At 40.0% G+C, this 72,089-nt stretch overlaps 1 protein-coding gene and 1 long non-coding RNA gene across 2 annotated transcripts; one reads left to right on the top strand and one right to left on the bottom strand.

Moving 5' to 3' along the window:
• The first annotated feature begins 25,536 nt into the window (after positions 1–25,536).
• On the top strand, positions 25,537–26,630 carry LOC127119119 (uncharacterized). The gene is made up of 2 exons (XR_007802644.1): positions 25,537–26,212; positions 26,334–26,630. It is a non-coding gene; the product is annotated as an uncharacterized LOC127119119 (long non-coding RNA).
• A 3,409-nt stretch (positions 26,631–30,039) lies between these two features.
• Positions 30,040–30,531, bottom strand: LOC127122850 (uncharacterized). Its single transcript, XM_051053125.1, has one exon. The coding sequence runs from the start codon at positions 30,529–30,531 to the stop codon at positions 30,040–30,042; it is 492 nt and encodes a 163-aa protein (XP_050909082.1).
• Between the last annotated feature and the right edge of the window lie 41,558 nt (positions 30,532–72,089).

Raw genomic sequence — 72,089 nt, 5'->3', positions numbered from 1 at the left:
TTGTGGTTGGACCGGAGATTGTTCAACAAACTACGGACAAGATTAAGATGATTCAGGAGAAGATGAGAATTGCTCAGAGTCGACAGAAGAGTTATCATGATAAGAGGAGGAAGTCACTTGAGTTCCAAGAGGGAGATCATGTGTTTCTTCGTGTTACTCCGATAACTGGTGTTGGTCGAGCTTTGAAGTCAAAGAAGTTGACACCTCGATTTATTGGTCCCTATCAGATTTTAGAAAGGATAGGAGAGGTAGCCTATCGTATCGCTTTACCGCCGTCGCTTGCGAATTTGCATGATGTTTTTCATGTGTCTCAGTTGAGGAGATACATTCATGATCCGTCGCATGTAGTCCAAATAGATGATGTACAGGTGAGAGATAACCTGACTGTTGAAACATCACCTATGAGGATCGAGGATCGAGAGTTGAAGCAGTTGCGGGGTAAAGAGATTGCATTGGTGAAGGTAGCTTGGGGAGGACCAGCAGGTGGCAATGTGACCTGGGAACTTGAGAGTCAGATGAAGGAGTCTTATCCGGAGTTGTTCGCTTGAGGTATGTTTTCGAGGACGAAAACTCTTTTAGTGGGGGAGAGTTGTAACACCCCAATTAAAATAAGATAATTATTTAATTTAAATTAATATTTTTTTTTATTAATTTAATTGAATAATTGGAATTTTGGATTATTATTACTATTATTTTGGAATAAAAATTATTGGGATAATTATTTATTGGAAGTATATATATAAGTTGGAATTAAGGAAAAAGTCCCAATTTGGAGTAAAAAGGTTTTTTTACGTGAAAAACAGAGAAAACGATCGTGAAAGAGGAAAAGGGCAAAGGCAGAGCAAGAGGAAGAAGGTGGGAGAAGAGAAGAGCTTGAAGCTTGAGATTCGCCGGATTATTCAGGTAAGGGGGGTTTATCATCGGTTAAAGGGTATTATATGATAATATGCACTGGGTAGTGATAACCATTGTTTTATCTCTGATTAGATTGATGTATGATGAATTTGTGAAATAATGGATGAATGAAATTGGATGATAATTGAAAGGAATTCGAAGAAATTTAACATCTATGCACATAACAGCCAGTGGATGAATGAAATTGGACGATAACTGAAAAGGAATTCGTAGAAATTTAACATCTATGCACATAACAGCCAAATGACGTTCTCCATTATGCCTTCGGCGTTCGCCATTTGGGTTTTTTTTCCAGAATAAGAGCGTTTAACGCTAATGGCGTTCGCCATTAGCCTAATGGCGTTCGCCATATCAGTTTGACAGACAGTTTTTCCAGAATGAGAGCGTGTAACGCTAATGGCGTTCGCCATTAGCCTAATGGCGTTCGCCATATCAGTTTGAAGGACAGATTTCACGTTTTAAACTCCCAGATGTGATATCGTGGTAATGTTGTTGTTGTTTTGTTGGGTCTTGAGTAGTATAGGTATTAGTAGAGTGTGCTAATACTGTTTTTGATTATGTGGCATGATATGATATGCCGTTGTGATAAAACGTGTTAATGATGTGTGATGCTATGCATGATACTGTGAATGTATTAATTATGTATGCATTGTGAATAGACTGCTTTGTGGCTTAGAGTGTGAGCATGTGTCTATTCTTGAAATTGTTGTTGATGTTGCATTTGCTAGGTAGCTAATTCCCATGGTGAGGAATTAGTGAGTTAGTCATTATTGGACTGTTGTTGATTGTTTGCATGCTAGGTGATTAGCGTGCATAGCATGGCCCTTGAGGGGTGGTAGCTAATTCCCGTGGTGAGGAATTAGTGAGTGAGTCACTAGGTCTCAAATGAGTGGGACTAGTTGGACTTGGTAGCCGTGCCTGGATTTGGACGGTGAGGTGAACTATATGTTCACAAATAGTCGGTACCGCATGCATGGAGTCTCATTGCATAATTTATATATAGCGTATAGTATGAATGGATGTATTCCAGTATTATACGTGTGTTGTGTGTTATGTTGATGTTGAGTATGATCGAGTTGATATTGCTGTTGCTGAATGGGAAATCTGATTGGGTGTTGAAATGTGTTAAATTACTTAACATTGCATGATATTTTATAATACTTATTATATTGATTGAGGAACTCACCCTTACAACTATTTTTCAGGTAACGAGCAGTGATTGAGTAGAAGCTAGTGCTTGGAGTCTAGTGTAGTCTCCTTAGTGGGTCATGCTCTGATAGATGTAACATCGGGACGGGATGTCTTAAATGTTTTATTGTTGGTTGTGAACCATTTTACCTGTAATGTGTTACATGTTTCGAGTGATCGATTTGATCTCTATCCGCTGCGTATTGTGCAATACTTTATGTTTTGAGTTAAATAATGAGCATGACTAAATATTATGTTGAATGGTGTGAAATAATTGTGTGACACCCTGGATTGCATATTACTCTGATTGATATGTTGTTATTTTAATTAAATATTTGGGGTATTTTAGAAGGGTGTTACATTAGTGGTATCAGAGCATAGTCGGTCGAGTCGAGTCGTAATTATTCTGTTTCCCTGTACGTGATAGGTGTTGTATAACCCTATCAGTACTTATTGTTTCATCTTGTTAGGTTCTCAGAATAGAGATGGCTGGAAGAAGTAGAGACGATGATGTGATTGCTGGGGCTCTGGGTATGCTAGCTGGAGTACTTGGGGGAAATCCGAATGTTGTGGGAATGGGAGCTGCTCGTCAACTGAGTGAGTTCCAGAAGAACAATCCTCCAATGTTCAAGGGGGCATACGATCCAGATGGCGCTCAGAAGTGGTTGAAGGAGATCGAGAGGATCTTCCGAGTGACTGAGTGTGCCGATAACCAGAAGGTCAGGCTCGGTACGCATATGCTGTCAGAGGAAGCAGATGATTGGTGGGTTGCTACCCGCACTGAGTTGGAAGCTGCCGGAAGTGCTGAGGTCACTTGGGCGGTGTTCAGAGAGAGATTTCTGAGGAAGTACCTTCCAGAGGAGGTCAGAGGAAGGAGAGAGATAGAGTTCTTAGAATTGAAGCAGGGCAATCGGTCTGTTACTGAGTATGCTGCTAAGTTCACAGAGCTGTCGAAGTATTACATTCCCTATGATGAGGCTACTGGAGAATTTTCAAAATGCGTGAGGTTTGAGAACGGGTTACGTCCCGAGATCAAGCAGGCTATTGGGTATCAGCGGATTAGAGTGTTTTCTAATTTGGTCGACTGTTGCAGAATGTTTGAACGGGATACCAAGGCCAGAGCGGAAAGCTATCAGCAGAGGGTTGATAGGAAAGGCAAGAATCAGAATGATCGTGGGAAACCGTATGCAGCTGGCAAAGGTTTCCAGAGACAGAGTGGGATGAGGAGACCTAGTGGGGGAGACTCCAGTGTCCCTGCCAAATGTTATAGATGTGGTCAGGCTGGACATCGTTTCTATGAGTGTACCAGTGCTGAGAAGAAGTGTTTCAAGTGTGGAAAAGGTGGTCACTTGGCGGCAGAGTGCCGGTTGAAGACTGCGACTTGTTTCAACTGTGGAGAGGTGGGTCATATCAGTCCACGGTGTCCTAAGCCGAAGAAAGAGAATCAGTCGGAAGGCAAGGTCTTTGCTTTATCGGGTTCTGAGACTTCTGCAGATGATCGTTTGACCCGAGGTACGTGTTATATTAATGGCTTTTCTTTCGTAGCTATTATTGACACTGGTGAGACCCATTCCTTTATATCTTTGGATTGTGCTGTGCAACTTAAATTAGAGATATCTGAATGCATGGAAGTATGGTGATTGATACCCCTGCGAAGGGTTCAGTGACTACTACTTCAGTTTGTTTAAATTGTCCTTTGAGTATTTTTGGTAGAGACTTTGGATTGGACCTAGTGTGTCTTCCACTAGTGCAGATTGATGTTATCCTGGGTATGAACTGGTTGGTGTTTAACCAAGTTTCTATCAATTGTTTTGATAAGACTGTGATATTTCCTGAGAGTGAGGAAGGAAAGAGTTCGTTTCTATCAGCAAGGCAGGTGAATGAGGCAGTAGCAGATGGGGCAGAGTTGTTTATGCTGTTAGCGACTTTGGAGGCTAAAGATAAATTGGTGATTTGCGATCTAGCCGTGGTGTGTGATTTTCCTGATGTGTTTCCTGAAGAAGTGAACAAATTACCGCCAGAGCGTGAAGTTGAGTTCTCGTTTGATTTGGTACCTGGTACTAGGCCGGTGTCGATGGCTCCATACCGTATGTCTGCTGTTGAGTTAACTGAATTGAAGAGTCAGTTGGAAGATCTGTGGGATAAGAAATTTATTCGTCCGAGGGTGTCACCGTGGGGTGCACCGGTGTGGTTGGTTAGAAGAAGTTAGTTTCCTGGTCATGCGATTTCAAGAGGTGGTGTTGCTGTTGATCCTTCTAAGATAGAAGCGGTATCTCAGTGGGAAGCTCCGAAGTCTGTTGCTGAGATTCGAAGTTTCCTTGGTTTGGCTGGTTATTATAGGAAGTTCATTGAGGGATTTTCTAAGTTGGCGTTACCGTTGACAATGTTGACTAGAAAGGGGCAAGCGTTTGTTTGGGACTCAAATGTGAAGAAGGTTTCCAAGAGTTAAAGAGAAGGTTGACTACTGCTCCTATTCTGATATTACCGAGTCCGTCGGAACCATTGAGGTTTCTGTGATGCGTCATTGTTGGGTTTGGGTGGTGTGTTGATGCAGAATAAGCAGGTTATAGCTTATGCTTCGAGACAACTGAGGGTTCATGAGAGGAACTATCCGACGCACGATTTAGAGTTGGCAGCTGTGGTTTTGTTCTGAAGTTGTGGAGGCATTACTTGTACGGGTCAAGATTCGAGGTTTTCAGTGACCATAAAAGTTTAAAGTATTTGTTTGATCAGAAAGAGCTGAAGATGAGACAGAGGAGATGGTTAGAGTTCTGGAGGATTATGACTTTGGTTTGAATTACCATCCGGGTAAAGCAAACGTAGTGGCTGATGCGTAGAGTCGGAAATCATTGAATATGTCTATGTTAATGGTTAAGGAATTGGATTTAATTGAGCAGTTTAGAGACTTGAGTTTGGTGTGAGAGTACTCACAATAGTGTTAAATTGGGAATGTTGAAGTTAACGAGTGGTATTCTGGATGAGATTAGAAAGGGTCAGAAATCCGATGTGCTTTTGGTTGATAAGTTGACTCTAGTGAATCAAGGTCAAGGTGGTGAATTCAGAATTGATGAGAATGGTGTTTTGAAATTTAGTAATCGGGTGTGTATTCCGGATGTTATCGAATTTAAGAAGAGTATTCTTGAGGAAGGACATCGTAGTGGCCTGAGTATTCATCCTGGAGCTACGAAGATGTATCATGATTTGAAAAGGTTATTTTGGTGGCCGAGAATGAAAAGAGAAATCGCGAGTTTTGTTTATTCTCGTTTGACTTGTCAGAAGTCAAAGATTGAACATCAGAAGCCGTCTGGGCTAATGCAACCGTTGGCTATTCCAGAGTGGAAGTGGGATAGTATCAGTATGGATTTTGTTTCTGGTTTGCCGAGGACAAATAAGAATTTTGAGGCTATTTGGGTGATTGTTGATAGATTGACAAAATCGGCTCATTTCATTCCGATCAGAATGGATTATCCGTTAGAGAGATTAGCCGAGTTGTATATTGAGAAGATTGTAAGTTTGCATGGTATTCCGTCGAGTATTGTTTCGGACAGAGATCCTAGATTTACATCGAAGTTTTGGGAAGGTTTGCAGAAGGCTTTGGGAACTAAGCTGAGATTGAGTTCTGCATATCATCCGCAGACTGATGGTCAGACTGAGAGGACGATTCAGTCACTAGAGGATCTTTTGAGAGCTTGTGTTTTAGAAAAGAGAGGTGCGTGGGATTGTTATTTACCGTTGATTGAGTTTACCTACAACAATAGTTTTCATTCGAGTATTGGTATGGCACCGTTTGAAGCTTTGTATGGTAGGAGATGTCGGACACCTTTATGTTGGTATGAGTCCGGTGAGAGTGCTGTGGTTGGACCGGAGATTGTTCAACAAACTACGGACAAGATTAAGATGATTCAGGAGAAGATGAGAATTGCTCAGAGTCGACAGAAGAGTTATCATGATAAGAGGAGGAAGTCACTTGAGTTCCAAGAGGGAGATCATGTGTTTCTTCGTGTTACTCCGATAACTGGTGTTGGTCGAGCTTTGAAGTCAAAGAAGTTGACACCTCGATTTATTGGTCCCTATCAGATTTTAGAAAGGATAGGAGAGGTAGCCTATCGTATCGCTTTACCGCCGTCGCTTGCGAATTTGCATGATGTTTTTCATGTGTCTCAGTTGAGGAGATACATTCATGATCCGTCGCATGTAGTCCAAATAGATGATGTACAGGTGAGAGATAACCTGACTGTTGAAACATCACCTATGAGGATCGAGGATCGAGAGTTGAAGCAGTTGCGGGGTAAAGAGATTGCATTGGTGAAGGTAGCTTGGGGAGGACCAGCAGGTGGCAATGTGACCTGGGAACTTGAGAGTCAGATGAAGGAGTCTTATCCGGAGTTGTTCGCTTGAGGTATGTTTTCGAGGACGAAAACTCTTTTAGTGGGGGAGAGTTGTAACACCCCAATTAAAATAAGATAATTATTTAATTTAAATTAATATTTTTTTTATTAATTTAATTGAATAATTGGAATTTTGGATTATTATTACTATTATTTTGGAATAAAAATTATTGGGATAATTATTTATTGGAAGTATATATATAAGTTGGAATTAAGGAAAAAGTCCCAATTTGGAGTAAAAAGGTTTTTTTACGTGAAAAATAGAGAAAACGATCGTGAAAGAGGAAAAGGGCAAAGGCAGAGCAAGAGGAAGAAGGTGGGAGAAGAGAAGAGCTTGAAGCTTGAGATTCGCCGGATTATTCAGGTAAGGGGGGTTTATCATCGGTTAAAGGGTATTATATGATAATATGCACTGGGTAGTGATAACCATTGTTTTATCTCTGATTAGATTGATGTATGATGAATTTGTGAAATAGTGGATGAATGAAATTGGATGATAATTGAAAGGAATTCGAAGAAATTTAACATCTATGCACATAACAGCCAGTGGATGAATGAAATTGGACGATAACTGAAAAGGAATTCGTAGAAATTTAACATCTATGCACATAACAGCCAAATGACGTTCTCCATTATGCCTTCGGCGTTCGCCATTTGGGTTTTTTTTCCAGAATAAGAGCGTTTAACGCTAATGGCGTTCGCCATTAGCCTAATGGCGTTCGCCATATCAGTTTGACAGACAGTTTTTCCAGAATGAGAGCGTGTAACGCTAATGGCGTTCGCCATTAGCCTAATGGCGTTCGCCATATCAGTTTGAAGGACAGATTTCGCGTTTTAAACTCCCAGATGTGATATCGTGGTAATGTTGTTGTTGTTTTGTTGGGTCTTGAGTAGTATAGGTATTAGTAGAGTGTGCTAATACTGTTTTTGATTATGTGGCATGATATGATATGCCGTTGTGATAAAACGTGTTAATGATGTGTGATGCTATGCATGATGCTGTGAATGTATTAATTATGTATGCATTGTGAATAGACTGCTTTGTGGCTTAGAGTGTGAGCATGTGTCTATTCTTGAAATTGTTGTTGATGTTGCATTTGCTAGGTAGCTAATTCCCATGGTGAGGAATTAGTGAGTTAGTCATTATTGGACTGTTGTTGATTGTTTGCATGCTAGGTGATTAGCGTGCATAGCATGGCCCTTGAGGGGTGGTAGCTAATTCCCGTGGTGAGGAATTAGTGAGTGAATCACTAGGTCTCAAATGAGTGGGACTAGTTGGACTTGGTAGCCGTGCCTGGATTTGGACGGTGAGGTGAACTATATGTTCACAAATAGTCGGTACCGCATGCATGGAGTCTCATTGCATAATTTATATATAGCGTATAGTATGAATGGATGTATTCCAGTATTATACGTGTGTTGTGTGTTATGTTGATGTTGAGTATGATCGAGTTGATATTGCTGTTGCTGAATGGGAAATCTGATTGGGTGTTGAAATGTGTTAAATTACTTAACATTGCATGATATTTTATAATACTTATTATATTGATTGAGGAACTCACCCTTACAACTATTTTTCAGGTAACGAGCAGTGATTGAGTAGAAGCTAGTGCTTGGAGTCTAGTGTAGTCTCCTTAGTGGGTCATGCTCTGATAGATGTAACATCGGGACGGGATGTCTTAAATGTTTTATTGTTGGTTGTGAACCATTTTACCTGTAATGTGTTACATGTTTCGAGTGATCGATTTGATCTCTATCCGCTGCGTATTGTGCAATACTTTATGTTTTGAGTTAAATAATGAGCATGACTAAATATTATGTTGAATGGTGTGAAATAATTGTGTGACACCCTGGATTGCATATTACTCTGATTGATATGTTGTTATTTTAATTAAATATTTGGGGTATTTTAGAAGGGTGGTATTCCCTTGGGGAATGCCACCAAATTTTAGGCCAGAAGGGTATGCACCCACATTTGTTTCTCTGCCGGCATCTAGCCTGGTCATGTCAGTGCCACCTCCGATTGTTCATACTCTTCCTCGTGTTGAAGACACTATCTACCACTCTGAGTCGTCTGAAGGTCCAGATGTCTATGAAAAGATGGATGAGATGAAAGATCAATTCCTCGAGTTGCGCAAAGGGTTGAAGACTCTGAGAGGAAAAGATTTGTTTGGAAAGCGTGTTGCTGAACTCTGCTTAGTCCCTAATGTTAAGATTCCGGTTAAATTCAAGGTCCCAGACTTTGAAATGTACAAAGGGAATACCTGCCCACTAAGGCATCTTGTTATGTAGGCCAGGAAAATGTCTACTCAAACTGATAATGATTAGCTGTTGATTCATTATTTCCAAGACAATTTAACTAGAGCTGCCTTAAGGTGGGACATGGGTCTGGACAGTGCAAGCATCCGTACTTTCAATGACTTGGGTGAAGCCTTTGTCAAGCAGTATAAGTACAACGTAGATATGGAGCCTGATAGAGATCATTTGAGGTCGATGTCTCAGAAGGATAATGAGACATTCAAAGAATACACCCAGAGATGGATAGAATTGGCAGCTCAAATAAGTTCACCTCTTGAAGAGAAGGAAAAGACGAAGATCTTCTTGAAGACGCTAAGTTCGTTTTATTATGAACGTATGATTGCAAGTGCCCCCAGTGATTTTACCGAAATGGTAAATATGGGGATGAGGCTAGAAGAAGGAGTTCGTGAAGGACGTTTGTCTAAAGAAGAGGCGTCAGCTAGCAAGAAGTATGGCTGGAGTTTCTATAAAAGGAAGGGGGAGAAGCTAATTCAGTATTAGTAGGGAGGCAGAGGAGGTCTCATGTCAGAAAAAGTTCTCAACCCCGTCAACATCAACACCAAGTTTCTTTAGTAATTCCGGTTTTTCCAACAATTCCAACAATCAATCAGTTCTAATTCAACAACAACAACATCAATAACCATAACAAAGAACCAACTATAACAACAACAACAACAAAAATCATCACCAACAAAACTTCGAGAGGAAGAAGGTCTCTTTTGACCCTATTCCTATGACTTATGTCGAGCTGTACCCGTCTTTGTTACTCAAAAATCTAATTCAGCCAAGAAATCCTCCGCAAACCCCTGAGCCACTACCATGGTGGTTCAAGCCTGACCTTCATTGTGCTTTTCACTAGGGAGCCCCTGATCATGATATAGAAAACTGCTATCCGTTGAAATATGAAGTTCAAAAGCTTATGAAGAGTGGTATGGTGTCCTTTAAGGAAAGAGCTCCAAATGTGAAAGTCAATCTGTTGCCTGCTCATGGTAACGCTTCTGTCAATATGGTGGGTGGTTGTCCAGGGAATTTTAGAGTTTTTGATGTACGACGTATCCGAAAATCTCTGGTGGAAATGCATATAACTTTGTGTTTAATCAATGACTGTGAACATGACCATGATGGTTGTGTCGTTTGCATTATGAACCCCCGTGGGTGTATGATTGTCAAGAGAGATATCCAGAAGTTGATGGATGAGAATGTAATCCAGATTCAACAGTCAAGGGATATGGGAGATAATGTGAACATCATTGTGTCGGTGTTTAAGACCCCTGAGTGGGTAGTCATTCAGTTTGATAGTAGCAGCAATAATAATGTCAATAGATCGGTATCGTCGTTAATTATACGGTTAGCGGGACCTGTCCCTTATGCATCCGATAAAGTTGTGCTATATCAGTACAATGCCACTATGATTGTAAATGGTCAAGAGGTCCCTCTTCCAGGTGTAAACTCAGCAGGATTGCCAGGTGGTGGCGTAGGATTGGCAGTAACAACAACAACCCTCTAATTGGCTTGGCGGAGTTCCTCATGACCCCTATCAATAACTTCTTGGCCCCTGACCACAGCTTGGATGGTCTCCATCAGTTGCCCCATTTGAGCATGCATACCGAACATTTCTTCCCTCAAAGCGCTTTGGTTCTCCTAGAGCTGATCCATGAATGATTTTTGCTTACTTCAAGTATTTTATCGATGTTGAGAAGTCAGTTTGTTGTTTCTGAATGGAAAAAAGGTCAAGTAGTAAGTTTCTTGTTTTGCTTTTGTGTCAACAAGAATGATGCATGCTTTGATTTTTTTATATTGTTATTATTTGGAAAAGCTCTTAGTTGTCGTGTTATTTATTGCGAGAAACAATTTAGACAATTTACATTGCAATCAAAAATAAAAGTGCACACAAGGTGGAATCATAAAACCTCATTCATTCATTCATCTTTTTTTGAACACAACAAGTACAAGAGAATTATAGACAACCCTCCTTGCATTAAAACAAACACAAACTACAAATTGACTTGTGTCATACCCCAAAATTTGCCCATTAATATTTCAAGACATTTTTCAAGGCATTCCGACTCATTTTTATGACACTGATCTTAAAAGAACCAAGGCCCAGCTCACGAATGGCCCAATCCAGAAAATGGCCCAAACTGGCATGTTCGCTACGCGCTCGCCTAGCGAACGTTACGTTCGCTACACGCTCGCCTAGCGAACGTTCGCTACGCGTTCGCTACCAGCTCGCCTAGCGAAGCTGACAGACAACAGAAAATTTCGGGCTTCACTCCGAGCCCATTAGGTCATGGAAAAAGGCATTATAAATACCAGCACTTCAGTAACAAAAGGGAGGACGAAAAAGAGAGAGAGAAAGGGAGACGGACGGAAACCCTAGCACGGAAACCCTGACGGCCACGCACCCGCACCGAAGTTACCGCCGCCCAACTCAACCCGATACCAAAAGGGATCGGTCAATTCAGCATTATCACTAGATTGCAAACAGGTTTGTGTATCACTACCGTTTTATGTTTCCATTCCATAATCTCTAAATGCATAATACATCATGATATATTGAATTTTTGGATATGGAATCATACTTTGCATGTGAGCTTAAATGTGCCTGAACACCATGAATATTGGACCATGTTATTTCTGTAATTGAATGCGATAAGACATGTAGCATGCTGAGACCATACCGTTCCGAAATTCAAAACCCGCAGCCGCTCACTAGCACATCGCTAAGCGAGCACGCAGCGAGTGTTCGCTAGACCTTCGCTAGGCGAAGCAGAGGCGAACGAGGGCAGCCGCCAATATTTTGTTTGTTATGTCTTATGCGTATCTGGTCGATTCTATGTTAATTATACACTGTTTTCTTGCTGCTGTTTTTTCTTTTACGGTGTAATCCACGATTACACCCGGATTTGGTACTCTAACCCGTTTGTTGAATTTTGCAAAGGTTCATATGTCCCAGAAAAAGATCGTCGTTTAGGTCTTCCACTTTATTTGTGGGATACCCTTGTGGAGACTCACTCTAAGTGGCCTAATTAATTTTAATGTGTTAATTTTAATGTATTAATTTTAATGTATTAATTTTAATGTATTAATGTATTGGTTTTAGTATGGACTTAATTACTTAATTGACTTTAAAATATGACCTTTAAATAAGTGATCTTGGACCTCTCTTGTGCCTTACGATATTACGGTGTTACGGTCATGTCCCGCGAATGTGGGGATATACTTAGCAATGGCCCTTCGATTAAATCATCATAAAATAAATCATAGTCCCTCGGATGTTGCCTTCGAAAATACGATTTTGTCCCTCGATGACCCTTCGGTGTAGCCTACGGTTAAATGATGATCGTCCCTTCGAATGCTAAGGTATCCTTACAACTGTTGCCTTCAATGACCTATCGATGACCCTACGGTGACCCTTAAACATCCAAAGGGTAAAATTACTTACTTCTCAATAGTAAGGACAGTTTTACCCTCATAAGGATAGGAAACGTTCATAACGACCTTAGGAAGGTATAACTCTCAATTACTGGATCCTAACCTAAAACATTTTCCACCCCTCACACTTTACACTTTACAAATCCTAGAAAATCACCACTTGGTATACATTCATACTAGAATCATTACCGAGTTATATTTTTCTAAACCATTTTCAAAATTAAATGAGATAAATACTTTGTATACATTCATACGAGAATCATTACAAAGTTAAACTCTCTTTCAAACATTTTTTAAGCAATTCACCTACACTTTTCAGACAAAAATATAAGTGATCCAGCAATTAAGAGCCCATGGATAACCATGGATACAAAGGGTGCTAATACCTTCCCTTTGTATAATGTACCTCCCGAACCCAAAATCTATTGAGGTCTTTCCTGTTCTTTTCCACCTTTCCTTATTGGATAAAAGAAAAGTCGGTGGCGACTCTTGCTATCCGCGACATTGCGATTAAAAGCAAAACACCCCAAGTCAGTTCACCGTATGACAGAACTGGCGACTCTGCTGGGGAATAACAAAGAGAGGTTACCTTAAAAACAAGATCACTTATTCAAATTGTCTGATTTACTTTTAAGGGATTGCTTGGGTATTCTTGAGTGAAAGATCCTACACCCGGATCTAGTGTACCTTAGGTAAGTAGCAATAGATCATCGCGACTATCCGGTGTATACTGGAATGGTTAAAATGATGGCTACGGTTAATGTGACACTTTGGTTGTCCTGATGTTCCTCATGTTACTTGAGGAAAAATTTGGCTTCCGCGTGGTGTCACCAAAGCATTAACCAGACCTTTAGAACCCTAATTGACTCATCCTAGCCATTAGAAAGTAGTGAGATAACTGGCTTCGGTTCCGACTGGGGTTGGTTGAGACTCGATACTACACTCTTTGAGATTGGACTTTAGGGAAGCTTCAGTCAACCACTTGGTGTTGCACTGAAGTAGACTTAAAGGAAGGTCAATGATTTGAGATCCTTCTAGAACCCGGTTACTATTCTAGGACAGGTTGAACCAACCAAACTTCAGTGGGGAGGGTACTTACCTATGGAACTCATGCAAGCCTTAAAACCTAGGAATGATGGTTGTGTGACTTGCTTGTGCTTGTTATTTATTTAACCTCATAACATCATAACATCGTAATATCATAACATCATGGCATTGTACTAACCATGTCAAGGACTTTAAACATTGAAAACATTTCATACATTGCATGGCATAACATAACATCGCATAACAGGTATTCTAAGGGATCAATGTTCTCACGGTTTTCCTCCAAACAGAAAAATGGACCTCGAACAAATTGTCAGAGATCTCCAGGCTCAGAATGCTCAACTCCAGAAAATGATCTTGAACTTATCCAAGGGGCAGAAAGAACTGAAGGCTCTCTTGCTCGAGAAGAAAAAAGACAAGAAACCTGTGAGTTACATCAACCCGGGAAGAAGGCTCAAACGACAGGCCGCAGGAGTCGAGATTAGAATTCCGAAGGATCAAGAAGAAGAAACAGAGACAGATTCCGAAGATGAGAATGTTGATCTCTTCAACCCTGAGGACGTCAATGAAGATTATGAGAATGAACAGTACTCTCCAAGAGATGATAAGTACAAGTTGCTGGAAGAACGTATGCTAGCTATGGAAGGTCAGAAGACGCCCGGTTTGGACTTCGAAAGCTTGGGACTGGTCTCTGATGTGGTCATACCTCGCAAGTTCAAGATCCCCACGTTCACTAAATACGATGGGGCATCTTGTCCTCAGATGCATCTAAGAGCTTATGTGAGAAAGATCCAGCCGCATACCACTGATAGGAAGCTATGGATCCATTTCTTCCAAGAGAGTCTGTCTGGCACACAGTTGGAATGGTATTATCAGCTCGAGAGCTCTGACATCCGCACCTGGACTGATTTAGCGACAGCTTTCTACAAACACTACCAGTACAATTCTGAATTAGCGCCTACTCGGCTACAGTTGCAGAATATGACCATGGGATCTAAAGAAGGCTTCAAAGAATATGCTCAAAAATGGAGAGATTTGGCTGGCAGAGTCAAACCCCCTATGACTGATCGAGAATTAGTGGACATGTTCATGAGCACACTGACTGGCCCATTCTACGGCCATCTATTAAGGAGTTCCTCATTGGGTTTCACTGAACTTATATTAACAGGTGAACATGTTGAAAGCGGCATTCGAAGTGGAAAGATACAGGCAGTTACCTCTGATCCTCCGGAGACTCCTAATGTCATCACTGCTCCTCGGCCTAGTCATGACGAGACTGTTAATGCTGTAGAAGATGCTGACAGCGACTGTGACCTGGATAGCTGGATTTTCCCAACAATTGGCGACGGACTCAATAATTGGAAGGCTGAAGACACTATCCTGAGTTCCTTTAGTCAGGAGTAATTGTTATTACTATTTTAGTGTTTTAAAGCATTGTGTCTATACCCGGGGCACAATAGCTAATTTTTCAAGGGTTCTGTCATTTTCATAAGCATATTCACATTCAATGAATCAATGGACTTTTTGCATTCAAATATTGCGCTCTTTATCTTTCCTGTCTTCTTTTAAACAAAGCTATGTTTTTTGCACACACTCACGTAACAATTTGCCGATCCATACCCACTCTGGATCCTGTTGATAATAGTTCTGCTACTGTTCATTATGACTTTGAAAATCCGATCTACCAAGCCGAGGATGGAAGTGAGGAAGATTGTGAAGTCCCTAGAGAACTTGCCAGACTGGTACTACAAAAGACTATACAGCCGCATGAGGAATCAATTGAAATTGTAAATCTGGGTACTGAAATAAACAAGAAAGAAGTCAGAGGTTTCTTGGGGCACTCGAATTACATTGCCCGATTCATTCCACACTTAACTGCTACCTGCAAACCCATCTTCAAATTACTAAAAAAGAAAAATCAAGAGATGGTATGGAATGATGAATGACAAAATCAAGAAGTATCTCCAAGAACCTCCAATTCTGATACCACCAGTTGAAAAAAGACCTCTCATAATGTATTTGACCGTGTTAGAAAATTCAATAGGGAGTGCTGGGGCAACATGACGAGTCTGGTCGAAAAGAGCATGCCATATACTGCCTTAGCAAAAGGTACCGACTGTGAAACAAGATACTCACAGCTCGAGAAAGCTTGTTGCGCTTTGGCTTGGGCTGCTCGCCGACTAAGACAGTATATGTTGAATCATACCACTTTATTGATTTCTAAGATGGATCTTATCAAATATACATTCGAGAAACCTGCTGTCTCCTAAAAGAGTTATCACTGATAATGGTACTAAATTGAACTCTGCATGCAGTTCAAAATAAAACACCATAACTCTTCTCCGTACCGGCCAAAGACGAACGGCGCCGTGGAGGCTGCTAACAATATCAAGAATATAACAGTAACATACAAAGACTGGCATGAGATGTTACCTTTTGCTCTTCATGGTTACCGCACTTCGACAGGGGCAACTCCGTTCTCTTTAGTCTATGGAATGGAAGCCATCTTACCAGTGGAATTTCAGATTCCCTCTCTAAGAATCATGAAAGAGGCGGGCTTAGATGAAGAAGAACGGATTCAGACTCGACTCGATCAGATAAATTTGATTGAAGAGACTCGCGGCTGTTTGTCATAGGCAGATATATCAGAAACGCATGACCCAGGCATTTAACAAAAGAGTCAAGAGACAGGTGTATCAAATTGGCGACTTGGTAATAAAGCGTATCATTCTACCACAAGGTGATCCCAGGGGCAAATGGACTCCCACATACGAAGGGCCACTTGTAGTTAAGAAGGTATTCTCTGGTGGAGCCATGATACTTGCTACAATGGACGGCGAAGATTTCCCGCATCCTGTGAACGCGGACATAGTTAAAAAATACTACGCATAAAAGAGACCCGCTAGGTCGACGTACCTAGGCAAAAGTAAGGGCATCCCGGTGAACCAAAAGGGTTCGGGCAAAAATTAGGGATAAACATATAAAGACGTACACCCGGCAAGTCGAAAACCTGAAAAGGCGGCTTGAGCAAAAAAGGGTATCCCGGTGGACTGAAAACCTGAAAAGGCGGTCCAGGCAAAAATTAGGGATTAAAGCGTATGACTATGCCCCGTTCTCTGTCAGCTTCACCCAAGTTTCAAGGGACCGAACAAGCCAATCACTTCTATCCGACAGCAGGAGATGAGATGCTTGAAGACATAATGACGGTAGTGGAATTAAAATCAACAGGACGTTTTCGGCATAGCTTTCTCTTTGTTTTCTTGACAATTTCCTCTTACTAGGATTTTTGTCTCCTTGTACACAAATTGCTTGTTTATAGGCTCTCTTTCGAAATCAATATAATTTTAGTTTCAAAAAAATGCTCTTGTTTTACTTTCTCTGTTTTGTTTGCATAAGCGTCCATTGATTTAATTCGAATTAATATATGCATTTGGATATGATCGATGTTTACCAAAAATACGTGCATAAAATAGAAATAGCGATTACTACTAGGCTTCAGGATCGAGGAGAAGGTCTAATCATGCTTTCCAATGGATCCGTTGCTAATCCTATTCCCCAGCAAAGCCAGTCATTCCCAGAAGAGAGTGGCATTACTAGACAAATGGGTCATCTCTTCCACCCCCAGCCAGGCTTCTGTTGAACATTTCTACCATCAGACAGAAATCGAGTTTCCCCGGCTAAGAACTGGGCATCGATACCAGTAAGACTGAGGTTTATTTCCCCAGTAGAGTCCTTGGGAAGAACTGAGCTTCGATACCAGTGTCTCCCTACCAGGAGATCGAGGTTTATTTCCCCAGTGGAGTCCCCTGGAAATACGGCTCAGACACATAATTCATTCATTACATCATTTCATAACATATACATGTATACAATGCCCTCATTTATTCCAGACACATAATTCATTCATTACATCATTTCACAGCACACGCATGCATACAACATTTGCATCTCATGCATCATGACATGGCATGAAGCTAACTTTATTTAGCAGGTCAATTATCCTCCTGTTACAGTCAAAACAAAGTTCCATTCAGACGGGCAGCTTTATCAATTACAATCAGAATTCAACTACATCTTTCAGATAAACTCCATGTCAACATTCATTCTGACATCCTCATAACGATGGCGTCTATGAGTTCATCCCAGACATTTATCGCAAATACAACATATACAAATACTATCAGATACAGCCTAACGTACGGTTCACTCTGATTCAGCTCAACATATGACTCTTTCAACTCAGATGCGATCTAACGTACGATCCATTCTGACCTTCAACAACTCAGATACGATCTAGCGTACGATCCATTCTGACCTTCAACAACTCAGATGCGATCTAGCGTACGATCCATTCTGACCTTCAACAACTCAGATACGATCTAGCGTACGATCCATTCTGACCTTCAACCACTCAAATACAGTCTAATGTACGACCAAGTTAGACCTTCAAGTCAGATTCTGCAAATACAGTCTAATGTACGACCAAGTTAGACCTTCAAGTCAGATTCTGCGAATACAGTCTAATGTACGACCAAGTTAGACCAGATGCTACTCGAATACAGTCTAATGTACGACCAAGTTAGACCAGATGCTGCTCAAATACAGTCTAATGTACGACCAAGTTAGACCCTCATTTCCTCAGATGCTACCTAGTGACAGATACGGTTTAATGTACGACCCAGTTAGACTTTCATCTGCTCAGATGCTACCTAGTGTACGGTACATTTCTGAAGTGTAGTCTAGCGTACGACTACCCCCTTTCATCATCAGACACAGCCTAACGTACGGCTCATCCTACAACTCCAATACGGTCTAGCATAAGACCCACTTGGATCTTCAACTCAGATACGATCTAGCATACGATCCGGTCTGATCTTCTATCCCCAGCGAAATCGCCCGCTTAATGGAGGTTTCGTTCCGCAACTCAGAGACGATCTAGCGTACGATCCATTCTGATCTTTCATCCTCAGCAAAGTCATCCGCCCAATGAACAACTCATTCTGGTATTCAGATGCGGTCTAGCGTATGATCCATTCTGATCCCTTATCCCCAACAGCGTATAACACATTCTGACTCCCCAACGAAGTCGACAACATAATGGATAACTCACTATACGGGCTAGCATATGACCCGGTACGACATCCAGGTCTTCAGATATCGTCTAAGGTACGACGCACTCTGAAGCTCTCATCATCAAATTCTCTGGATGGCATCTTTAAGCCCATCTCCATCAAGACTAACCTGTGATTAGCAAGAGCAAATTTTTGGGGCATTCTAGTGTTCAATAATCTTCCACCTCCAGACCACGAATGGCGTACACGCCATTCTAACTCTCTCGGTTCAAGAATATTGAACAGGGGCAGCTGTCATACCCCAAAATTTGCCCATTAATATTTCAAGACATTTTTCAAGGCATTCCGACTCATTTTTATGACACTGATCTTAAAAGAACCAAGGCCCAGCTCACGAATGGCCCAATCCAGAAAATGGCCCAAACTGGCCTGTTCGCTACGCGCTCGCCTAGCGAACGTTACGTTCGCTACACGCTCGCCTAGCGAACGTTACGTTCGCTACACGCTCGCCTAGCGAACGTTCGCTACGCGTTCGCTACCAGCTCGCCTAGCGAAGCTGACAGACAACAGAAAATTTCGGGCTTCACTCCGAGCCCATTAGGTCATGGAAAAAGGCATTATAAATACCAGCACTTCAGTAACAAAAGGGAGGACGAAAAAGAGAGAGAGAAAGGGAGACGGACGGAAACCCTAGCACGGAAACCCTGACGGCCACGCACCCGCACCGAAGTTACCGCCGCCCAACTCAACCCGATACCAAAAGGGATCCGTCAATTCAGCATTATCACTAGATTGCAAACAGGTTTGTGTATCACTACCGTTTTATGTTTCCGTTCCATAATCTCTAAATGCATAATACATCATGATATATTGAATTTTTGGATATGGAATCATACTTTGCATGTGAGCTTAAATGTTCCTGAACACCATGAATATTGGACCATGTTATTTCTGTAATTGAATGCGATAAGACATGTAGCATGCTGAGACCATACCGTTCCGAAATTCAAAACCCGCAGCCGCTCGCTAGCACATCGCTAAGCGAGCACGCAGCGAGTGTTCGCTAGACCTTCGCTAGGCGAAGCAGAGGCGAACGAGGGCAGCCGCCAATATTTTGTTTGTTATGTCTTATGCGTATCTGGTCGATTCTATGTTAATTATACACTGTTTTCTTGCTGTTGTTTTTTCTTTTACGGTGTAATCCACGATTACACCCGGATTTGGTACTCTAACCCGTTTGTTGAATTTTGCAAAGGTTCATATGTCCCAGAAAAAGATCGTCGTTTAGGTCTTCCACTTTATTTGTGGGATACCCTTGTGGAGACTCACTCTAAGTGGCCTAATTAATTTTAATGTGTTAATTTTAATGTATTAATTTTAATGTATTAATTTTAATGTATTAATGTATTGATTTTAGTATGGACTTAATTACTTAATTGACTTTAAAATATGACCTTTAAATAAGTGATCTTGGACCTCTCTTGTGCCTTACGATATTACGGTGTTACGGTCATGTCCCGCGAATGTGGGGATATACTTAGCAATGGCCCTTCGATTAAATCATCATAAAATAAATCATAGTCCCTCGGATGTTGCCTTCGAAAATACGATTTTGTCCCTCGATGACCCTTCGGTGTAGCCTACGGTTAAATGATGATCGTCCCTTCGAATGCTAAGGTATCCTTACAACTGTTGCCTTCAATGACCTATCGATGACCCTACGGTGACCCTTAAACATCCAAAGGGTAAAATTACTTACTTCTCAATAGTAAGGACAGTTTTACCCTCATAAGGATAGGAAACGTTCATAACGACCTTAGGAAGGTATAACTCTCAATTACTGGATCCTAACCTAAAACATTTTCCACCCCTCACACTTTACACTTTACAAATCCTAGAAAATCACCACTTGGTATACATTCATACTAGAATCATTACCGAGTTATATTTTTCTAAACCATTTTCAAAATTAAATGAGATAAATACTTTGTATACATTCATACGAGAATCATTACAAAGTTAAACTCTCTTTCAAACATTTTTTAAGCAATTCACCTACACTTTTCAGACAAAAATATAAGTGATCCAGCAATTAAGAGCCCATGGATAACCATGGATACAAAGGGTGCTAATACCTTCCCTTTGTATAATGTACCTCCCGAACCCAAAATCTATTGAGGTCTTTCCTGTTCTTTTCCACCTTTCCTTATTGGATAAAAGAAAAGTCGGTGGCGACTCTTGCTATCCGCGACATTGCGATTAAAAGCAAAACACCCCAAGTCAGTTCACCGTATGACAACTTGGAATGTGATCCCTTGAGATTTGTGAAGAGCTTCAACATCTGTGATTAACTGGGCTAGAGTCTTCTTACAGAACTTCACAAAGTTGTAGACTTGGTGATGAGTGTTCTCCGGGCACATGATCAAGTCATCCTCTTTCATCCTGTCAGGGAAATCCTGAAGAGCATAGTTGGTCAGAACCTCCATGTTCACATACTTGTTCTTCCATTCAACGTAGAGCCCTTTCAAGTTCCTGATTATCGTGTCCTTCTTAGCTATAGATCCTTCGATTTTCCGGTAGGCATCTTCCCAATACAGACAACTATTCCATACCTCTTGGTAGGTTTCATTAATAATTCTTTCCTTCATATTCTGGATCTTCTCATGGGCTCTTCCTAACTGGAACTCTTCATGAAGGAAGGCTCAGTGTATCTTCTTTTTTCCAACTTCTCATGGGAGGCGTGATCCCGATACTCCTTAATGGTCTTCCTCAGCTCACTGATTTGAGCTTCATAATCTTCTCTCTCACTTTTCTTGTCCATGTTGGTCAACTCTAGAGTTCTTTCCATGTCTCTAACGATGGGCCAGGCTCGGTCCAATTCATTATTACGACCACTGAGTTTTGAATTTTCTCCTAAGAGAGCACCACCGACCCATTCCTTCTTTCCTTTCTCTTCCCTAGCCCTCTTCTTGCTGCTTTCGTTCTAGATAAGGGTCTCAAAGTCCTGGACTTCCTTGACTGTTTGCCACTTATGGCGAAAGCATGTCGGTCAACAACTACATCAAGAAAGTCTACTTTGAGTGAGATCTTCGTACCGACCCTCATGAGAAAAGCTTCTCGGGGACCCGTACTACGCGACCATCAATCTTTATTGGCCAAAGGTTCAATATTCTACAAAGGTCCTTAAAGTCATTGATCCTAATGAAAATATTGATCGCTTATGCCAAAAGCTTGATGGTCGTCAACATCCTCAAAAGAATCTACTATAAGTGAGGTTATCGTATAGACCCTTACGAGAAAATATTTTCGGTGGCCCATACTACTCAACCTCTCATATCTCTAGTTTCCACTCTAGACTCGGGTAGAGAGTCTTTCCCACAAGGATTCTTGCAATCAAAGTAGTATCCATCAATACCATAGAACCATGGAACCATGTAACAGATATTACAGACTTTAAAGAGAAAGGTGATAAATAAGGCAAGCAATTCAAAAGGATAAACATCCACACATGCAAGGAAGCAACCTAGATTATGCTTGACTTGCTTAGGGAAGAGTCCCCATCAAAGTCGCTAGCTGTCGCTACGCGAAAAATACAGAGTCACCATCGGTTTTTATTTATTCTAAAGGAAAGGGAAAATATCGAGAAAACCCCAAAGAATGGTCATTGCAACCACAAACAGGTTCGGAAGTCGTTTATGCAAGGGGAAGGTATTAGCACCCCTCACATCCATGGTACTCCATGGGAACCATCTAGGATGTTTACATTTGAATGGGTGTCGTCATTGAAATGTTTGCTTGCTAAAGGTTTATGGAGTGGAGGTAGATTTTAAATTAGTGTACTCGCCAAGGATTTGAGTCATCGTGCTTACGTATGCTCACTTCTTGAAGTGAGAAATCAGATCCCCGTAGTTCGTGGGTACAAAATGTTTGTTTGTTTTGTTGATTTTATACCTTGAAAAAGGGTTTTCGAAGTGATGTCCTAAGGCTCAAACAAAAGGTTTAATGAGTTGATGTTATGTTTAGATTTCAAAAAGAAAGTGTTCTTGACTTCGGATTGCACTAAAGACTATAGATAAAAGTGAATACCTCGAACTACCAAGTCAAACGTCTTGTGTTCAAAGTACTCAGAACGAGTGTAGGAAAGCTCCATTCTCATCCCTTCTTTACCACTTAAGGCTCGTGGCATACAATCCTAATCGCATCTTATTATGTTTTTGAGTTTAATTTGAGAAAATACTGCTTGACGTTGGATCAAGGATTTATTTATTGATTATGAAATGGTGAATGATCTTGAGGTCTAATGGATAGCGAACCAGCAATACAAGGCAAAAGAAAGCGAGTAAAAAGTATGTAACACCCCAAAAAAAAAGATAATTATTTAATTTAAGTTAATATTATATTTATTAATTTAATTAAATAATTGGAATTATTGGATTATTATTATTATTATTATTGGAATAATAATTATTGGAAAAATATATATAAGTTGGAAATAAGAAAAAGAGTCCATTTGGTAAAGAAAGGGTTTTCACGTGAAAACAGAGAAACGACTGAAAAGTGGAAAAGGGAAAAGGGCAAAGAGCAAGAGAACAAGGGTTGAAGAAAGGAAAAGCTTGAAGCTCAGAGATTTGCCGGATTAACTCAGGTAAGGGGGGTTTATCATCGTTTAATGGGTATTATGGGATAACATGTAATGGGTAGTGATAAACCATTGATTGATTCTGATTAGAATGATGTATGCTGAAAATTGTGAAATATTGGATGAACGAAATTTGGATTATAATTGAGGAAATTCGTAGGAATTAGAGGTAATAAGGTCAGAAATTGTGAGATTGAATGTGTATGACCTGTGTTAGACAATATGAATGAATGTTGTGTAAAAATTGGACTGTGGGAGGTGGAATTGGAGAGATCTCGTAGCAGAGAAAACCATAGCAGATCTGGAAATCTGGTTTCTGGTCATACGCGTATGGCACTAGGCAATACGCGTATGAGATGGTCTGGTATGCGTATGGCACTAGGCAATACGCGTATGGATGAGGAAGATGATGTTTTGAACGTGGTTTGGTCTCTGTTGGTATGCGTATGGGGAAGTGATACGCGTAGCATACGCGTATGAGATGGGGTTACGCGTATGGGATTTGGTCAGGAGATGGGCCATACGCGTATGGGACTAGGCAATACGCGTATGGGCAGATTTGTGATTTTTCTGGGCTGTTGTTGTGCAGTTTTTGGTTGTTCAGCTGAGTAATGTAATTTAGCTAATGTATGATATAGTAGGGATCATTTCCCGTTGTTTTGAGCAGTGTAGGTATTGGTAGAGTGTGCTAATGCTGTGATTTTTAATTGGCATGACATGATATGATTTTGTGATAATATGCTGATGATGTATGATGATATGCATAATGATGTGAATGTATGTATTATGTATGCAATTGTGGATGGACTGTTTTATGGCTTAGAGTGTGAGCATATGTCTATCTTGAATTGTTGTTGATGTTGCATGCTAGGTGATTAGCGTGCATAATGTGGCCTTTATGGTGGTAGCTAATTCCCATGGTGAGGAATTAGTGAGTGAATTATTGTGAATTGTTGTTGATGTTTGCATGTTAGGTGATTAGCGTGCATATCATAGCCCTTGGGGTGGTAGCTAATTCCCATGGTGAGGAATTAGTGAGTGAGTCACTAGGTCTCAAATGAGTGGGACTAGTGAGCTTGGTAGCCGTATCTGGATTTGATCGGTGAGGTTGAACTATATGTTCACGAATAGTCGGTACCGCATGCATGGAGTCTCATTGCATAATGTATGTATGTATGGCGTATAATATGAATGGATGTATTCCAATATTATACGTGTTGTTTTGGTGATTGTGTTGCGTATGATTTTGGAGTTGATATTGCCGTTACTGATTTTGTGATCTGATTAGGGTGATTGAATGTGTTAACTTACTTAACATTACATGATAATTTATAATGCTTATTATATCGATTGAGGAACTCACCCTTACAACTATTTTTCAGGTAACGAGCAGTGATTGAGTAGAAGCTAGTGCTTGGAGTCTAGTGTAGTCTCCTTAGTGGGTCATGCTCTGATAGATGTAACATCGGGTCGGGATGTTTTACCTTGTTGAATAATTTTACATGTAATGTGTTACATGTTTTACATGATTGATGAGATTTCTATCCGCTGCGTATTATGCAAATGCTTATGTTTTGAATTAATAAAAGAGCATGACAGTTATTATGGTGAATGGTGTGAAATAATTGTGTGACACCCTTAATTGCATAGTTACTCTGATTGACATATTGTTATTTTAATTAAATATTTGGGGTATTTTAGAAGGGTGTTACAAAGTACATCAAAAGGGGGAGGGGAACACATGGAAAATACAAAGGACTTGTGCAAGAAATAAAGAGTCTCATTGTCAGGTAGTCCGAGAGAAAGCCTTGTGTGTGCATTGTGTCCTAAACTAGAAAGCGCATAGTGATATTACAAACATATCTCCTTTTCTTCTTTGAGGATGATACCGTGAATGCTCCCTTGCAATAAAAGATCACAAAGTCCACTATGATCCAACTTGTGCTTAGGTCAATAAATGGTCCAAGGTCCTATGCAAAGGTCCTAAAAGAAATCTCTAAGTCCATAGTCCATGGTCCATTATCCATGCTTATGTCTTAATCTTTTTATCTTTCCATTTTTTATGTTTATTCCATTTTAAGTTGATTATCAAGATGAAGTGAAGAATGATGATGAATGCACAATGTAATATGAAGCAAAATAAAGTAAATAAAATGACAAAAATTAAAATGTTAGAAGTTAGGTATAAGAACGAAAATAGTTAGGAGTTAGAGTGCAGAAATATAAAAGAGTTAGGAGTTAATGTTAGATGTTAGGAATAATCGAAATTAAGACAAATTAAGAGAATATTCAACATCAATATCAAATATTAGATCTAAAACAAATATCTAAAATAATATTCAAAACAACAATCAAAATAAATTCTAAAATTCAAAATAATTATCAAAATAATATCAAATAAATTTCTAAAATGAAAACAATCATCATAATTAATATCAAATAAAATTCTAAAATCCAAACAATTATCAAAAGCAAAATCAAATAAAATTCTAAAATCAAAACAATATCAAAATTAATATCAAACTAAAGCTCTAAAATCAAAACAATATCAAAATTAATATCAAATTAAAGTTCAAAAATCAAAACAATATCAAAATTAATATCAAGGATTAACGAAAACAAGCATGGGACTAATATCAACTACTAAGCCCACACATGGGGGGTGCACTCGGCCATGTGAGTGTGTATGAAGCCAGAAATGCACCTTGGGTTCACCTAAGGCCCACGCGGGGTGTGTATCAGGCTAATAGGGGGTGTGTGAGGCAATAACAAGCATTGGTTGGGCCTTAATTGGGATTAGGCCCAAACCGGATGGATAACATATGAGGGAACATAAGGTTCCCCTCATCTCCTTCGCTTTGCTTACAACCGTGGCTCACCAGAAGAGTACACCAATACCAGATCCCGACCGCGCCAGCGATGCAAAGCGGCGGCCCTTACGCCGTCCTCCGTTTCCAACCTCTCTTCACCGAAACGAGACGACCTTCCACTTACCAAGTAGAAGCGCCTAACCCGATTCTTCGACGCAACAAACTGATCAAGAACAAAAAAAATAGAAGTGGATTCGTGTTGCTCTCACACGAATCGAATCAAATACTCAAACAAAAGCGGAATGAACTCGATGACGACTCACACCATAGCACCAGAATCAATTATCGTGACGGGAAGAAATAACCTACCGGTAATGGTGAAGGGGGAGGATTTGTCGGCGACGTCGGATTCAAACTTAGGTATATCGAAACTCCAATTCTCTGATCTTCTTCCCTTGTTCGGTTGCGAGTTTCTTCTATTGTGTGACTTGGCTTCGTGCTGCTGTTTGAATTGCATAATTGTTATGGATCTGTGTTGTAGTGAATGAAGCCAACGATGCTTTGCTTGGAGAATTTGCAAAAATGATGATGAAGATGGACGGGCAGGACCTCGTTAGGCCAATGGCGGTGGTTCAACTGTGATTGGAAATTCTGTTATGTAGGTGAAGAAGGGTTCGTTAACAGAAAAGAGGGGGTAGAGGCAGAAGAATTTCGGAAAGAAATTCGAGAGTTTTTTCACTGTTATTCATTGTACTTATAGCTCTGAAGTTTGATTTTGATTCCCTTCAACTTCGTTTTTTGCTTTGGCTTATGCGTTCAATTCAGTTTTTCGTTTTCACTTGGCTTCTGTTGCTGCGTTGTGTTGCATTATTTCACCGTTTCTGTTTTTGGATGCAACTTGCGTTCACTTGCATTTTGGTGCTCGGATGTCGCTTGCATTTGGTTTGTTTCCGCTGCTGCCGTTTATTGCTTATGTGCATTGCGTTTCACGTTTATTTACTGCACCTGCGTTTCACGTTTATACTGTGCTTGTACTTCTTTCATTTTTTATTTGGATGGCGTGGACTTGGGTTATATGGCCATTGGAATTGGGTTTATGAATATTGATATAAAAATTGGCTATTTGGTTTTAATTGGTTAATGGATAACTGGACTAATATTTGGATAATTTGATGTGGTTAATGGGTAAGTGGATAACTAGATTGGAATCAGATAATTAGATGTGAAATTGGATAATGGATTAAAAAATGGATAATTGGTTATGGATTGGGTAATGGATAATCGGTTATGGATTGGGATATGGATTTGTATTTGGTTAATTTGAACATGGGTTGAGTTAGTTTTAATGGTCCTATACTTATGCTGATTTTTGCTAAAGAGAAATGGATTAACTCTAAATTGAACAATAATGGCCTATAAAAAGAAAATTCTAAAAATTGATTTAAATTCTAAAATTAATTTGAATTACCACAAATCTACCTAAAAAAAATTATTAATGATTTCCAAAATCAGTTTGGCAAAAAAATGGTGAAATGATATATAAAATTAATTTGAATTTCAAAAATCAACTTTAACCTCCGAAATCAACATTGAATTGAAATCAATGTGGACTTCAAAAATCGATTTCAAATTCTAGAATTTATTTGGAATTAAAATCAATTTGAAATTAAAATCAATTTGGAAAAAGATTATGACACAATTATAAAATGATGAATTTAAGAACAACATGCAGTGGATTAATGAACGAATGACCGGAGGTATAGATGTCCTGATGCATAAATAAAAATGTGACAAAGAATTAAATGGCTGATTCTGAATGAGCATAAATCTATGAGTGAAATGAGGTATGAAACCCAATGAGTACCCGGTAGACAGGGTATATGCTAAACCTCAAAAATCAAGGCATGATCATGCTTGATCAAATGCCTCAAGATAAGTGATTTACCATGCTAGTGAAATTGTTCCCCAATGTTATAAACTAAGAGATTAGAGTTTGACGACTCAATCCACCTCAAATTGCTGATGAACCCTAATATCCACTAGGTGGAAGCAAAAAGCCATGAATTCAGGTCACCTGTCTTCTTGTGTTGAACCATGTTTATGAAAATGAAATGAATGCTCAAGATGATATGCAAATGTTAAAGATTAGTGATCTAGATGTTCATTGTGAAGGATAGGGTGAATTTTGGGGTATGACACAATGCATGAATGTTTACTTATAATGCACATGTAATGCAATAGCAAGGTAATGTTGGTTGGACGAAAAATATACTTCGACTTGTCGGTATCCACATTAGAGAATCTGCAAGGAAGAGCTTCCAAGTTTCCACCATTGCTAGGGAAAATCCTGCTGGTTGAGGACTGTCATCAGACCATGCTTGGGGAGGGAAGGATACAGGACCTGTCCGAGCAGTAGTTGAGATGCGAGTGCTTAACTGTAGACTACTGATAATCCATTGGGCCGTTTTTAATAATCAAAGCAACACATAAGGATTTTACTTTTGATTTAGATTTATATTATTCTCAAAGTTTTATGAAATTATGTAATCAAGATTGGCAGTTACTTTTCAAACAAAATGCAGAAACATAAAAAGAAGATAATTTACTGAATTATGACTGAATTTTATTGATAGTGGAAAATTTTGTACATGTAGAGTGTGTAAAAGGATGCGAAAATACTTAAATAGGAAGTTGTAAAAATTGAAAAACAAATTAAATGGCAATGGGAAATTTGTTTGACTTTCCACTGATCACTACATTGGCTGGCATTCACTATAGCACTGAGCTCCAATACTTTGCTTTTGGTGATGGAGATTGGACTGATCTGATGTCGCCTGAGGTCAAGCTGAGAGTCAAGCTAAGGGTGAGAATATTCTCAAAAGACAACATCAAGATATATTCAAATTCCTTTATCCCTAAGTTTTGCGTGGAATTTTTTATTCTTTTGTCCACCGAGATGCCATTTTTGCCTAAGTCTCCCTTTCGGGTTTTCAACTTAGCGGACTCATATTTTTTGTTCAATCCCTAACTTTTTCATGGAAATTTCATTTTTTTGGGTCCATCGGGATAGCCATTTTTGCCTAGATTGGTTCTAACGAGTTCCAATCTAACAAGCTTTGTATTCATCATTTTTTCCAGGCATAATATTTTTTGACTATATCTGAGTTTACAGGCATTGGAAAGTCATCCCCATCCATTATGGTGAGAATGAGAGCCCCTCCTGAGAAGGCATTTTTGGAAAACAAAAGGTCATTCATAGTTGGGAGTCCACTTGCCCCAAGGGTTGGAGTGTATAGGAGAAAGTCTTCAGAGCACCGGCTCGTCGTCTTGGAAAGAGAGAGGAAGAATATTCTTGTCAAAAGCTCTCTTGAGGCATCGTTGGTACAACTGACCATGGAAAATGGGCGTCAAGCATTTCTCTTCAATGAGATCCAGCTGATCATATATGGACTGCACCCATTAAGCTTCATCGAGGTCTGCTTCCATGATAACCCCCAAAGAGGGGATTTCAACTTCTATAGGTAGAACATCCTCCATTCCATATACTAGCGATAAGGAGTTGCCCAAGTAAAAGTACACACTAAAGTTTTGTAGCCATGTAGAGCAAAGCGAAGCATCTCATGCCAATCCTTGTACGTCTTGACCATCTTCTGGATAATCTTCTTGATATTCTTGTTAGCTGCTTCAACGGTGCCATTCATCTTGGGCCGGTATGGTGAAAAGTTGTGATGCTCGATCTTGAATTCTTGACACTACTCACTCATCATCTTATTGTTAAGGTTACTGGCATTATCAGTAATACTCTTGCTAGGGACACCGTAGCGACATATTATCTCTTTCTTGATAAAGTTTGTAACCACTTGTCTCGTGACGTTTGTGTATGAAGCAACTTCAACCCATTTTGTAAAGTAGTCAATGGCAACAAGGATGAAATGATGACCATTGGAAGCTTTCGGTTCGATCATACCAATCATGTCAATGCCCCACATATAGAAATGCCAAGGAGAAGTCACGATGTTCAATGTAGTCGGAGGAACGTGAATCTTGTCATCAAAGATTTGGCACTTGTGACACCTCTTGACGAAGTTGTAACATTCGACCTCCATTATAGTCCAATACTATTAAGCCGGAAGAATCTTCTTAGCCATAGCAAGCCCCTTAGCATGTACACCTTTACAACCCTAATGTATGGACCTTATGATTGTGCTTCCTTCGTGTCTATCCACGCGTCTGAGCAACATGAAATCTTAATTACTCTTGTACAAAACATCCGCGTTCAAGAAGAACTTAAAAGAGAACCTTCTCAAAGCCTTCTTATCTGTGATGGATGCTTTCTCGGGATATTCTTGTCTTCCTAGATATCTCTTGATGTCGTTAAACCAAGGATTATCGTCAGATTCATCCTCCATTGCTAGACAATACATTGGTTCATCAAAGTGGTCAATATAGATGGACGGTGCTTCATTCTTCCACTTGACTTTAAACATGGATGAAAGAGTAGCAAGAGCATCGACCAACTGATTCTCTTCCCTCATAATGTAATGAAAAGTGATATCATCAAAATACGGAATCAGTTTTACGACGTGTTCTCTATACAGAATCAACTTCTTATCCCGAGTTTCCCAATCTCCTCGGACTTGACTGATTACTAAAGAAGATTCCCCAAATACTTCAAGAATCTTGATTCTTAAATCGATGACTTCTTCAATACCATATAAGCATGCTTTATATTTTTCCATATTTTTTGTGCAATTAATGTAAAGTTTGGCGGTGAACGGAATATAAACCAATAGGAGATGTAATAACTGCTCCTATTCCATGGCCTTTTGCACTAGAGGCATCATCGAACACGAGCGTCCATCACGCTCCTGGTTCGGGTCCTTCGTCAGGGCCGGGAATATTATAGTCTCTGATGAACATGATGTCTTCATCGAGAAAGTCAAACATGATTGGATGGTAACCCACCATAGGTTGATGGGAAAGGTAGTCAGACAAAACACTCCCCTTAATGGCTTTCTGAGTCACGTACTGGATATCATACTCGTTTAGCAGCATTTTCCACTGGGCAATTCTTCCACTGATAGCATGCTTAACAAAAATGTGATTTATTGGATCCATTTTGGATATCAACAATGTTTTATGGAAAATCATATATTGTCTCAGGCGTCAAGCTGCCAAAGCTAAAGCGTAACAAGTCTTCTCCAACAGTGAGTATCTGGTCTCACATTCAGTAAAATTCTTGCTCAAGTAATAGGTGGCATGTTCTTTACGGGCCATGACGCCATGTTAACCCAATACACAAACCATTGTTTCATCTATCATAGTAAGATGCATGATTATTGGCCTACCAGGAACATGTGGTTTCAAGATCGGTGGTTCTTGCAAATACTTTTTTATTTTTTCAAATGCCTCTTGACAATCATCATTCCACACGACCGCTTGATTTTATCTTAACAATTTGAATATTGGTTCACAGGTAGCCGTAAAATGCAAAATGAACCGTGATATGTAATTAAGTCGTCCAAGGAAACCTCAAACCTATTTCTCTGTTTTAGGAGATGACATGTCTTGAATATCCCTGAATTTGTCTAGATCAACAACTTGCCGGAACGAACCCCGAAAGTGCACTTAGCAGGGTTCAACCTTAATTGGAATTTTCGAAGTCTGGAAAATAGCTTTCTCAGATGGTCCAAGTGACCGTCTTCATTCTTGGACTTAGAAATCATATCATCTACATACACTTCAATCTCCTTGTGGATCATGTCGTTAAAAAGAATTATCATAGCGTGTTGATATGTTGCCCCTGCATTCTTCAAACCAAAATGCATGACTTTGTAGCAGTAGGTTCCCTGGGGTGTGATGACAGTTGTCTTCTCCATATCAGTTGGAGCCATCTTGATCAGATTATACCCTGAAAAACCGTCCATGAAAGAAAAGATCAAGCGTTGAGTTGTGTTGTCTACCTATACATCAATATGAGGCAAAGGAAAGGCATACTTTGGGTTGCTCTACTAAGATCACGGTAGTCTACATACATTCTGACCTTCCCATCCTTCTTTGGAATTGGAACAATATTGGCAAACCATTGAGGATACTCAATGATGGCTAGGAAGCCAGCATTAAACTACTTTTTAACCTCTTCTTTGATCTCCAGTTCCATGTCGGGGCTTGTTTCGTGAAGCTTCTGCTTTACCGAAGGATATTTGGGCTTGAGCGGTAGGCAATGTTCAACAATATTGGTATCCAACCCAGACATATCTTGATAAGACTAGGCGAAGATATCAACATACTCACGAAGTAGCTCTACCAACTCGTGGTGTACATGCTCGACAAGGGATGCCCCGATCTTGACCTCTCTTGTGACTTCATCAGAACCCATATCGATCACTTCTAACTGCTTTTAATGCGGATGAATCTCTTTTTCTTCATGCTCAAGAAGTTTGGCTAGCTCAAGCGGTACTTCACAATCTTCCTCACTGTCGTCTTCGGCTTGGTTAATTGGAAACCCATATTTACAACAAACTTCAACAATGTTGCGTTCAGTGGAATTGTTTTCTTTGCATGTTATGAGATTATTTTTAGAATGATTTTTTTTTTAAAAAGATGTGAAAAATAAATAAAAAAAAACTTTTTCCATTTATTTTTAGTGAAAAGTAAAATAACAACAAGAAAATGGATCATGATTTTGAGTGAAAAAACGGTCTTTCATTGATTGAATAATACTTTTAAAACATGGGAGGGACTTACAAGCTGTCCACCTTCCTCGGGCGAAGGCAAGGGACAAGGAAAAAAAATGCATTACATTTCTTCCAAGAAAACCATAGGAACCACGGCAGAAGTCCAATTATCAAGCTTAAATCCCAGAGGACACTTACGAATGAGACGGGAGGCTACACGCTGGATGGAGCTTGCTCCATCTACTACTGCTACAGAAGAATCAAATTGGTAGCCAACACTAATGAACATGATGGGGTTGAACTTCTTACCTCCCCTAGCACCTGGATGATGGAAAGGAACCTCACCTATTCCCTCCTCCGTTTCAATATATCTGAAAGAAGACAGTTCACTGATTATGGAATCCTCCTCATCGCAAACGATGAAAAGCTTGTCCTCAAATAAGAACTTCAGTTTCTGATGCAGAATAGATATTACAACGCCAACTGCATGAATCCATGTCCTTCCTAATAGGAAACTATAGGTAGGGTGGATATATATGACTTGGAAAGTGATGATAAATTGATGGGGAGCCACACAAATCGGCAAATCAACTTCCCTAATGACCTCCCTCCAAGATCCATCAAAAGCATGGACAATCAAAGCACTTGCTCTTATCTCCAGTCCCTCATATTGTAGTTGGGTTGATATGCTTTTGGGAAAAAACATTAAGCAAAGAGCCAATATCAACTAGGTCCCTCGAGATTAAAGTGTTTGCAGAAGTCACATAAATTTGCAGAGCTTTATTGTGATTATGACCTTCAACTGTCAACTCGGCCTCGTTGAAATCTAAGTACCTGCTTGCAGAAATATTGGCCACCATATCATTGAACTGATCTACCGTGATATCCTGCATTACATGGGACGTATTGAGCACCTTCAAAAGAGCCTTCTGTAGCGGTAAATTCATGACCATTGAGCTATTGGTTAACTCAACGTCAATAAAACCATAGTCGCCATCAGGCTTTTTTTTTTGTTTCCAAAGGAAAAGGGAAAAGCACGAACAAAACCCAAAGATAAGAAGTTTTAAAATCAAAACTAATAAAATGTCAGAGATTACAGGTAAGGGGGTTGGTTACACAGAGGGAAAGTATTAGCACCCAAAGTATCCTAAGTACTCTTAGGGAGCCCTTTTTGTCATAGCTTCAGTCATCTTCTCCGGTGACCCTCACCGGACTGGTCAAACCAAAAGCTTCATGAAAATGAAAGACCCACACATGGTTTTAAAGAGAAAATCATGAGGAACACGAATCTGACCTCCATTTCTTCCAATTCTCACTATACAAAGAGATATGTGGAATTGAAAAATGAGGTATGCAAACTAAGTTTCTTTGATTTAACCTCAAGGTAACTCAATCTTGTTGTCTATATTGGTAGGACTTCAGCCAACCATAAATCAAGTAAAATTATGGAGAAATGAAAGAGAATCGATGACTTAAAGTTTTTGAAAATTCCCCTTCGAATGATGAGTTCTGAACTAGATCACAATGCAAATGATGATGGCATTGCTTCCTCTTACTTGCAGGAGATGATTGGGAGACAAAAGGCTTTGAATCCTTGGAGTTTTAGTCAAAAATAGAAAGAGAACTAAAACTCGATTTCAATTGAAACCTTCAAGGTATTCTGTCAATGGAGGTTTGAGATTGATGGTCAAAGCTTGGGCAAGGTTCTCCTCCAATTCTAAGTTCATTATATAGGCAAGGCAAAGTGATATTCACACCATTTGAAATTAAATCCAAAAATAGCAACTCATGTGGATGGTTGGATGGGCATGCATTAAATCCCAAATGATGATTGCAAAAGGTCCAAATTCGTGCATATTTGATGTTGAGATCACTTCATGAAGCCATGCAAAGGTGTGTGAAAATTGAGTTCAAAAGATGCTAAATAGGGCCATGCAAAGGAACCATGTGCAAGTCCCTCAAATTTGATCTAAATGCCATGATCTTGGACTCTTTGGAAAGCTATTATGAAGGGGAACAACTTTTCTGTTTAAACTTTTTCCATTTGGAACTTAGATCATGATGAATTTTGGTGTGGAAGTTGGAGGAGTAAAACATAGTTGAAAATTTTCTAAGTTAAAACTCAAATGACCCCTTTTTCCACCTTGAATAACTTTTGCTATGAGCTTCAAGTGACTCCGGTTCCTTCTTCAAAGTTATAGCTCTTTCAATTATCTTTAATTTGGTCTTAATTTTGACACCATTTGGATCTAGCATGATGGAGTTATGGATTTTAGAAGTTGAGGAAAATTGCTTGTTCAATGGTGATAGCCCAAAATGACCTATAATGTTTCCTCTTACTACATGCCCTTGCAAGTGAAATTTGACCTTTATAAAAGAAGAAAAGTTGGAGAATTCATCTTGAAATTGATCATGAAACTTGGATGATATTTAAATCATATAAATTTAGTAAGTTATGGTTCTTGAAAGTTGACCTTCTATTTAGGGCACAGACAAAATGACCTATAATCTTTCACCATAAAAAATGACTTTCCAAGCAAAGGAAGACTGCTAGCTATGGGATTTGCTTGCTTGAACGTGTCTATATTTATTTGATGCCTTTATCTTCATGATGTCTGATATAGCTAATTGCTTGTTGATTATTGCTTGATTCAAAGTCCAAAGGAAAATGGGTTTCTATATGACATTCTTGTCTGTTGGATTGCATCCATTGATCAGATCTTTTTAACTCTTAACATTCAATTTTATGCTTAGGATGGCCTCTTCATCTTCTCCCACTTCTTAAATTTCAAAATCTCTCCCCCTTTTCAAAAACTTTATTTGCTTGTGTGTAAGACCCCAATTTTGTCCCTAAGATCCCTCATGGCATCATATCATATCATATCATTGCCTCAAGGATCATTGTGCACTTTGCTTCCTTCCTTGTGGGTGGGTTATCTTTTGAGAGTGGTCCTTGATCACCAAGCATGTTTTGCATTTGTATATCATTGCTTTTCATTTGTCTACTAACCAAAAGTACAAAAATATTGTCATCTAACCTTGTTACTTGCAGATGAAGCAATCAATAGTCAAGACAGTCAAAGGCAGCCATTGAGCAATAGATGGTGGCCATTCTGAAGAATTTGGGCACCATAATTATTCACAAGAGCTTATATGAGCTATGATATCATTTTGAATCAAGATCTCCAGTGGTAGAGGCTTGAAATTCATCAGAACATGGCTCAGTCAACTGAAACCCTAGCAAAGTGAACTGTGGTCAACTGTGCATTTAATAAGGGATTTGATGGTGGGAGATGGTTAGAAAGACCTCATTCATGTCCATACAAGTCTCATTTGACATTTCAAATATCATCATTGAGGAATTTGAGGTCAGATGAAAAGTTTCCCAAAATAGTAAGTGACCTGTAATTTCAAACTGCCAAAAATGGAAAGGTCTTCTCCTCAAATTTACATCATCAAGAAAGCTTCAAATCAAAATTTGTCCAACATGAAAGTTAAAGACCTTGCTCTTACCTTTCTAAAAAGTCCAAGAACATCCATTTCTCATTTGTGGTTGGCAAGTTATGATCAAATCATTGGCAATGGATTTTGAACTTCAAAGAGGCATAACTTTCACACCAAAAGGCCAATTCATGTGGTTCTTTTTGGAGCAATCTCCATTTGACATGCTCTATCATAATCATTCATTACATTTCATCAAAAATCATCACACAAAAAGTGCATTTTTCACTTGACTTCATTTTGAATTTTGGTGGGAAAAAGTGAATTTGAAAAGTATGCATGATTTTCATTCCAAACCAATTCAATTTTCCTTAAAACAGATTTTGTGACTTGCTGCAAGTGAAATTTACACTGTTCCATTGGTCACATATGCATAAGGGCATTTTGGCCAAATTGCATAACATGCTCATTTTCACTAATCCATTGCATTTTGCCTAATCATGTTTAACAAGTTGGATTAGTAGAGAGTATATAACCTTAATTCTAACAGAATTCAGTAACCACAACATCACAATTTCAGATCCAAAACCTTTTCATCTCAAATTCTCTCAAATTCTCTCAAATTTTTTCAACTCTTTCCATCGAATTTCTTGATTCCTCTTGCTCGCTTCTTGTTCTAATCATCATCTGCAGGCATTGTGAAGATCTGTTGAAGCAAGATTGTGCAGAATTCAAGCTGGATCGTGACTGTTGGAGCTTGAGCATGTTCATGGCAGTTGGAGTTTTAAGGAGAATCAAGCACGGTTGAGCTAAATTTCTTCATCCATTCATTCAATATAAGCTTGGAGAACATCTGTTTAGACTTGGAAGAGCTTGAATCGCGCGGATCTACTTCTGTTTCTCCAGCAAGGTCAGTTTTCGATTGCTCTAATTCGTGCAATAATGATATGCATCTTGTAAATCTCATCATGATAAGAACACTGAGCTTTGAATCCATTGATTTCGTGTTGTATTGAGGTAGTTAGGGTGATTTGAATGTTGATATGTGAAACTTGTTTTGGCTCGATCCGTTTGATATGTTTAGAGTTAGGTTAAATTGTTGCTTGATTATTGATGTGTGAAGTGAGAAGGTTTCAATGATATGCTTCTCATGAATTTCTGTGAGGTTTTGTTCTTGAGATGATGAATGATGATGAACACGATGAAGGCTAGGGTTTTTGTTTCCCAGATCGCTTTTGATCCTTCCTGGCCGAGTCTGCATGATTTTTGGTGTTTCTGCGCATGTGTTGGTCCACTTGTCATGTTCTCATTGGCTCACGTTTCATTTTAATGAAACGCGGCGTTTTACATAGGCGCCAGTTTTTTGAATCTTCAAACTATTTACGCATTTGCCATTATTCCATTCAATTTCCATTATTTCATTTTCTTATTCAATTTTTATTTCATTTCCATCTTGCATCTTCAAAAAATCATAGAAACTTCATGGCTGATCCAATTTGAATGGGATTTTTTTGCATTGATCTCCATTTTTCCTCTAGTTTTTTAATAGCATGAGAGCAAAAGTTGTGCACGGCCTGTTTTTCTTTTTGTCTAATGGTTTTGTTCATGTATGCTATTTGCCTATACTTTACCATTTTGATTATGAAATAATGATGGTGGATCCTATGGAGCTGAAAATTGACATGCATAATCTAGACTCATTCCTGGTCATTTCGGTATATAGTTTGCTATTTTTGTATTTCTGGATTGTGAGATATGATATGATCATTGGAGGTGTGACAATGTGTGTCACACCATTTCTTGTCCAATTTGCTGATTTTATTTTCCATGCCATTAAAATGCCAATTGCTCTGAATTTTTGCATGATGACACTTCTGGATGTCTAGTTTGAGCATGATGTTTTGTAGAATTTTTGGATTCATTTCCAATTTGTTTGAGATTTTCTTTGCTGTTTGATCATAATTGGACTTCTGTTGAGTGTTCAACTTCCATGATTTGTGAAATTCTTGTGGTTTATTGGATGGACTTGAAATTTTACACATGTGTTCTAGACATCTTGAAGTTCATTTTGGTTTTGGTTTGGATCATTTATCATTTGTCATCACTGTTTTATGTTTGTGTGAAGTTGGTGCACCATCTGTGGCCTTGTTTGAGTTTGTTTTTGCATACCATGACTTAGTGATTTTCTTTGACATGCTTCCACTTATCCAATTGCCATGATTTTTGGTGTGTTGCTCATTCAATGTGTTCTGTTTAGGCATGATTTTTCTTGGAATTTATTAAGCCATTCTTGATTTGATATGTTTGTGTTCATTCTGTTTGCTCCAATATGATTCCTACTTGCACACTTTGACATGATTTGTTTGTGAAATGGATTTGGTGCTTAGTTTTGATATGGGACCAACTGGACATTGCTCTTGATTGATTTAACTTGATTCTTGTGAATTTTCATGTTCTGTTTTAAATTTTTTCCTCATCTTTAACCCTAGGCTTTGGCCTAAGGGTTTGCCTCTCATGTTTGAAGTTTTGTTTCAGGTTGCACATACAAGTTACACAATTGATGATGCCTCATCTTGAGAGCATTTGATATTTGCTTTTGATTACTAATGTGTGTTTTGTAGGTTGAAGTTGATTCAATTGGGATTGACTTGTGGCTTATGCCTTTGCCTATATTGGTTGTCTGTTGCATTAACTGTTGGTTGATTGTCTGTATAATATACTAATTGTGTTTGATGTTTTCAGGTACATTAGTTGCTATAGTTTCTTTGTGAACTTTCTATTGCTTTGCTTGATAGCTTAAGCATTGAGGTATAACATCCTCTTCTTCATGTAGTCTGGAAGACCTGGCCTGTTACTTGGCCAGGCACCTGTCTGAAGTCCTCCTTAAGAGGATATGTTTGTGATTGTTTATCTTTGTCCCCAAGCAGGAAAAGTCCTTTTGATAAGGCAATTGGTTGATAAAAGAGATGTGTAGTCCATCTCCTACTATTCTGTGTGTCTTCCCTTTGCTCACATTACATGTTGTAGCATTGTGGATCTTAACCCAAGATCTATCGAGTCATTAACTTGTCGAGAGAGTTCCAACTTCCTGAATTCCCACACCTTCTATCATTTAAAGCTCTCCCTGACCAGGGATAAGAGCATGAGGCACACCCCTCATATCCTTTCATGTGCTTCACCTTAACTCTCAATGTTAAGGTTAAGAGAACACTTACCCCATTCCAGTTGACTTTAAAGTCTAACCCTTGCTTGAGCCTAATTGCTTGGATATAGTGTGTGCTAAATGACTTTGTTTGATTGATTGTTGGTTCATTTGTACATGTTTGCTTGTTTGCCTTTGTGCATTTATCATCATTAATTGTTCATTATTGCATGATCATCATTTCATATCTTTGTGATCCATCTTTGATTGCCCATTGAGGACAACTGTAAGACCATTCATTGGCCATTGTTCTCATGATTTGGAAGGGATAGAGTGTAAGACCATTTCATTGGCCACCTATGTCCATTGCTTCTGTTTGTTTGTTGTATGTGAGGATGCAATTGTAAGTCCATGTTTTTGGCATTTGCATTCCTATGATCATCCCGTGGAGGTTATAGTAAGCCCAGATAGATTGGCATCTGACATCCATGTTGTGTTTTGTCTTAGGAGATTAGAGTAAGCCCATTTATTGGCATCTGATATCCAGGTTTTGTTTTGCTTTAGGAGATTAGAGTAAGCCCATTTATTGGCATCTGATATCCAGGTTTTGTTTTGCTTTAGGAGATTGGAATAAGACCATTTATTGGCATCTGACATTCTTGTGTGTTTTAGGAGACTGGTGTAAATCCATTTATTGGTATCCGATATCCACCTTTGTCTGTGAGATTGGTATAAGCCCAACTATTGGCATCCGGTATCATTTGTTTTGCTTATTTGTTATTGCTCATTGTTGCCTATTCCTAAGGACACACTTGAATCATCTTCTATATGATTTCAAGAGGTGAACCTTTCTGAGAAGTTTTACACTCCATTATCCATTTACCCTCTTGGTCCTAAACCTTTTCACATGTTGCTTTCAAAACTTGAAATAATTGTTGTGCAAACATCTTCATGCCTTTTCAAATTAGAAACCTGGACCTTAAGTCCTTGATTTTCCAAACTCCACTTTTGATAATACTTCTTTCTGAATTGAATCTTAATCACACCTTGACCATCTTTTGTGAATATTCATAATCAATTAACTTCACCCATTCAATTGTTTTGTGGCTTTGTCCATTCTTGTTAACTTTTTCACACATTAGCCATAGGTTTCAATTACCATAGTGGTTGATGTAAACCTTACCTTATCCTTAGTTGAGTTGATTGTAAGTCTTCCATACTTATTATAGGGTTAACCCCTCACTAGTATGTTGAAGCCGTCCTCGCATGGTGGATTGTTGATTCAGGTTGAGTTTTCTCCCATTGGTAATGAAAAACCTTAGAGTTTGTGTTTTAAAATGAATTCACTAATTTTTGGAAATCTTTTAGCCGAACTACGACGTTTTGATCCTTACCTTTCATGGAAGGTACGTAGGCAACGGGTTCATCCGTTCAAACACAAAAACAATAAAAATTGTATATTCTCTTCTCATCATCCCATTCATGTTTGCACAATAAATATTTCATAACAAATAACATTTCATACAACAATTGTGAAAAGGGCTCCCTAGGAGTACCTAGGACGTTTTGGGTGCCTAACACCTTCCCATTGCGTAATTTACCCCTTACCCCGATCTCTGATCTTTTCATTAGTTTTCTACGTGTAAAACTTCTTAGGCCTTTGTTCGCTTTTTAGCCATTCCTTAGGATAAATAAAAGTGCGGTGGCGACTCGATTCTTTGTATGCTTTGCTTTTGATTTAATCAATAAATCATATAGCGACGAATACACCGCTACAGAAAAGTGGCGACTCTGCTGGGGACTTACATATCCTTGGTGGTATTGCCTACTTTTCACCCTTGTTGTGTGATATATTGTTTATTTGTTATTTGACATATTTTTGTACAATTTGGGATAACTGTATTGATTATAATATTTGAATTGCTTGATATACAATTGCTGTTTGCTTTGGTGATCTCTGTGAGATGAGTTCTATACCCGAACTCGAGTGCACCTTAGGATAGGAGAATGGCATAGTCTTGTTGACTGGTGTGGAGTATTCCTTAGCCAGTTGAATTGCGAGTCCATTCACTTGGTGGAGGTCATGTTGGATTAATAATGTCACACAAGTTATTTGTGGTTAGGCATTATTCTTTCAATCATGTGCCTTAGAAGCCAAGGACCTTAGTTTACCAAGCCCATCTTGGCCTATTTTAGGACGTAGTGCGGAGGTCGTTCAGATGTAAGATCTGATGCGATTGTTATGCGATACTACACTCACAAGAGTCTCTCTTGAGAATATTTTTGGAATACGAGTATTCGTTCCTCCGATAATATTTGAGAGATGGGACGATGATTATGGGAACCTCTGGTAGAACATGTCTGGCAGGTTTAAACCCTAATACACTCCCTTTGGGTGGTTCATAACCGAGACTCCATGTTCGTGACTCTCAGCAAACCCGTGATTCATGGTTGAGTCGTTCAGACATCCCTAATATCAATGGAACTTGGGTGTCGATAAGGTGTAAAACCTCAATCCACCAAAATGGATGGTTGATATTAAGGATGTTCGAGCCGCTTCATGTACCGTTAATATCAATGGAACTTGGGTGTTGATAAGGTGAAAACCTAAATCCACCAAAATGGATGATTGATATTAGGGATGCAATGAGCTTTCCCATGACCTTTGTTTGGTGTGACTTGCTTGATCCTTGAGTGTGATTGTTGCATTCATGCATTCATGCATTCAGCCGCATCCATATCATCAGATAAAAAGAAAATTTTCAAGGAACTCAAAGGAGTTTATTTGCAAAAAATTTCAAACATGGAAAAAACCGGATTTTTTTTTTACCTGATATATCTGATGAGATATTCTCATATACGATCAAAATGTTAATATTTCAAAGTTTGCAAATAAAACCCTCGAGTTTCTTTGAAATAAAAACAAGCATATGCACAAACACTTCATGCATCATTTGCATAAGCGGGTGTTGTTCTCAGCCTTTGGTCCTGTGGTCTGATCCCCGTGCTCTTCATTTATTTTGGAGATGCACTAGCTCGCCGGTACTGCACTGGGCTATCTCCGCCAGATTGATGGGTCATCTTGAGCTAGAGAATTGTGAACTCAAGGAGGAATTTGCCAGACTAAGTGCTGTTGATGGATTTATTCCTGGTTAGCCACCTGTCTTCCTTCTCATATATTGACGCTGAGGATGAAGTTGGAACTCCGTTCCAAGCCTTATCTATTGATGAACCAATCGAGAAGAAGTCTCCTTCATTTGCTTCCTATCGTGATGCGAAACTGGCCATTGAATGTGGTGCAGTTGCTGGTTTAGGGAATATGATTGAGCTTGAAGACAATAAATCCCGGGCTGGCATTGGCTACTGTTCTGGGGCATTTAATGAACAAGGGTTGTTCAAGAGTGGAGGTTTCATCCATGCTGAACAACCTGAGGAAGAAGCTGCTACTATCTTGGAAGAGGATGCAGAGGAAATGAGCAACTTCATCATACCTGGTGGTGTCTGCCACAATTGGGTCGCTGTAGATGTTCCTACAGTCATCCATAGATCAGAGTAATGGTTCACTTTGTTCAAAACCCTTCTCCCATGCCAAAAGGAGAAATGATGACATTGTTGGCAGCATTTAATACAATGATATTTTCATTCAATTAATGCATTGTTAAACATTTGTTTTTCCATTTGTTTTCACTTTTTGCTTTTTGCATGAAATCAGTGATCACAAAAAAACCCATAAAAACAAGAATAAAAACAGATTTTTCATCTGCATAATGATTTGCTTGTTTAAATTCTAAAGTTTTTTATTAACCAAAATCATTATGCAGGGATTTCTAAACCCATTGAACATAATGATCCAACGCCATCTCCCAATCTTGAATTCCTTGTATTTGAGGCAGAGGAAGATGATGTTGAAAGGGATTCCTGATGAGATTACCCGTCTTCTTGAACACCAAAGGAGTTCATTCAGCTGTATCATGAGAACAAGCAAAATAGTCAAACTGGTGCATTACAAATGTAATGAAAAGAAAAAGAGAGAGGGTGAAAAAAAATAAGGAAAAATCAAAAAGCAGGAAAAAAATTTTTCAAAAAAAAAAGAAAAGAAAAGAAAAAAGGAAAAAGTATACCCTCAAATTCCAAGTTGACTGATGCTGAATGGATTCAGAGTCGTTATGACCAGCTGAATTTGATTGAAGAGAAGCGATTGACTGCCATGTGTCATGGTCAGTTATATCAGCAGAGGATGAAGAAAGAATTCGATAAGAAGGTCAAGCCTCGTGTGTTCCGAGAAGGTGACCTTGTGCTCAAGAAAGTTTTGTCTTTCGTACCCGATTCCAGGGGCAAGTGGACTCCAAACTACGAGGGTCCATATGTTGTTAAGAGAGCCTTTTCAGGCGGTGCTTTGATGCTTACAACAATGGATGGGGAGGATTTCACTCCTCTTGTGAATTCAGATGCAGTCAAGAAATACTTTGCCTAAAAAAAAAGTATATGCAAATGAAAAACAGAATAGCTCGCTAAGTTGAAAACCCGAAAGGGCGGCTTAGGCAAAAATGAGTGTCTCGGTGGAGAACCCGCAAGGGTAATCCAGGCAAAAGTTAGAAGGATATTTGCATCCCGCTAGATTGAGTACTTCACTCTGGAGCAATCTAGGCAAAAATTAGGGATTTGGCAAGTAACTGTATCCTGACAAGACTTTCTGTTCCACAGCCGTCTTTTCGTCAGAGATTCTCGATTCGTCGTCAACTGAAGCTTCGGATACATCGAGATTCAAATTGGTAGAGAAAGGATCATTATGTTCAATGTAGCCCTCTTCCAATATATATCACTGATTTCAAATTTGTACAGATCTATGGAGTCTTGCCATTTGCAAGCTACCATTCCATCAAATCAATTTGAGCTTTTATCCAAGTATTTGCACTCTTATTTGTTTCAATTCAACAAATGTTTTGCATGTTTTAATTTATAAAATGTCATTGTTTTAAACAAATAACATTTTTTCAAAATTTGTTGTTTTAAACATAGTGAACATTCACAATGACAAAAGGATACCTAAGAATTTCTCAGTGCTCTCCCAAGGGTGGCATGGCTTCCAACAGGTAAGACATTTGTTCATATTCCTGGTTCGGTTGTATCCTGTTTCTCCAGTGTTGTTGAGGGGGTTGTTCCCCAAGCAGAGCTTTTGTAGGGGTTGTTCCCCAAGCAGATGTTGTTGAAGACTTCGGTTGCTTCTCCAGCAGTTTTCTCTCCCCCAGCATGGGTGTTTTCCCTTTGGAAGTTTCGGTAATTGTTGGTCTGAGACCCCGGTACCCTATCACTCTCCCCAGTGCAGTTGCCAGTGGATTTGTTGCTTTTCTCTACAGCATGGTTGCTTTCCCGTTGAAGATTTAGTGGTTTGTGGAGTGATATCCCGGTACCTTACCACTTTCCTCAGCAATGTTGCCAGAAGGGTTGTTGTTATCTTTCCTCAGCATAGTCGCTAGTGGAACCTGTGATATATCGCCAAAGCAGAGTGCTTGTGGAAGACTTCGTTTTCTCCAGCAGTACCCTCTTCCCCGGCCAAGTCGCCAGCGGAGTTGCTACATCTCCCTATCAGTGCGCTTATCCCTCCAGCAGGGCAGTGATTGTGTTCCTCCTCAATAGTTGTGGATGTTCTCCTCAGAAGGTGTAGCATTTGGTGGTTGATCCCCAGCTCTCTTCCACATCCCCAGTGGATTCCTCAGTGGATTCCCCAGCCGTCAGTAGATTTGTGGTTTGGTGGATTGTATTCGTGCAAAATCCCCAACGGAGTTGGTATTCCCCAACAGAGCCAGGATTGTATCTGCAATAATTCCCTCGGAGTCTCCATCAGAGCTAGTATCCTCGACAGATTTGCCTTTGTGGCAGTTCCTGCTTGTTGAGACCTCTGCTTCCCCAGTAGGGTCGGTTGGTGATCCATCACCCAGAGATTTGGTTGATTCCCTGATTGCTTTTGATTCTCAGTAGAGTTGCTTGTGCAGCCAGATTCTATGTTGGATGATCTGTTCTCCCTCAGTGGGTTGTTCCCCAGTGGAGTTGCGTGGATTTGCTTTCATAGCAGTTCTTGCCAGTGCAGTGACCTCTTGTTCCCCTGCAGATATTTTGGGATTTCTCCCGTCTCCCCAACAGATTTGTCTTTGTGGCTGTTCATGCCTGTTGTGACTTTCTGTGCCAGTTGGGTTGTTGCTGATCCATTACTCAGAGATTTGGTGTTTCATGATATCTCTGATCCTTTGCCCCGCAGATCTTTGCTTTGTAGCATTGAAGATCTCCAGCAGATTGGCTTTCCAGTTGGTTTTCCCCTGGAAGTATATTACCGGGCGTTTGATTCCTGGACCTGTTGTGTTAGCAATGTCTGTTTTGTCAGCATTCATCAAACATAATACGCATATTCATGCATATCCATAAACATTCAGATATTCATGTTGCATTTTTTGCCATATATCTTTTGTTTGTTGTTCCCTGCTTTAGTGATATAGATCTCTTTATAGATCTTCCCAAGCAGATGTCGGGTGTCTTAAATCTCTCCATATAGAGTCAGCACCATAAGCAGAAAGTGTCTGTCATTCCTTCTGCAGTTCCCCACCGAGATTACCCTCGTGGACGACGGTTTCTTCCGTTTCCTCCCAACACATATATTGGGATGGATTTTCCTATTGAGTTATATCCTCATTAGGACGTGTCTTGATTCAGTCTGTCTTTTCGGATCGATCCCGAATTGGCTACTTGTCAACTGTTTCTTGTGCTTCCCTGTGGAATAAATGAATGAACTGCCCAGTAACAGGTAATAATTCTTTTATCCCCAGCGGAACCTTTGTGGGCCTCTACCCAGTAACCGATAGTTGTAAGTCCTATTTTCCTTGCCTTTTTGGCGGAATTGGTGGTTATATACCTTTTATTCCTCGGCAAGAGCTTTTGGTTTTCTACCCAGTAGTCGGTAGTCGTAAATCCTATTTTCTCGCTCTCCAGTAGAGTTTGTGGTTTGTTATAAACCCTATTTTTGTTTCCCGTGCGGATTTGTGATTCTTTACATCCCCACGCGGAGTTGTTGGTTTTCCACCCAGTATTCGGTAGATATAAACCCTAATTCGTGTTTATCCCTACCAGAGTATGGCTACTACCCCGTATTCAGTCGTTGTAAGTCCTATCTCTTTTCCCCTAGCAGAGGTAACCTTTGTGGTTCGTTCTGGTTGATTGGTGGATTTTGTGCTGTTATGGTTTTATCCCCAATAGAGTTGGAGTCTCTCTGTGGAATAAGTTGAATAATTGCTCAGTATTTGGCGTTCATTCACCCTATCCCCAGTTGAGTTTGTGGTATTCTACCCCGTTTTCGGTAGTTGTAAATCCCATGTTGTGATTTTTCTCCCTAGCGGAATTTGTGCCTTGTGGTACAGGTGGATAATTGCTGGCTGCTAGCAATTTTATCCTAGTTGAGTCTTTGGTTTTCTACCCAGTAGTCGGTAGTGCTAACCTCTTGTTTCCTCAGCCAGAGTTTTTGGTCTTCTACCCAGTATTCGGTAGTTGTAAACCCTAATTTCTCCCCTTTGCAGAGTTAACCTTGTTGTTCATCCTAACCGATGATGGTTACTCTTTGTGGTTATCATCATTCGTTGTTCGATGTTGATATTCCTTCTTTTCTTGTGGTCAATTGCCGTATGCTCGCAGTTGTATCCCCAACAAGTCTTCTGGATCATTGCCGTATGCTTGCAATGTTATCCCTTTTGAAGTCGCCAGTGGGTCTTTTCACCGTTTGCTAGTGATTTGTTCCCCGGATTATTGATTGTGTATCAATACATCCCCAGTAGGTCGTTGTGGGTAATTGCCGGATGCTTGCAATTCATCCTCAGCAGATCGCCTTTCATTTACCCGTTTGCTTGGTAATGATTGTTGCTCCCTTTGATTGGTCATCTTTGTATACCTAGTTTCGGTATCCCAATGCCTTTCTTTTCGGTCGATTTATCCTTTGTTAACCCAGTAACCGGTTGTGGATAATCTTCCATGCGAGTATATTATTCACGTTCTGACGGTAATGGATAATATATCTCATGCACTCTTTAGTCGAAGCCTTTTGTGTTTCCCTAGTTGAGTAAGATTCGTATTTCCTTGGTGGAATCGAATATTCCTTTGTTTTGGATAATTGCCGGATGCTTGCAATTTATCCCTTTGAGTTATCTTTCGTTTACCCGGATGCTCGGTATCGATTGTCTCTCTTTTTGGTTAGTCACCTATTATATGCCCTAACCGGTATCTCAGGTGTCTCTTCCTTTCGAGTATATTATTCACGTTCTGACGGTAATGAATAATATGTCTCATGCGCTCTTTGGTTGGAATCCTTTGTTGATCTTCCCCAGTAGAGTAAGATTCGTATTCTTTGTAGAATCGAATATCCATCCTTTAACCAGTTTGTGTTTTGGATGATGAGTGTTTTGGCATATATACCAATCCACGTTTTCGGTCGATCACCTATTATATACCCAGTAACCGGTATCCCTGGTGTTTCTTACCATGCGAGTATACTATCTACGTTCTGACGGTAATAGATAATATATCTCATGCGAGTATTCTATCCACGTTCTGACGGTAATGGATATTATATCTCATGCACTCTTTGGGTTTGTGTCCCCAGTTGAGTAAGATTCGTTTTCCCGTTGTGGATTCGAATGTCCATCCTGTAAGTCGATTTGCTTTTTCAAGCCCTCCTTTCGGATGATGAGTGTTTTGGTAGTAAAAACCAATTCACGCCTTTGGTCGGTCACCTATTATATACCTCGGTATCCCTGGTGTTCCTTCCTTTCTGCTCCCTATTATGACCTTGGTCCCCTGTGGAGTCAGATTTTCCTGAGTTGATGTGCCTTTTTCAGGTCTTTCTCAGATGTTTGGTTGATTGATATCTCTCACCCTTATACCGGTCTTAGATATTCATTCTTCCTGAGTTTGTTGCCCTTATACCGGTAACATCTCATTTCCTTGTTGCTTTTCCCCAGGAGAGTCTCTTTGTTAGATACTTTTCCAGTGGAGTTTCTTGTGGTGATTTTTTACCCTTTGCTGTATTGGCGTTTTCCCCAATATATGCAATTTTTCCCCGGCAGGGAGGTTCTTTGTGAATCGTTCCTGGTCCGAGTCCGGATTTTTATCCGAAGTATCCTTTGTGGATAGTTTGAGTCAGCTTGTGTCTTTCCAATGGATGTGTTTTCCTTTGGAATTCTTTCTTTTCTCCAGTGTGAGTCCTTTACTCCCCAGTGAGGTCTCCGGTCCAGTCGTGTCTTGTTCACGCTGTGTCAGTTTTGTTTTTCCCCAACTCAGAGTCGTGTCCTGCTCACGCATTCCTTTTCTTATCCCCTATCAGAGTCCCCAACAAGAGTCTTGTTAGAGTCTCTGTTCCTGGTGAGTGTATTACTCCGACGGATCGTCTTTCCTTCTGTGTGAATATATCCCCCAGAGTTTGTGTCTTTTACATGCATACATCTGCATCATGAGGTCTCTTAGGGACCAAAATTTGTCTCATTACTGTTATTTAAGCCCATTCTACCGCGTCGAGATGAATATTTCTAAACTTCATTTCTCCGGCTAGAATGACCTTAAATAGGGGCATCTGTAAGACCCCAATTTTGTCCCTAAGATCCCTCATGGCATCATATCATATCATATCATTGCCTCAAGGATCATTGTGCACTTTGCTTCCTTCCTTGTGGGTGGGTTATATTTTGAGAGTGGTCCTTGATCACCAAGCATGTTTTGCATTTGTATATCATTGCTTTTCATTTGTCTACTAACCAAAAGTACAAAAATATTGTCATCTAACCTTGTTACTTGCAGATGAAGCAATCAATAGTCAAGATAGTCAAAGGCAGCCATTGAGCAATAGATGGTGGCCATTCTGAAGAATTTGGGCACCATAATCATTCACAAGAGCTTATATGAGCTATGATATCATTTTGAATCAAGATCTCCAGTGGTAGAGGCTTGAAATTCATCAGAACATGGCTCAGTCAACTGAAATCCTAGCAAAGTGAACTGTGGTCAACTGTGCATTTAATCAGGGATTTGATGGTGGGAGATGGTTAGAAAGACCTCATTCATGTCCATACAAGTCTCATTTGACATTTCAAACATCATCATTGAGGAATTTGAGGTCAGATGAAAAGTTTCCCAAAATAGTAAGTGACCTGTAATTTCAAACTGCCAAAAATGGAAAGGTCTTCTCCTCAAATTTACATCATCAAGCAAGCTTCAAATCCAATTTTGTCCAACATGAAAGTTGAAGATCTTGCTCTTACCTTTCCAAAAAGTCCAAGAACATCCATTTCTCATTTGTGGTTGGTAAGTTATGATCAAATCATTGGCAATGGATTTTGAACTTCAAAGAGGCATAACTTTCACACCAAAAGGCCAATTCATGTGGTTCTTTTTGGAGCAATCTCCATTTGACATGCTCTATCATAATCATTCATTACATTTCATCAAAAATCATCACACAAAAAGTGCATTTTTCACTTGACTTCATTTTGAATTTTGGTGGGAAAAAGTGAATTTGAAAAGTATGCATGATTTTCATTCCAAACCAATTCAATTTGCCTTAAAACAGATTTTGTGACTTGCTGCAAGTGAAATTTACACTGTTCCATTGGTCACATATGCATAAGGGCATTTTGGCCAAATTGCATAACATGCTCATTTTCACTAATCCATTGCATTTTGCCTAATCATGTTTAACAAGTTGGATTAGTAGAGAGTATATAACCTTAATTCTAACAGAATTCAGTAACCACAACATCACAATTTTAGATCCAAAACCTTTTCATCTCAAATTCTCTCAAATTTTTTCAACTCTTTCCATCGAATTTCTTGATTCCTCTTGCTCGCTTCTTGTTCTAATCATCATCTGCAGGCATTGTGAAGATCTGCTGAAGCAAGATTGTGCAGAATTCAAGCTGGATCGTGACTGTTGGAGCTTGAGCATGTTCATGGCAGTTGGAGTTTTAAGGAGAATCAAGCACGGTTGAGCTAAATTTCTTCATCCATTCATTCAATATAAGCTTGGAGAACATCTGTTTAGACTTGGAAGAGCTTGAATCGCGCAGATCTACTTCTGTTTCTCCAGCAAGGTCAGTTTTCGATTGCTCTAATTCGTGCAATAATGATATGCATCTTGTAGATCTCATCATGATAAGAACACTGAGCTTTGAATCCATTGATTTCGTGCTGTATTGAGGTAGTTAGGGTGATTTGAATGTTGATATGTGAAACTTATTTTGGCTCGATCCGTTTGATATGTTTAGAGTTAGGTTAAATTGTTGCTTGATTATTGATGTGTGAAGTGAGACGGTTTCAATGATATGCTTCTCATGAATTTCTGTGAGGTTTTGTTCTTGAGATGATGAATGATGATGAACACGATGAAGGCTAGGGTTTCTGTTTCCCAGATCGCTTTTGATCCTTCCTGGCCGAGTCTGCATGATTTTTGGTGTTTCTGCGCATGTGTTGGTCCACTTGTCATGTTCTCATTGGCTCGCGTTTCATTTTAATGAAACGCGGCGTTTTACATAGGCGCCAGTTTTTTGAATCTTCAAACTATTTACGCATTTGCCATTATTCCATTCAATTTCCATTATTTCATTTTCTTATTCAATTTTTATTTCATTTCCATCTGGCATCTTCAAAAAATCATAGAAACTTCATGGCTGATCCAATTTGAATGGGATTTTTTTGCATTGATCTCCATTTTTCCTCTAGTTTTTTAGTAGCATGAGAGCAAAAGTTGTGCACGGCCTGTTTTTCTTTTTGTCTAATGGTTTTGTTCATGTATGCTATTTGCCTATACTTTACCATTTTGATTGTGAAATAATGATGGTGGATCCTATGGAGCTGAAAATTGACATGCATAATCTAGACTCATTCCTGGTCATTTTGGTATATAGTTTTCTATTTTTCCATTTCTGGATTGTGAGATATGATATGATCATTGGAGGTGTGACAATGTGTGTCACACCATTTCTTGTCCAATTTGCTGATTTTATTTTCCATGCCATTAAAATGCCAATTGCTCTGAATTTTTGCATGATGACACTTCTGGATGTCTAGTTTGAGCATGATTTTTTGTAGATTTTTTGGATTCATTTCCAATTTGTTTGAAATTTTCTTTTCTGTTTGATCACAATTGGACTTCTGTTGAGTGTTCAACTTCAATGATTTGTGAAATTATTGTTGTTTATTGGATGGACTTGAAATTTTACACATGTGTTCTAGACATCTTGAAGTTAATTTTGGTTTTGGTTTGGATCATTTATCATTTGTCATCACTGTTTTATGTTTGTGTGAAGTTGGTGCACCATTTGTGGCCTTGTTTGAGTTTGTTTTTGCATACCATGACTTGGTGATTTTATTTGACATGCTTCCACTTATCCAATTGCCATGATTTTTGGTGTGTTTCTCATTCAATGTGTTCTATTTAGGCATGATTTTTCTTGGAATTTATTAAGCCATTCTTGATTTGATATGCTTGTGTTCATTCTGTTTGCTCCAATATGATTCCTACTTGCACACTTTGACATGATTTGTTTGTGAAATGGATTTGGTGCTTAGTTTTGATATGGGACCAATTGGACATTGCTCTTGATTGATTTAACTTGATTCTTGTGAATTTTCATGTTCTGTTTTAAATTTTTTCCTCATCTTTAACCCTAGGCTTTGGCCTTAGGGTTTGCCTCTCATGTTTGAAGTTTTGTTTCAGGTTGCACATACAAGTTACACAATTGATGATGCCTCATCTTGAGAGCATTTGATATTTGCTTTTGATTACTAATGTGTGTTTTGTAGGTTGAAGTTGATTCAATTGGGATTGACTTGTGGCTTATGCCTTTGCCTATATTGGTTGTCTGTTGCATTAACTGTTGGTTGATTGTCTGTATAATATACTAATTGTGTTTGATGTTTTCAGGTACATTAGTTGCTATAGTTCCTTTGTGAACTTGCTATTGCTTTTCTTGATAGCTTAAGCATTGAGGTATAACATCCTCTTCTTCATGTAGTCTGGAAGACCTGGCCTGTTACTTGGCCAGGCACCTGTCTGAAGTCCTCCTTAAGAGGATATGTTTGTGATTGTTTATCTTTGTCCCCAAGCAGGAAAAGTCCTTTTGATAAGGAAATGGGTTGATAAAAGAGATGTGTAGTCCATCTCCTACTATTCTGTGTGTCTTCCCTTTGCTCACATTACATGTTGTAGCATTATGGATCTTAACCCAAGATCTATCGAGTCATTAACTTGTCGAGAGAGTTCCAACTTCCTGAACTCCCACACCTTCTATCATTTGAAGCTCTCCCTGACCAGGGATAAGAGCATGAGGCACACCCCTCATATCCTTTCATCTGCTTCACCTTAACTCTCAATGTTAAGGTTAAGAGCACACTTACGCCATTCCAGTTGACTTTAAAGTCTAACCCTTGCTTGAGCCTAATTGCTTGAATATAGTGTGTGCTAAATGACTTTGTTTGATTGATTGTTGGTTCATTTGTACATGTTTGCTTGTTTGCCTTTGTGCATTTATCATCATTAATTGTTCATTATTGCATGATCATCATTTCATATCTTTGTGATCCATCTTTGATTGCCCATTGAGGACAACTGTAAGACCATTCATTGGCCATTGTTCCTATGATTTGGAAGGGATAGAGTGTAAGACCATTTCATTGGCCACCTATGTCCATTGCTTCTGTTTGTTTGTTGTATGTGAGGATGCAATTGTAAGTCCATCTTTTTGGCATTTGCATTCCCATGATCATCCCGTGGAGGTTAGAGTAAGCCCAGATAGATTGGCATCTGGCATCCATGTTGTGTTTTGTCTTAGGAGATTAGAGTAAGCCCATTTATTGGCATCTGATATCCAGGTTTTGTTTTGCTTTAGGAGATTAGAGTAAGCCCATTTATTGGCATCTGATATCCAGGTTTTGTTTTGCTTTAGGAGATTGGAATAAGACCATTTATTGGCACCTGACATCCTTGTGTGTTTTAGGAGACTGGTGTAAATCCATTTATTGGTATCCGGTATCCACCTTTGTTTGTGAGATTGGTATAAGCCCAACTATTGGCATCCGGTATCATTTGTTTTGCTTATTTGTTATTGCTCATTGTTGCCTATTCCTAAGGACACACTTGAATCATCTTCTATATGATTTCAAGAGGTGAACCTTTCTGAGAAGTTTTACACTCCATTATCCATTTACCCTCTTGGTCCTAAACCTTTTCACATGTTGCTTTCAAAACTTGAAATAATTGTTGTGCAAACATCTTCATGCCTTTTCAAATTAGAAACCTGGACCTTAAGTCCTTGATTTTCCAAACTCCACTTTTGATAATACTTCTTTCTGAATTGAATCTTAATCACACCTTGACCATCTTTTGTGAATATTCATAATCAATTAACTTCACCCATTCAATTGTTTTGTGGCTTTGTCCATTCTTGTTAACTTTTTCACACATTAGCCATAGGTTTCAATTACCATAGTGGTTGATGTAAACCTTACCTTATCCTTAGTTGAGTTGATTGTAAGTCTTCCATACTTATTATAGGGTTAACCCCTCACTAGTATGTTGAAGCCGTCCTCGCATGGTGGATTGTTGATTCAGGTTGAGTTTTCTCCCATTGGTAATGAAAAACCTTAGAGTTTGTGTTTTAAAATGAATTCACTAATTTTTGGAAATCTTTTAGCCGAACTACGGCGTTTTGATCCTTACCTTTCATGGAAGGTACGTAGGCAACGGGTTCATCCGTTCAAACACAAAAACAATAAAAATTGTATATTCTCTTCTCATCATCCCATTCATGTTTGCACAATAAATATTTCATAACAAATAACATTTCATACAACAATTGTGAAAAGGGCTCCCTAGGAGTACCTAGGACATTTTGGGTGCCTAACACCTTCCCATTGCGTAATTTACCCCTTACCCCGATCTCTGATCTTTTCATTAGTTTTCTACGTGTAAAACTTCTTAGGCTTTTGTTCGCTTTTTAGCCATTCCTTAGGATAAATAAAAGTGCGGTGGCGACTCGATTCTTTGTATGCTTTGCTTTTGATTTAATCAATAAATCATATAACGACGAATACACCGCTACATTGTGATTTCAAACTTAGACCTTATTTCAAGTGGAAACTTTGGCCTTATGCCATTGAATTTTTGAACTTCTTTTTCTTAAATCAAACATGTAAATAAATCTAATCATATTGACTTAAAATTTCAAAATACAAAAAGAACTAACAACCCCATTCAAACCTTTGGCCCCTTTGTTCCCTTGTCTATTAAATTTTTGTTAAAAGCAACTCACCAACTTTGAAATTTTTACCAAGAACTACGAGGTTTTGATCCCTCATTTTTATGTTGGTACGTAGGCACAAGTCCGAAGGTCTTGTTAAACATAAAAATATAATTGATGAATTCTTTTCTCATCCCCACACTCTATTTTTGTCAAACATCTTTTATACCAAACACATATGCACACGTAAAAAAGGGCTCCCTAGGAGTACCTAGGATACTTTGGGTGCTAACACCTTCCCTCTGTGTAACCAACCCCCTGACCTGTAATCTCTGACATTTTATTAGTTTTGATTTGAAAACTTCTTATCTTTGGGTTTTGTTCGTACTTTTCCCTTTTCCTTTGGAAACAATAAAAGCACGGTGGTGACTCTGGTTTTATTAACGTTAAGCTTATCCATAGCTTGATGGTCATGAACTTACCGCTACATTATAGAGAATTGTTATCCATTAAAATATGGAGTTCGGAAACTTGTGAAGAATGGTATGGTGTCCTTTGAGGACAAAGCGTCGAATGTGAAAGCCAATCCATTGCCCGCTCATGGTAACGCTTATGTGAACATGATGGACGGTTGTCCAGGGAATTTCAGAGTTTTTGATGTGCGACGTATCCGTAGGACTTTGGTGGAAATGCATAGAACTTTGTGTTTGATTAGTGATTGCGAACATGACCATGATGGTTGTTCCATTTGAAGTGTGAACCCCCATGGGTGTATGATTGTCAAAAGGGATATCCAGAAGTTGATGGATGAGAATGTAATCCATATTCAACAGTCAAGGGATATGGGAGATTATGTAAATGTCATTGTGTCAGTGTTTAAAACCCCTGAGCGGGTAGTCATTCAGTTTGATAGCAACAACAACAATAATGTCAATAGACCGGTATCGCCGTTAGTTATACAGTTAGCGGGCCCTGTCCCCTATTCATCCGATAAAGTTGTGCCATACCAGTATAATGCCACTATGTTTGAAAATGGTCAGGAGGTTCCTCTTCCAGTTGCCGACTCAGTGGTGAATATTGCAGATATTACGAAGGTGACTCGTAGTGGCCAGGTGTTCAGTCCAATTTTTCCTAAAGTTATGGAAGATGTTTCTGTAGGGAAGAAGGCAGAGATTCCTGCAGTGAATTCGGTTAGTGCCCCAATGTGTCAGTCTGGTGAATCCAACAAATTGAAGACTAACGATGATGATGAGGTGTTACGATTGATCAAAAGAAGTGAATTTAACATTGTGGAGAAGCTGCTCTAGACACCGTCAAAGATCTTTGTCCTGTCATTGTTGATGAATTATGAAGCACACAAAGACGCATTGCAGAAAGTGTTGGAACAGGCTTATGTGGAACACGATGTTACTATGGATCAGTTTGACCACATTGTTGCCAACATCGCTTCTTGTAACAATCTAAGCTTTTGTGATGAAGAGTTTCCTGAAGAAGGCAGGAATCACAATTTGGCGCTCCATATTTGGATGAATTGCAATGAGGACGCTTTATCCAATGTGTTGATTGACACTGGGTCCTCATAGAATATGTTTCCAAAGTCAACTCTGTCAAGACTTTCTTATCAAGGAGCCCTGATGAGGTACAACAGTGTAGTTATTAAAGCATTTGACGGTTCTCGTAAAATTGTCATTGGAGAAGTGGACCTTTCAGTTAAGATAGGTTCGAGTGATTTCCAAATTACTTTCCAAGTAATGGATACCCATCCGGCCTATAGTTGTTTGTTGGGAAGAACATGGATTCATGAAGCTGGAGTTGTGACGTCTACTCTACACCAAAAGCTAAAATTTGTGAAGAGCGGAAAGCTTGTCGTTGTTGGTGGAGAGAAGGTATTATTGGTTAGCCATTTGTTATCTTTCAGTTGCATTGATGTTGAGGAGGAAGTTGGAATGCCATTCTAAGCTTTATCCATTGTTGACGAATTAAAGAAAGCTAGGTCACCCATGTTCTCTTTAAAAGATGCAGAAAAGGCTATTCAGGCTGGCAGTATTGATAAGTGGGGCCGTGTTATGGAAGTCGCCGAGAACAAGGATAGGGTAGGGCTAACATTTCAACCAGGGTCATTCAACGCCAATGTCAAGGTTATGCAACCAGTATTCCGCAGTGGAGGGTTCATTCATGAGAATGATCAACATTCAATTGGCATTATTGAGGACAGTGGTGACGAAGATGAAGCTCGCGCCAACTTTGTGACGCATGGCCAGACTTGCAACAACTGGGTTGTTGTTGATGTTCATGTTATTATTCATCGTTATAAGTAATTTTTTTTCATTTGTTTTAAGAAAAATCATTCGCCTATGCCTAAGGGAGAAGTGAATATTGTTGGGCATTTTCTTTATTATCATTAATGAAATACAATTTTATTCATCCACATCTATGATGTTTTATTTTTACTTTTTTCTTTTTCTGAAAATGGTAATCACAAAAACCATAAATAAATAATGAACTTTCCATTTGTATAATATTTGTTCACACTCCATTTCTCTAAAATCAAAATATAAAATCATTATGCAAGTTGGTTCTCAAACCCATTAAATATAATGATCTTACTCCCTCTCCAAACTTTGATTTCCCTGTGTTTGAAGTAGAGGAAGAGAATGATGATGAAGAAGTATCTGATGAGTTATCTCGTTTGCTAGAGCACGAGGAAAAAGCCATTCAGTCGTTTAAAGAGCAGATTGAATTAGTCAACTTGGGTTCCGAGGATGATATGAATGAAGTCAAGATTGGTTCTCAACTATGTCCCGAAGCTAAAAAGGGGTTGATTGATCTTCTTCGAGATTATTCTGATGTGTTTGCTTGGTCCTATCAAGGTATGCCTTGTTTAGATTCTGAGATTGTGGAGCATAGATTTTCGTTGAAATCAGAATGCCCACCAGTCAAGTAAACATTAAGAAGAACTCATCCTGATATGGCAATGAAGATCAAAGAGGAAATGCAAAAGCAGATTGATGTTGGTTTCCTTGTTACCTTCGAGTATCCGCAGTGGGTGGCCAACATTGTGCTTGTTCCTAAGAAAGATGGAAACGTCCACATGTCTGTTGATTACAGAGATTTGGATAAAGCCAGTCCGAAGGATGATTTTCCTCTGCCACACATTGATATATTGGTAGACAATACAACTAAGTTCAAAGTCTTTTCGTTTACGGAAGAATTTTCCGGTTATAATTAGATAAAGATGGAACCTGCAAATATGGAGAAGACCATATTCATTACACCTTGGGGAACATTCTGTTATCAAGTGATGCCATTCGGTTTAAAGAATGCTGGTGCAACATACCAGAGAGCCATGATCATTCTTTTTCATGATATGATGCATAAAGATATTGAAGTTTCTGTTGATGACATGATTGCTAAATCAAGTGACGAAGAAGAGCATATTGAGCATTTGTTGAAGTTATTCTAGCATTTGAGGAAGTATAAACTCCGATTGAATCCAAATAAATGTACTTTTGGTGTTCATTCGGGTAAGTTATTAGGCTTCATTGTCAGCAAGAAGGGTATTGAGGTTGATCTTGCCATTAGGGCAGTGATTATTACTCCTCAAGGCACTCATTTTTTGTTTACAGCTAGATTGACCTTCAAGTGTACAAACAATATGGCTGAGTATGAAGCTTGCATTATGGGGTTTGAAGAAGCGTTTGATCTCAGAATCAAATATCTTGACGTCTATGGAGATTCAGCTTTGGTTGTGAATCAAATCAAAGGTGAATGGGAGACGAATCGACCCAGTTTAATTACCTACAGAGATTATGCGATGATGATTTCAACTTTCTTTACAAAGGTTGAGTTACATCATATCCCTTGAGATGAAAATCGGATGGAAGATGCTCTTGCAACATTGGCTTCCATGATTGTAGTGAAATTTTGGAATGAAATTCCCAATTTGACTGTGATGTGTCTTGATAGGCCAACTCATGTATTCGTTGTTGAAGAATTTAAAGATGAAAAGCCTTGGTATTTTGATATCAAATGTTTCCTCCAAAGCCAGATTTACCCGTCTGGGGCATCTTTGAAAGATAACAAGACTTTGAGAAGATTATTTGGCAACTTCTACCTGAATGACGATGTACTTTATAAGAGAAATTTCGATATGGTTTTGATCATATGTGTGGATAGACACGAAGCAGACATGTTGATGACTGAAGTCCATGAAGGTTCCTTTGGTACTCATTCCAATGGACATGTTATGGCAAAGAAGATGTTGAGAGCAAGTTACTATTGGCTGACAATGGAATTTGTCTGTTGCAAGTTTGTGAAGAAGTGCCACAAGTGTCAAATTTATGCAGATAAGATTCATGTTCCTCCGACACTGTTGAACGTCATTTCCTCCCCATGGCCTTTCTCCATGTGGGGAATTGACATGATTGGCATGATTGATCCCAAAGCTTCGAACAAACATCGTTTCATTCTGGTGGCTATTGATTACTTCACAAAGTAGGTTGAGGCGGCATCATATGCAAATGTGACCAAGAAGGTGGTGGTCTGGTTTATCAAGAATCAGATTATATGTCGATATGGTGTGCCAAGCAAGATCATTACTGATAATTGTCGCAACCTGAAAAATACAGTGCGCGAAAAAACAACCGTCGAAAGAAAATGACAGAAGAGTCGCCACCGTGCGTTATTCATCCCAAAGGAGGGAAAGGAAACGCTCGAAGTAAACCTGAAAAAGGAAAGGACAAGACGGGGTCTCGCAACCAAATCTTGGGTTCGGGAGTCGGTTATGCGAAGGGAAGGTATTAGCACCCCTACGCATCCGTAGTACTCTACGGGATCCACTTTTGTAGTTCTTGTCTAAAGGGTGTGGGTTTATCTAATGTGTTATTTACTAAAAAAAGGGGGTTAAATGAAAATGACTCGCGCGGATGTCGCATCCACTGCATACGTATCTCATATGGATATGAGAATCAGAGTCTTCGTAGCTCGGCTGACCTATGGGTTTGGGGGATGTGTGCTCGCTAAGACATCGCGTCTTATGCCTACGTATCTCATCTGGCCTGAGAATCAGAGCAAAACGTAGTTCGGCTAACTATGGGGTTATGGATTGGGTTTTGGACGAGCGACGTCACTACGCAATCTACCGGATGCTCGACCTTTGGAGACTTATTCGCCTGTAGTAGAAGGAGTTAACGTGTTGCTTTGGGTTTTAGGGTTTGGGATGCTCAAGGGCAAAAAGGCAGTCCTTGACGAAGGAACCGCGCTACCTGCAGGGATACGAACACATACAAAACAAACATGTATAAAGTAAATGTGCCAACAAGGGGCTCAGAAGTAAATAAACAAAAGAAAACAAATGCCTCCTATCGAGGTCTTCCAGCTAAGAAAGCGATAAAATGCGGAAAAGAGGTAAAAGTACCACACGGATAAAGATCCGAAGTAACAGCAATTAAAGGAGTAAGAAACCCAGGGATCTCCCAAGGTGATGCCATCAAAGAAAGGTGAGTCAGTACAGGTAATCGGAATGAACTTCCAGGGGGTATCCCACAAATAAAGTGGGAAAACCAGGCAAACCATCTCTGCAAGAGTCTGTGAGCCCTCACAAAAACTTAACAAAAGGGTTAGTGAAACACGATAAGCATGTTTTTCATGGATAACAGTATGGTTTCAGAAACCTCAAACCCTGTGGCATACATTTCAGAAATCATGTGATTAAACATTCAAGGCATAGGTTTCACCCATTCATGCATAATTAAACCCGTGGGCAAAAACATAATGAAATTCATCCATCATACCTCATACATTCAGATGATCCAAATTAAGAGCATAAAATCATGGGAATGAGGCAAACCTGATGGGAGAGACCGGTTGAAATCAAATGGCACGGCTGGGTTTGCAAGGCAATGTTAGGGTTTGCGTGAGATGAAAGTGTGTGAGTCAGATTGAATTTTTCAGAGCTGCCTGGGGGTTGCTCTGAGTTCTCTGTCAGGTTTCTCTTCAGGTTTTGTCCAGGGTTTTGTTCCAAGGAAACCTCAGAGTATTTTGCTTCTCTTCCTTTTTCTCAAGTGAAGCCTTGGTATTTATAGACTGAATCAGTCTTCTGGCTTAATCTGGAGTTTCGATCCTCTGGCTGAACCTATACTCAATTTAGTCCTCTGGTTGGATATTAATTTTGATCCTCGGGCTGGATACGATTTTGATCTTCTGGCTAGATCTTCTTCGATCTTCTGGCTAGATCTTCTTCGTTTCGATTCTCTGGCTGAATCTATTTCCTTTGATTCTCTGGCTGAATCTACTTCGATCTTCTGGCTAGATCTGAATTGTTTCGATTCTCTGGCTGAATCTATTTCCGGTCTTCGGGCTAGACCTGACTTCGATCTTCTGGCTAGATCTTCTTCGATCTTCTGGCTAGATCTCCTTTGTTTCGATTCTCTGGCTGAATCTATTTTCTTTGATTCTCTGGCTGAATCTACTTCGATCTTCTGGCTAGATCTGAATTGTTTCGATTCTCTGGCTGAATCTATTTCCGGTCTTCGGGCTAGACCTGACTTCGATCTTCTGGCTAGATTTGGATTGTTTTGATGATAAATTCCCATCATTAGGATCCCACATCTGAGGCATGGGTTGGTTGACCCTCTTTTGAAATCTACACCCAACCTTCATATTAGATATGCAGCTTCGAGAATATTCCACTTTTGGGCTTCGTACATATTCTTCGGGCTAGAACATGTTGTAACGACTCCTCAATTAGACTTGGGCTTGCTGGGGAAATAAAGTTTGTAGGCGACTTCACTGGGGAATCTTCAAATTGAGCCTTAGGCTGGCTTACTGGAACACGATTCTCAGGCTGAATCTTCGAAATGACCCTCAGGCTGGATCACTGGAACACGATTCTCAGGCTGAATCTTCAAAATGAACCTCAGGCCGGATCACTGGAAAACGATTCTCAAGCTGAATCTTCGAAATGATCCTCAGGCTGGATCACTGGAAAACGATTCTCAGGCTGAATCTTCAAAACGACCCTCAGGCTGGATCACTCACGCTTGATCCTCTGGCTGGATCTCATGACCTTGGTTGTAAAGTAATTCTTCAGTCTGCTTGGAAGAACCTGTTTATCAGGATATGTGTATGCAAATGCAAATGTTATGCATGGTGTAAAAAGAAATCTGCTTGGGGAAGCAAACTCCGGTAGGGAACAGATCGCTGTATCAATCCTTGAATGCTCTGTGGGGAATGATCCGTCTGCCGGGACCAATGAGCCACCAAAAATAAATTGGCTGCTTGAAAAGTTGACCTTGCTGGGGGAGTATCAACTATGGAAACTTTGTTCGGCGAGGCTCTGTGAGGAGAGTCTGTGGGGAAAACACTTGCTGGGGAAATGTCGTAGGAAACGATCTTTGCTGGGGATATGAACTTGCTAATTGCCCTCAAGTTGGGGATTAACAAATCTGTTAAAAATAATCTGCTGGGGAATGAGATGAACACTGGGAACACCACCCTCTCATCTGTTGGTTATGCAACCACTCCGCTGTTGCTAGGAAGATACAGTCTGACACTGTCAACTCCGCTGGGGATATATAGTCTGGATACTGTCAACTCTGCTGGGGAACATGCTCTGCTGAGGAGAGACTTTGTCAACCGCTTGCGGATGAGGATTCATGACTTGGCATCCGGTTCCTGTGACCTGCAACCAAAAATACACATATGCCCCGGGGAATTACTCCGTTTGAATTCACCGTCCGGGATTAAGCACATTCAAAGCAATTTTAAATGTTTTCCTGTGCAAATCATCTGCAAAAGCCACCATTATGTTCATATGCAATATGTTTTATCAAAAATTCGGACATTTTTGTAAACAAATTAATAAATGAAAAATAAAGAGGCTCTTTAACTGAATTATTCGACTCTTACTGGGGAGAAAATTTGTGCCAGGAATAGGCGAGGGTATCAGGAAGCTGATCCCTGAAAAGAGGTGATCGCTATAAAAAGAGAACTATCCTAATGGAAATGGGGATACGGGGTCCCATCGAGTTTCGACTCTGCTATGGCTCGTATGTCCTCAAGACGCTCTGCTCATCTTACTTTCTGAAGTGGATGATTAGTCAATCTTTAACCTTCGAAGATTGCCGGATTGAATGAAACGGTGATATAACACTAATGAACTCAGATCACAGTCATTCGCTTATTCTCTAACTTTTGCCTGGATCGCCCCCTTTTCGGGGTTTCAATCCACCGGGATACCCATTTTTGCCTGAGCCGCCCTTTTGGGTTTTCGACTCACCGGGTGTACTTTTTTTTTTTATATCCCTAATTTTTGCCCGAACCTCTTTATTCTTTTTTTTTTGGTTCGTCGGGATGCCCTTTTTTTGCCTGGACTATTCTTTTTATCGTCCAGCGGGTCTATTTTATGCGAAGTATTTTTTTTTAACTGCGTCTGAGTTAATAGGGGACGGGAATCCTTCGCCATCCATGGTTGCTAGCATCAAAGCTCCGCCATAGAAAATCCTTTTAACCACGTACGGACCCTCATAGTTTGGTGTCCATTTGCCCCTGTGATCTGTGTTGGGAGGAAGAAATCTTTTGAGTACCAATTCACCGACTTGATACCCCCGAGGGCGCACTTTCTGACCAAATGCTTTCTTCATTCGTCTCTGACCGAGATACGTCAATTCTGGGTACGTAGTTCCAGCATAGCACCTTAATCATCGAAGACAAGGTAAACAAAGCATCAGCAAATTGGTTTTCTTCAAAAGAAAGTCAACAATCTTCTCGTGTAGTCTCTGTAAGGAGCCAGATGAGGCTGAGGTGTATACCATTTCCCGTTGGTATGATTAATGACCAAAGTTGAATCCCCGTATACATCCAGGGTTTTAATCTGTATATTGACGGCTTCCTCAAGTCTTAGGATACAAGCTTCGTACTCGGCTTCATTGTTGGTGCAGGGAAAAGTTATTCTGGCACCAAATGGCATATGAACCCCCTTCCGGTGTGATCAACACTACACCAACTCCGCGACCATTGACGTGGACCGCCCCATCAAACATCATAACCCATTTGGATTCAGGGTCAGGCCCCTCCTCCGGGAGTGGTTCCTCTCAATCTTTCGATTTGAGAAACATGATGTCCTCATCAAGAAAGTCAAACCTCATAGGTTGGTAATCATCAATCGGTTGCTCTGCAAGATAGTCTGACAAGACACTTCCCTTGATGGCTTTTTGTGAAGTGTATTAGATGTCATACTCTGTCAGTATCATTTGTCACCTAGTAGCCTTTCCGATAAGTGCTGGCTTTTCAAAATATACTTGACTGGATCCATTTTTGATATCAATAGAGTCGTGTGAGTCAACATATACTGTCTTAGTCGGCGAGCAGCCCATGCGAAAGCGCGGCAAGTTTCCTCGAGCAATGAGTATCTTTGTTCACAGTCGGTAAACTTTTGCTAAGGTAGTATATTGCATGCTCTTTTCGACCTGACTCATCATGCTGACCGAGCACACAACCCATTGACCTTTCTAACACAGTCAAGTACATGATCAACGGTCTTTCCTCTCGGCCTGTAGACTTGCCCTGATCTTGATCTCTTTCTTATCGTCTGCGGTACCGATGTTGACGGTCTGAATCACCTCCTGATAAGGTGTAATAGCTCGGTCCTCCTGTTTCAACAATCTGGCTAACCCTTCAGGCAATTCACAATCTTCCTCAACCCCTTCTTCGGCTTAATAGATAGGATTGTCGAAGTCATACTTGGCCATAACAGTGTCGTTAGTAGTGAGATCCGAGTGGTCCGCTCTGCATGATGGAGGATCATGCTTTACCTTAGAATGAGAGATTTTTTTTGGAAAGAAAGAAAAAACGAAAAAAGAAACATTGCCATTTTTTTTGTAAAAGTAAAAAAACTGAAAGAAAGAGAACACAAAATTGTTTGCAAAAGCCGTCCTTTATTGATGATAAAAATAATTGCGAAATGTAACTAAATGGATGGCCCTACAAATGAGCCGTTACACCTTGGGCAAAGTGTAAGACTTTATTATGCATGTAATAAAGGAAAACAATAAAAATCACTCTTTCAGTAGAGTAACCCGGACGATTTTTTCAGACGACCAATTGTCGAGCTTTTCTCCCGGGACACACGGGCGAATCCAGCTATCTAAGTCACAGTCGCTGTCAGCCTTGTCTTCATCTGCAGCATTGACGATGTGGGGAGAAACCAAACCCCCGCTGGAGAGAGTACCGGTTACATTCTTCTGAGATCCCGGAGCATACCCCAATCCAAACTTGTCTTCTTTGATGACTGGCTCCACAAATTTGCCCCAGCCTTGGGCATTACCAGCTTTAACCACTTCGACAGCTTGCTTGTATGAAGAGATAGAAGTCCCGACCTTCTCAAACTCAGGTGAAAAGACAGCTTCGGGCGTGACCTCATTGATGTTTATGGCTTCGAAGCCCTGACATAACATCTCGTGCATCTCGCCGTCCATCTCTACATACTTAAATGTAGGCAGGTGGCTAACAAAAATATCCTCTTCACCATAGACAGTGACGACCTGACCTTCTAGTTCATATTTGAGCTTCTGGTGGAGGGTAGAAGTAACAGCACCGGCAACATGAATCCAAGGCCGACCTAGCAGACAGCTACAGGCAGGCCGGATATCCATCACATAAAAGGTACTCTTGAATACCTGTGGTCCAATCTTAACTGGCAACTCAACTTCGCCAAAGACAGCTCTCTTAGAGCCATCAAAAGCCCTCACAACTAAGTTACTTGGCCTCAGGATGGTGTCATCGCAATCCAACTTCGTTAAGGCTTTCTTTGGAAGAACATTCAGAGAAGAGCCTGTATCAACCAAAACATGGGAAAGCATCACCCCTTTGCACTCCATTGTGATATGCAAGGCTTTGTTGTGATTCCTGCCCTCAGATGTCAGGTCATTATCGGTGAAACCTAGCCCCCGGCTAGCGTTTACATTGGAAACTACCGACTCCAGCTGGTTAACAGTTATCTCCGGTGGAACATAGGCCATATTCAGTACTTTCAACAAGGCTGCTCTGTGCGCCTCAGAGCACATCAATAGTGACAGAATGGAGATCTTTGAGGATGTCTGATTTAGCTGGTCGACTACCTTGTAGTCACTTTTCTTGATAATCCTTATAAACTCATCCACTTCTTTCTCGAATGCGGTCTTAGGAGGATCTTCCTCAGTAGTAACCTCTTCGGCGGCCATCTGTTTCCCTTTAGCCTTGGCAGCTGCCTCGGCTTCAGTATTCGCGCGTAATGTTGATGGTGCAAATAGGCGTCCACTGCGAGTGAAGCCACTAACCCCTCCAACATTGTCTACAGCGGAGCTACCAATGTCAATGTCTTCTTCGTTAACTTTCTGCCCCTGGCAGTAGATATCAACCCCATAGTGCCACGGAATAGCACTGTCTTTCTCATACGGAACGGGTCCTGGTATTGTGATGGTGATCGGACCAACCAAAGTCGGTTGAGGGCTGTCAGAGTAAATTGCAACTGGTGCTGAACTTTTGATGTTCACCGCTGCTGGTTCTGTACTTTCTGGGAAATATATTGTTGTCGGAGCGAGTCTCTCGGGAACATATATTTCTTCAGGAGTGAAATAAAACGTCACCGTAGATACATCATTCTTCACTGGACGGGCCTGATCGAACTGAAGACAACCTTCATCTATCAGTTGCTGAATACCCCTTCTCAAACTGTCACATCCGTTTTCGGCAGCTTGACAATTTCTGCATTCTTCCCCACAGCCCGGGAAAATCTGTCCTTTCAGAAGTCGGTCTTTAACCATCGATAGCGAAGTCTTCACCTTAGTCACATCAGAAACCAAATTCAAAGTTTCCCCACAATCAACAGCATTAATCCTCTGCCCGCCGTGAGCCGACATCGGGTTTTGGATAACATTAGGCACCGGAGCAAAATTGATAGCCTGGGCATCTCTCAAATCTTATACCTTTAACTGGAGAGCCTTGCAATTATCTGTAGTATGGCCAGGTGCGTTGGAGTGAAAAGCACATCTGGCGTTGACATCATAACCTCTAGGAAAATTATTGGGATCGATTGGTGGGGCCAGAGTTCTCAATGTAACCAGATTCATGTCAATCAGCTTGGGAAGTAATACTGAATAAGGCATTGGGATTGGCTCGATGACCCGGTCCGTCTGCCTTGGACATTGTTGATAGTGTCTCTGCTGACCCGGATTACCTCCTTGTTGTTGATTGTTGTACCTGGGTTGTTGTTGCGGATGATATTGCGGTTGAGGAACAGGTGTTGGAATAGTGACTGCGGCCACTTGATCTTGATAATAATTAGGGCGTCCTCTACCCCTGCCTCTGCTGGCATACACAACGCTTGCCTCACCTTTTTTTCATCGCTGACCGTTACCAGCAAACGGTCTCTTGGGACCTGATGAGTTGGAAGCACTATTATCTTGAATTCGGCCCATCTTCAACAGACTCTCGATTCTTCCTCCAGCAATTACTATCTCTACAAAGCTGATTGACGGGCAATCAGCCAATCTCTCAATATAATTGCCTTGAAGAGTGTTCATGAACATGTCCGCCATCTCCCTTTCAGACATAGGGGGTTGGACGGACGCAGCAATCTGTCTCCAACGCTGAACATACTCTCTAAAGGTTTCCTTGGCAGTCTGAGACATACCTTGCAACAAGGTCCGATTTGGAGCCATGTCCAAGTTGTATTGATATTGCTTGACAAAAGCCTCTACCAAGTCTTTCCAGCTCTTGATGGTAGTACGAGACAAATGAGAATACCATTCACGAGAAGCTCCAGTTAGGCTGTCTTCAAAATAGTACATCCACAGCTTTTCATCTTCCGTGTGAGCTCCTAACCTTCCCAGATAAGATTGGAGATGAGTGTGTGGGCAAGAACCCCCGTTGTATTTCTCAAAAGTAGGGGGTTTGAACTTGTGAGGAATCCTTACTCCCTGAACCAGACCAAGATTTGTGACATCAAAGCCTAAGGAATTTTGAGACTCCAAAGATTTGAGCTTCTCAGCAAGCTCATCCATACGGCGAGTGGTCTCGAGGGCCTCGTCGTGCAAAGAAAATTGATCATACTGATAATCTTCAGTAACGGGGCGCCCGTTAATCCGAATTCCTTGATTCACATTGTACCTTCCGCCAATACCATTTCCAACATTCCCTGTGTTGCCAACATTACCTGGGTTTCCATCAGCATTTGCGTTACCCGCGTTACTAGTGTTCACAGGGTTATCAGCGTTCCCAGGGTTACCAGGGTTTCCCTCAGCATTTGGTATCTCCACCTCCGGATCGGGTCTCGGTTGCTCAACCAATTCCCTCAGCTTTTCCTGGCCTTCTGCCATACCAGTCATCAATGTCATGAACTGATCCATCCTTTCACGCATATCAGCCAGCTCTTTCTGTACTTGGTCCATCGCTAGCTGTGGATGATTTTCCTTTGTCGGGTACCTGTGGACTCGCTTGGGACCAATAACTGCCTGATACAGGGAACAAACATTAGACACTGCGGTGACACCTGCAAAACAGACAAGGGTTAATATGCATGGTATGCGATGCACCGCTTGTTCAGTTTTAAGGCACCCCCGTTTTGAAAGGGAATACCCTACAAATGAATAAGCATGAGATGTTGGATGCAAATATGCAGATGATGTTATGCAATGCAAAGGCATGTCAATCAGAATTGATGGATCCACTTGAACATCTGTCAGGTTGCACTGCCTGGAGAGAAATTCACTGAGGAATATAATACAAGACCAAAACTCTGCTCTAGAAAACCGGGTTGGTTGGAGGTTAAGGTTTCCTGAATTTAGCCCGCCCCTCACTGGTAGGTTCTAAGAACAGAAGTTCGTCAGCTTCAGCCCTTCAGTCGCGAATAATACGTTTACCACTGAAGGTTTGGTATTATTACGGGACAAAAGACCTCCATTGACTCCCCTCAACAGGACATCCTAATAGCAAGTTCCCAGTCTCGGGATCCTCGGATTGAGCAGCGAGAATGCGCCCACCAGAGCTAACATAATCACGTCTCGGAGGAGAGGCCTCGACTAAGTTCTCGGGAAATGGTCACCAGAGTCGACGATTTCTAGAGGAACATCCTGCCGTTACGGAACACCCGTAAGACATAATATATCCAAAAGAAACCTCGTCTGGGTGTGGTTCTTCACGAACGACTTAACGTAGCAACACGCCACACAAGCCTCATGATTATCCATTCTAAAACCTGTGTGTACACTCAAGCCTGGGTAATGGGCTTATCTCTCATAGAACACCCCATCCCAACAAACAAACAAACACATCCAACAGATACAACAGATGCATGCAAGCAGGTAAGAAAATAAATGTACAAAAGCATGAACACCCAATAAACAAGAAATCACAAAAGCTAGGAGGGACTCGCTTAGGGAAGATGGACCAGCAAGAGGTCAACTTCTTTCATTCCCCAGCAGAGTCGCCAGCTGTCGCAACCTGAAAAATACAATGCGCGAAAAAACAACCGGCGAAAGAAAATGGCAGAAGAGTCGCCACCGTGCGTTATTCATCCCAAAGAAGGGAAAGGAAACGCTCGAAGTAAACCTGAAAAAGGAAAGGACAAGACGGGGTCTCGCAACCAAATCTTGGGTTCGGGAGTCAGTTATGCGAAGAGAAGGTATTAGCACCCCTACGCATCCGTAGTACTCTACGGGATCCACTTTTGTAGTTCTTGTCTAAAGGGTGTGGGTTTATCTAATGTGTTATTTACTAAAAAAAGGGGGTTAAATGAAAATGACTCGCGCGGATGTCGCATCCACTGCATACGTATCTCATCTGAATATGAGAATCAGAGTCTTCGTAGCTCGGCTGACCTATGGGTTGGGGGATGTGTGCTCGCTAAGACATCGCGTCTTATGCCTACGTATCTCATCTGGCCTGAGAATCAGAGCAAAACGTAGTTCGGCTAACTATGGGGTTATGGATTGGGTTTTGGACGAGCGACGTCACTACGCAATCTACCGGATGCTCGACCTTTGGAGACTTATTTTCCTGTAGTAGAAGGAGTTAACGTGTTGCTTTGGGTTTTAGGGTTTGGGATGCTCAAGGGCAAAAAGGCAGTCCTTGACGAAGGAACCGCGCTACCTGCAGGGATACGAACACATACAAAACAAACATGTATAAAGTAAATGTGCCAACAAGGGGCTCAGAAGTAAATAAATAAAAGAAAACAAATGCCTCCTATCGAGGTCTTCCAGCTAAGAAAGCGATAAAATGCGGAAAAGAGGTAAAAGTACCACACGGATAAAGATCCGAAGTAACAACAATTAAAGGAGTAAGAAACCCAGGGATCTCCCAAGCTGATGCCATCAAAGAAAGGTGAGTCAGTACAGGTAATCGGAATGAACTTCCAGGGGGTATCCCACAAATAAAGTGGGAAAACCACGCAAACCATCTCTGCAAGAGTCTGTGAGCCCTCACAAAAACTCAACAAAAGGGTTAGTGAAACACGATAAGCATTTTTTTCATGGATAACAGTATGGTTTCAGAAACCTCAAACCCTGTGGCATACATTTCAGAAATCATGTGATTAAACATTCAAGGCATATGTTTCACCCATTCATGCATAATTAAACCCGTGGGCAAAAACATAATGAAATTCATCCATCATACCTCATACATTCAGATGATCCAAATTAAGAGCATAAAATCATGGGAATGAGGCAAACCTGATGGGAGAGACCGGTTGAAATCAAATGGCACGGCTGGGTTTGCAAGGCAATGTTAGGGTTTGCGTGAGATGAAAGTGTGTGAGTCAGATTGAATTTTTCAGAGCTGCCTGGGGGTTGCTCTGAGTTCTCTGTCAGGTTTCTCTTCAGGTTTTGTCCAGGGTTTTGTTCCAAGGAAACCTCAGAGTATTTTGCTTCTCTTCCTTTTTCTCAAGTGAAGCCTTGGTATTTATAGACTGAATTTCATGGCTTTGTGGGCTCAAATGAGAGAGTTCCAAGTCCAAGTTTTTTCTATTATATTTTATTTATTTTTTATTATTATTTTTATTTATTTATTTATTTGTAATTGTTTTTTTTAAACTTTTTTTTAAAACTTTAAAAAAAAAAAAGTTTCTTGGATCTAATTCTGATTGACATGATGAAATGCAATATGAAATGCTAAATGAATGCATGAATGAGGAGGACAAATTTTGGGGTGTTACAATAATGGATCAAACTTGAATAATAATATGGTGGAAGCTCTTTGCAAAGACTTCAAGATTGCACGTCATAATTCTTCTCCCTACAGACCCAAGATGAATGGGGATGTTGAAGCTGTGAACGAGAATATCAAGAAGATTATTCAGAAGATAGTTGTGACGTACAAGGATTGGCTCTAGATGCTCCCATTTGCTTTGCATGGGTACCTTACATCCATCCGCAATTCAACAGGGGCAACCCCATTCTTTCTTGTTTATGGCATGGAAGTTGTGCTCTTCGTAGAGGTTGATATCCCATCATTGCGTGTATTAATGGAAGCCAAGTTGACTGAAGCTGAATGGTGCCATACCAGATATGATCAGCTGAATTTGATTGAAAAGAAGAGATTAACTACCATGTGTCATGGTCAGTTATATCAACAAAGAATGCAGAAAGCTGTTGATAAGAAGGTCAAGCCTCGTGTGTTCAAAGGAGGTGACCTCGTGCTCAAGAAGATTCTATCTTTCAAACCTGATGCTAGGGGAAAATGGACTCCTAATTATGAAGGCTCATTGTAGTAGTAAATTCATGACCATCAAGATATGAATAAGCTTAACGTCAATAAAACCAGAGTCGCCACCTCACTTTTATTGTTTCAAAGGAAAAGGGAAATGTACGAATAAAACCCAAAGATAAGAAGTTTTCAAATCAAAACTAATAAAATTCCAAAGATTACAGGTAAAGGGGTTGGTTACACAGAGGGAAGGTATTAGAACCTAAAGTTTCCTAGGTACTCACAGGGAGCCCTTTTTATGTGCGTATGTGTTTTGGTATAAAATGATGTTTGTAATAAATAGAGTGTAGGTATGAGAAACGAATTCATTAATTATATTTTTGTGTTTGACAAGACCTTCGGACTTGTACCTACGTACCAACATAAAAATGAGGGATAAAAACCTCGTAGTTCGTGGTAACAATTTCAAAGTGAGTTGATTGCTTTTTAACAAAAAATTTAAATTTAAAGAGGCACAAAGGGCCTAAAAGAGTTTGCATGAGTGTTAGTTTTTTTTGTCTTTTGAAATTTTAAGTCAATATGGTTAAGTTTATTTACAAGTTTGATTTAAGAAAAAAAAAGTTTAAAAATGCAATGGCATAAGGCCAAAGTTTCTAATTTGCAATAAGGTCTAAGTTTAGAAATCACATGCAAAGAAGATTTTGAAAAGGGGGGAGAGATTTGAAATTTAAGAAATAGGAGGAGATGAAGGGACTAATCCTAAGCAAAAATTAAAATTTAGGAGTTGAAAAGTTCTGACTAATGGGATGCAATCCAATAGACAAGAATGTCATATAGAAACTCACTTTTCCTTTGGACTTTAAATCAAGCAATATCAATAAGCAAGTAGCAAAATGAAGAGAAAGACATCAAATAAAGATAGCCACATCCAAGCTAACCACTTCATAGTCTTCTTCTTAATCTTCCCATGTATCAGATGACATACTCTTTGAATATCTCAAAATAAGGCATTAAACACAGATTCAAAATAACATTTGCATCAAGACCATGTAACAGATGAACTCAAGTGGATCCCAATACTTGCATCAGGT

Source organism: Lathyrus oleraceus, chromosome 2 (genome assembly GCF_024323335.1).
Source record: "Lathyrus oleraceus cultivar Zhongwan6 chromosome 2, CAAS_Psat_ZW6_1.0, whole genome shotgun sequence".
Taxonomy (NCBI): Eukaryota; Viridiplantae; Streptophyta; class Magnoliopsida; order Fabales; family Fabaceae; genus Lathyrus; species Lathyrus oleraceus.
This window is presented reverse-complemented; position numbering and strand designations above follow the sequence as displayed.

What these genes read in the sequence shown, in the direction of transcription:
- LOC127122850 (XM_051053125.1), bottom strand. Translation starts at nt 30,531, where the DNA reads ATGGAAAAATATAAAGCATGCTTATATGGTATTGAAGAAGTCATCGAT.